At 31.6% G+C, this 61,336-nt stretch overlaps 11 protein-coding genes and 1 pseudogene across 11 annotated transcripts in view; 5 read left to right on the top strand and 7 right to left on the bottom strand.

Moving 5' to 3' along the window:
- Window positions 1-651: 651 nt before the first annotated feature.
- On the bottom strand, window positions 652-7,063 carry LOC107014098 (neurogenic locus notch homolog protein 3-like). Its single transcript, XM_015213962.2, has 11 exons — window positions 6,334-7,063; window positions 6,144-6,221; window positions 5,334-5,483; window positions 4,784-4,864; window positions 4,373-4,495; window positions 3,946-4,005; window positions 3,457-3,606; window positions 3,223-3,300; window positions 3,009-3,131; window positions 1,241-1,315; window positions 652-808 (listed from the first exon to the last, which is right to left on the bottom strand). Exons 5-11 carry the CDS (start codon window positions 4,446-4,448, stop codon window positions 714-716), a joined length of 657 nt encoding a protein of 218 aa, XP_015069448.1. The 5' UTR covers window positions 4,449-4,495; window positions 4,784-4,864; window positions 5,334-5,483; window positions 6,144-6,221; window positions 6,334-7,063; the 3' UTR covers window positions 652-713.
- Window positions 7,064-8,346: 1,283 nt separating this feature from the next.
- Window positions 8,347-11,156, bottom strand: LOC107012592. The gene is made up of 3 exons (XM_015212468.2): window positions 9,821-11,156; window positions 9,497-9,730; window positions 8,347-9,404 (listed from the first exon to the last, which is right to left on the bottom strand). Exons 1-3 carry the CDS (start codon window positions 11,135-11,137, stop codon window positions 9,237-9,239), a joined length of 1,719 nt encoding a protein of 572 aa, XP_015067954.1. The 5' UTR covers window positions 11,138-11,156; the 3' UTR covers window positions 8,347-9,236.
- Window positions 11,157-14,993: 3,837 nt separating this feature from the next.
- Window positions 14,994-16,893, top strand: LOC114076548. The gene is made up of 2 exons (XM_027915813.1): window positions 14,994-16,113; window positions 16,629-16,893. Exons 1-2 carry the CDS (start codon window positions 15,015-15,017, stop codon window positions 16,664-16,666), a joined length of 1,137 nt encoding a protein of 378 aa, XP_027771614.1. The 5' UTR covers window positions 14,994-15,014; the 3' UTR covers window positions 16,667-16,893.
- Window positions 16,894-21,052: 4,159 nt separating this feature from the next.
- On the bottom strand, window positions 21,053-22,902 carry LOC107014217. The gene is made up of 3 exons (XM_015214069.1): window positions 21,640-22,902; window positions 21,314-21,547; window positions 21,053-21,220 (listed from the first exon to the last, which is right to left on the bottom strand). Exons 1-3 carry the CDS (start codon window positions 22,900-22,902, stop codon window positions 21,053-21,055), a joined length of 1,665 nt encoding a protein of 554 aa, XP_015069555.1.
- Window positions 22,903-24,495: 1,593 nt separating this feature from the next.
- Window positions 24,496-26,027, bottom strand: LOC107013658 (annotated as a pseudogene).
- A 441-nt stretch (window positions 26,028-26,468) lies between these two features.
- Window positions 26,469-27,394, bottom strand: LOC107014127 (mavicyanin). The gene is given in 3 exon segments (XM_015213987.2): window positions 26,469-27,047; window positions 27,140-27,359; window positions 27,362-27,394. Coding segments are annotated over 3 exon segments (573 nt in total). The 3' UTR covers window positions 26,469-26,727.
- A 7,620-nt stretch (window positions 27,395-35,014) lies between these two features.
- LOC107013656 lies at window positions 35,015-36,870 on the bottom strand. The gene is made up of 3 exons (XM_015213518.1): window positions 35,608-36,870; window positions 35,282-35,515; window positions 35,015-35,188 (listed from the first exon to the last, which is right to left on the bottom strand). The coding sequence occupies exons 1-3, from the start codon at window positions 36,868-36,870 to the stop codon at window positions 35,015-35,017; spliced, it is 1,671 nt and encodes a 556-aa protein (XP_015069004.1).
- Window positions 36,871-39,195: 2,325 nt separating this feature from the next.
- LOC107014663 lies at window positions 39,196-45,127 on the top strand. Its single transcript, XM_015214671.2, has 7 exons — window positions 39,196-39,411; window positions 39,523-39,715; window positions 40,685-40,808; window positions 40,953-41,287; window positions 41,792-42,647; window positions 43,598-43,791; window positions 44,488-45,127. Exons 1-7 carry the CDS (start codon window positions 39,329-39,331, stop codon window positions 44,566-44,568), a joined length of 1,866 nt encoding a protein of 621 aa, XP_015070157.1. The 5' UTR covers window positions 39,196-39,328; the 3' UTR covers window positions 44,569-45,127.
- On the bottom strand, window positions 44,862-46,251 carry LOC107014664 (peptidyl-prolyl cis-trans isomerase CYP26-2, chloroplastic). Its single transcript, XM_015214672.2, has 2 exons — window positions 45,268-46,251; window positions 44,862-45,124 (listed from the first exon to the last, which is right to left on the bottom strand). Exons 1-2 carry the CDS (start codon window positions 46,116-46,118, stop codon window positions 45,022-45,024), a joined length of 954 nt encoding a protein of 317 aa, XP_015070158.1. The 5' UTR covers window positions 46,119-46,251; the 3' UTR covers window positions 44,862-45,021.
- Window positions 46,252-47,959: 1,708 nt separating this feature from the next.
- On the top strand, window positions 47,960-52,152 carry LOC107014058 (protein decapping 5-like). Its single transcript, XM_015213923.1, has 8 exons — window positions 47,960-48,116; window positions 49,796-49,896; window positions 50,120-50,191; window positions 50,276-50,803; window positions 51,115-51,168; window positions 51,407-51,520; window positions 51,604-51,705; window positions 51,790-52,152. Exons 1-8 carry the CDS (start codon window positions 47,960-47,962, stop codon window positions 51,937-51,939), a joined length of 1,278 nt encoding a protein of 425 aa, XP_015069409.1. The 3' UTR covers window positions 51,940-52,152.
- A 2,529-nt stretch (window positions 52,153-54,681) lies between these two features.
- LOC107013040 lies at window positions 54,682-57,746 on the top strand. The gene is made up of 4 exons (XM_015213024.2): window positions 54,682-55,007; window positions 55,125-55,246; window positions 56,161-56,325; window positions 57,257-57,746. The coding sequence occupies exons 1-4, from the start codon at window positions 54,786-54,788 to the stop codon at window positions 57,360-57,362; spliced, it is 615 nt and encodes a 204-aa protein (XP_015068510.1). The 5' UTR covers window positions 54,682-54,785; the 3' UTR covers window positions 57,363-57,746.
- Window positions 57,747-60,584: 2,838 nt separating this feature from the next.
- The window catches only part of LOC107012677 (putative AC transposase), a 3,420-nt gene continuing 2,668 nt past the window's right edge, over window positions 60,585-61,336 (top strand). Inside the window, exons 1-2 of the mRNA XM_015212584.2 lie at window positions 60,585-60,896; window positions 60,963-61,184. Of these exons, the coding sequence (XP_015068070.1) occupies window positions 60,857-60,896; window positions 60,963-61,184 (262 nt within the window). The 5' untranslated portion in view covers window positions 60,585-60,856. The remainder of the gene's footprint in view (window positions 60,897-60,962; window positions 61,185-61,336) is intronic.

The following is a 61,336-nucleotide window of genomic DNA, read 5'->3' as shown; positions in this document are numbered from 1 at the left end:
GGGGGGGGGGGGGGGGGGGGGGAGGATGAAATACGAAATTTTTAAAAATATTTTATAAATGATTTTTTTTAAAAAAAGAATGGAGTTGTCGCGGGGGAGGGGGTACTTGAAGGAGGTGGTGTAGTGAGATAAGTAAAATAATTTAATTTTTTATATGAATAGTAATCTTTAATTTTTAATTAATATTAATTTTTTATTATTTAATTTTTTATCTAGATAAAATATTTCATCTATGTGGAATGCCATGTATCAAAGTTTTTTCATATAAACGAGAGAGTGCACTACACACACCACTGAGGTGTGTTTCTCAAACTAAAAAGTGATAGTTTAGGTATGAAACTCACACTTTCAATAATTTGGATATGAAACTCCAAAAAAATGAATAGTTTACGTGTGTTTTTGACATTTATCTCTATAATTTATATAGTTTCTAAATATTTAAATTTTATTTAAGAAATTATAGGTTCTATGTGTATAAATTCACATCAATTAGTTAGTTTAAACTTTATATTTCAAATTAGGATAATCTTTTCGGAACGGACGTAATATTTAGTAATACTTTTAATCAGAGTCTTGAATATTTTCTCTTTTTTTAAAAAAGCAATCATCAAGGAGTCGTAATAATGTATTTAAATTAAGTTTTTCAAAATATCATGTCGTAATCGTGTTTTATTCATTCTTTAAATATCAACATTCCTTACGATAATCAACATTTACATTAAAACATGGAAGATGGTAAATAACAGCAAAACAGAGAAAGCACGAAGACTCATCGAACAATTGGGATCTTTAGGGACACCACTGGATCCTGCATTAACATCAAGAAATTAACATTTAGTCTAATCACAAAAACATTATAATAATCCAATTTATAGATAATTCTTTTTGTTTAATTATGAAATTAAATGTCTATGAAGATCTTTATTCATGGTACAAACGTTTGAATTTTCAATAATTTTGTAGCCACTGGAAGCTCTTTGGTCTCTCCTAGTGTTGTTAGTTAACATGGAGGAATACTACTAAACAATAAAATAAAGACCTGAAATTTTCTCTGATTGTACAATTGAATAGTAAATGACTATCATTTTATTTCTTTTATAAGAATTATGTATAAAGATTTCTTTGAGCAAATTAATTTTTTTATGAGGAAATACTAAGTAATGATATTATAAATAAACGTTTTTTTTTTTAAAAAGATATATTTATATCACCTAAAATTAAGAAAGATAATTTAACTTACCATCCCGCGAAGGCGGAGGGGGTGGAGGACTCGGAACAAGCAGCTGGACTCCTTTACAATCAGCTCCAAATACACCTAAGCCATTCACAAATGTTTTACTACTTATATATATTGATAGAATTAACTTTTAATGCAAGATTTCATAAAGATGTACATGTAAATTTAATTACATAACATGCTGAAAAAAATATTCTTTTGCAATCACTATTTCATATTCAAAGAAATTATAAGGGTCTTTCAACTATATATTTCACATGAACTCATATGTATATTATTATTAGATTCACATATGAACATGCATATATATAATGATTGTTTTAGGCATATAAAATTAGTATCAATATGATTGACAAAATAAAATATTCAAAACCATGTATTAGTCCTAAGCAAATTAGTATTTGTAATTAAATAATCTTTTGGCTAAATTACTGCTTTGACAATTATAATTTTCTAAACGGTTAACCTCGTCATTGCTAAAAAAACAACACAAACACATTTATAGAAAAGCAAAAAGAAATGTTTAGAGAATTTCTTTTTGCTTTCTATTAATGTATTTTGTGCTGTTTTTTCCCCAAACAGATTATTATCGAAAAAGTTATTGTGATATTTTTAATAAGGTATGAAGTTTTTAAGTTTACAATAAAAATCTAATATTAATACTATTAAAATGGTTATGTTAAAGATAATAAGTTAGCCATGTGTATGTAATATGTTGGTTTATTAACATTTTAATATTAAGGTCTTAATATATTAATTTGTTATATTTTGGAGTTACAAATATGTTGAATGATTCAACAGTTAGTGCTTCTATTCATTATTGCCGTTGGTGGACATTTCGTTACTGCTTCTTCATTGGCAGTTAGAAAATGCATACCTTGACTTTTGTCCGTTGACTTGAACTTGCATGTTGAGGGACATTTGTTACCCTTCAACATTATCTCATTCAATCTCTATTATCTCACTCTTTATTTTTAATTTGTAACCTATGTAACTCCTAAGATCGTTATATTTACTATTTATTACTTTATTATTTTCCTATTCATTGCTAGGAAGACTTCTTCTAGTATAAATAGTGGTGATTTTCATTTGGTTTGAACATAAAACACACAAAAGAAATATAGAGTAAAAAAATTAATCAAAAAGAGTTTTTATTAGTTGAAGGGAGGTGTTTTATTTGTGGAGCTTTGGACTTAACTCTTGTCAAGAGTTGTTGAGTTATACTTTGTGAAGGTTGTTGTATCCTGGAGGGGACAAGTCAAGAAATACCACTGCTAGAACGGTGAAAACATTTGCGGTAGTGAGCTTGAATCTCCTAAAAGAGAGTGAGATATCAGCGCTTCAGCCTGAAGAAATTTATTTTTTTCATTTTATTTTCAATTGTAATCTTGTATTTTTGTTATTTTGTAAGTTTTCACTAACATAATACAACACCTAGATCTTGTTGCATAAGAAAATTTGAATAGTTTAATTCAAAGTCTAAAATATTTTTACTATTGAAAAAGAAAATCTTTCTTTCCTTATTTATTTTATAAATAAGATTTTTTACTCTCATTTTTCATACAAGTTAAAAAAAAAAATTGAAGTACAAATAAACTTAAAATAACTACAATATCTAAGCCCCAAAATCTTTTTTTGGCTTAAAACAAAAGTCTTATTAGTATTATATACCATACAAAAAGTTAAAACTTTTATCGAAATATTATACTATATACATTTGACACGAAAAAAAGAAGAAGAATAGAGAATTTGGTTGGAAAGGGGAACTCACATTGATCAAAACAAGGTAGCTCAGGTACATCCATTAAATTTTCGGAGCCTTCGTTGCATTGGCAGTAATGTTTCGTTCCATTAACTTCACATTTTCCATTATTACACCATACAAAACTGCAAGCTGCCACAAAAATTAAAAATCAAATATGAATGTATTACTTTGTTATTATTTTTTTAAAAAAAAAACGTTCGATGGGAATAATAGAAATTACGGTCAAAAATGTTGAAGGGTGCTAGAGAGGAAGGTGGTGGCAAGGCTGCTTGACTCCCACAACCTAAATGGAGCGTACCTGAAATTAAGAGCGGCTAAATTAGCCCATCAATTCTTTTTTTATTCGTTCAATTCAGCCCATTTAATATATATTAACTATGTCGTGTTGTTTTAGATTTAACTTTCATTAAAGAAAATGACTTATATCGTACCAAACGTACAGAAATATACTCACAGTTGGGGGCATTGCATGCAGGGAAAGTAATAGGGCCAAGTTGAATTTGTTTCCAACCAGGATCACAAATACATTCGAATCCCAGTCCAGCAAATTCTCCAGTCTCTACACACTTTCCTTTGGCACAATCCACAAACTTGCATGGTCCATCTATTTATCAAACAATATAACATTAATTTACTTTCCAAATACTAATGATCATGTCATATACTAGAACTTGTGTACAAATCATGGTATAGTTTCTATCGCGATATTGTTTCTTTTTATTTTCTCAAAGTACCTAAAATTTCCTTTTAGGTCAAACGTCATAACTTTTTTAAAAAATTCACATTTTTGACTTATCACAAATTTGACCAAACACGTTATAGTTAGTTTAAAAGTTCATGGCTTTCAAGAGAGAAAAAAGAGAGTAAAGTTCAAAAAATTTCCGAAAGACTTAATACTCAAATAATTTTATATCACAAAAGAATAAACGTTAAATTGACGTACCATGTGGAAGGCTAGGCGTGGGTTCTACTGCCACTCCTTTGCAATCTGCTCCAAAAACGCCTGTTCAATTAACGACTATTTATTTGAGTGGATCGATTAGATTGATATGATCGATGAAATGATAATTTTCGTTATAATTTGAGATTTCCAATTAATTGGCAAAACAAAAATAATAAATGCATAATTTATCTTTAGTAATTATCCTTGTATTTAAGGAATTCAGTACAAGAAAATCATAATTCTAATCATAACGCAAAGCTTGAACGTTAATAGCCTCTTGACCATAATTGTCCAATTTAACATTCTTTATTCTTATTTATTATGCTAAGAGAATTATTTTTCCTACTGTAACTGACAAATTTGTGCTTAAAAAATTTAAAATTTTAATTTACCGAAAACAAAGATTGGGTTAAAAGAGGAAACTTACATTTATCAAGACAAGGTAGCTTAGACATATTCATGTATTGGGAAGAGCCTTCATTACATTTGCAATAATGTCCCATTCCACTAATTTCACATTTTCCATCACCACACCATATTAAACTACAAGCTGTGACAAAATAACAAAGCAAAAATAAATAAAATTCTACTTCTAAGTGTCCAAATAACAAAATTATTCATCAACGACAAAAAAAAATACGAATAAACAAAAGTATTATTGTTATAAGAAACAAAATCAAAGCGGATTTTACTAAGCACTTAGTAATTTATATGACATATTTAAGATTTTAAAAGTCAAACAACGAAAATAAACTATTTTAAAACGGTTAATCATTACTATTTATTATACTGCCTAAAATAGAAGGAAAGAAAATAAAGGGAGAAAAAGGAAAATTACGATCGGTAATGTTAAAGGGTGAGCTTTGAGGAGATGGATGTGGCGACGGTGTATGACCCGTACAACCAAAATCGAGTGTACCTGCAATTTCAAACGCATTACTGATTGATTTCACGATTTAAACTTTTAAGATTATTAGTAAGATCGAAATAACTTTATTTTTATGTTGTTTGTTTGGCCAAACTTTTGAGAGACTAAAAAGTTTTTTTTTTATTCTATAAAAATAAAAGTGCATATTTTTTTTAAAAATAAAATAAAAGTGAGGTAAGTGTTTTGGGAAATAAATTTATTTGCCAACTTCTCATAAAAAAAGTATTATATTGTAAAGCGATTTTAAAAGTTCGATCAAACGAGTAAATTATAAAAAAAAGTATTATATTATAAAGCGATTTTAAAAGTTCGATCAAACGAGAAGTTGAGTCACCCTTCTTTTTTTTTTTTCAGAAATAGAATAGAATAAAAAATGAGATAGTCTATATCCTGTATCGATCATAAGATCACTCTATGAATAGGTCAATTCTCTGTGACTAAATTGTACAAGGAGACTCACAGTTGGGAAGAGTGCATGCTGGAATAGTAAGAGGGCCAAGTTGAATTTGTGTCCAACCAGGATCACATTCACATTTGAATCCAAGTCCCAGAAATTCTCCAGTTTCTACACACTTGCCTTTTACACAATCCACTTTTTCACATATACCACCTATATATTCATCAAATGTTAAAAGAATTAAGATTATTATTAGTTATTATAAATAAATAACTATAAAAAATAACTAGAACAAATATGAACCTGCAGATCCATAAGCTATGTTAAAGATGAATATGTAAGTAAAAATGGAAAGATTGAGAGTAAAATAGAAAGAGTAAATTCTCATTTTGTTTACCAAAGAATTGAAACTTTCTTAATGTTTTTTCCAACATTTATACCATTTCAATAACGGCCCAATAAGATTCATTGGATTGACCACTCACACTTTGAGAACCTCGCCCTTTAATTTATTACTTGTGGGAACTAGTTGTTGGATCGTTGATAAATTTTAATTTTCATCTTTGTGATATGTGATCGATGACTCATAATATTCAATATTTAGTTAACTAATTAATTTATGTAGTTTAGGTGTCTTTTACCTAATATTTAAAATCGCCAAGTAAATACGAAAATGAACTTCTTTTTCATCAATAACTTCTTCTTTAACCTTGAAATGTTTTAAAAAATGGCGCCAACACTTTTCATGAGTACCTGAGCAACAACTGACACACCTTCTATCGAACAATTCATGATTAAAATTAAATTGTTTATCATTCAATAAAAAATGAACGAATAAATAAGAAATTTAAAATAGTGGAATTGAAAACTTACATATGCAAGTGAAGCAATAATATGACGTAGCGGTTTTGTTGGAGTTCTTCCATTTAATTTGCCCACAAAATAACTTGTCTACCTCATTCATGCATAGTAAGAAAATGAGTCGTAGTAAATTTAAAATAATTTAAAGAAAGATGGAGCGTACACAGACACTATTCTCTAAAAAATATGAATGTTCACATACCTGTGCACGAATGCGTAAGTCCAATATTGTATTGTAGTTGCTAAAACTCTCAAGATGACTTTTCAAGTTGAGGAACCAACCTCTATTAATCACAAGCACGAATATCCATGTGAGCGAGAGCAACTATTTTATTACTCCGAAAAACAAAATGGAACACTTGTAAACCAGAAGCAACAACTTGTATGTTGATATAAGTATAATTATGCTCAATCATCTCAACATAAAGTTTCTTCAAACGATCTAATTTAGGTATAACTATATCACGTAAACAGGGACAGTTAACCAAACTCAATTCTCTAATATAAGGGCACTTAGTAGTAATAAACTTAGATAAATTATTTTCACTTACCGCTACATTTTCCAATTTGAACTCTTGCAAAGAGGGAATTATTTCTAAACCATAAAACACATCGTTAAAAAATCCACATTTAGTTAGATGAAGAACAGTAAGACATTAGTAAAGCAGGATCAATCCATGTAGTAGGAAAAGTTGTTGTGTTTTTAAGAATATCTTCAACTTTTTGAGGTTTGAGAATTGAACAACAGCTCATCGTCGAAACAAAACCCTAATTTCTCTACGGCATATCACATAAAATACAACTGAGTTAAATATGGGGTTACTCCCAATCATATAGGAATTCTAATTTCACATTATTTCGGTAGTTTTTGTTGTTATCTAAATTCGAATTTATTTTTAAATATAATTTAAATAGGGTTAATTAATGAAAACAAATTAAAAAAATACAAAAAAAAAGAAGAGGAAAATGTGAAAACAAACAGTTTTCATATAAAGAGAAATTCTTGAATCAATCTCGTTTTTAAGGGATTTGTGTATTTAAGTGTATCTTTTAAAATATCTGGTATAAAATATTAAAAGATAATTAGAGATAATATTAGTTAGTATATATATAAATGATAGAGATGTAGGTCTAGTTAGGCAGTTTTCTTATAAAATAGGCTTCACCAATTACATGAATAAAGAATAAACAAATATCTTTTAGCACAAGTTTTAAAATGCACCGATTGTATTTTACCATTTGTTAATGATCACTAACAAATATATATAAATCTTTAAGAAAAACAAAACAAACAAGACATATATGTATGGTAGGAACTTTACTCTCTAATTTCACGGGTGGGATCGGGGGAAGGTAAGGATGTACGTTAGCCTTACTATCGTCTTTGCGGGGTAGAGAGGTTGTTTTTAATTCACCACCCGATTCCACAAACAATACCCTTTAACCACCAGTTCTCCGACATAACCAGTCCAATAACGGCTAGTATATCCGTTGTACCACCAGCAAACACCCACCAAATGAACAATGAGAAGTGCAGATCCACCGATCCTCACCCCAACTCCAATAATCCCACAGAGAAACAACAATATTCCTCCACCACCAAAAGTTTGACAAATACCAAGACAATAAAAAGGCTAATATCAGTCAACCAGTGCAGCAAACAGCTAGAAACCAAAATCAACCAAATTGTGGAAATACAACATGGGAGACCAGCAGTCTTCTTTTAAAGCTGAGGATTATTTTATAAAGCTGCCAAAAGAATGCAGATTCCCTAAAGTTGGAAAATTCTATTGAGGTAAGCCGACCATGGAAGAAATTAGAAAAACTTAAATTTCAATTTTCAGGTCTGGTTAAAATAGCTTATTTAGATCCGAACCATGTTTACTTGGATTTTGCTAATGATGTAGATTATAACCATGTTGACATTGGAGAATCTCCCATGAAAATTCTTAAATGGACTCCAGACTTTAAACCCGCGGAAGAAACATCTATTGTTCCTGTTGGGATTTTGATACATCAACTATCATGGCACCTTTTCAATGGCAAATTGTGTCGAGATTCATTGGTCATATTGGCAGGGCTGTGGCTCCAGAGATCAAGCGACTTACTCGAAATCTAGAGGAAATGTGGCCAAGGTTAAAGTGGAGATTGACTGAATTAGAATTGCAAGAATAAAATGACAATAAAATAACAAGAGACAAAACAAATGAGGCCATGTCTGAAGCAATTTTTTCAGAAATATCGAAAACTAATACAAGGCAATGAACTCTTCTTCTGTAAGCTTTATTCAGAGGCTTCCTTGTTGAATTACTTTGTTTCTGTAGAACCATAATCCTCTTCAAAGTCAGATTTGACAACTAAAAACTATCAAAAATGATCAACACTACAAGTACCAAAATGATGTTTACCATCTCCTAGGGGACTTGCTGATTTTCTTCAGGAGGTACATTAACATATCCTAGATTTGGAATTACAAGACGGAATTTCTGCTTAGCATAACTGGAACTTAAGAAAGCAGATAAAATCAATGCTCACCGTAGGCTCTGTCCTGGCGAGAGGACACGCACACCAGAAGATTTTCACAGGGAGAGCAAATTGGAGAAACAGAAAAATAATGACATTACTTTGTCTCAGAATTGGACTACAAATATATCTTACCCTCAAAGGCTCTAATCTCTGTCCTTGAAGTTCAATAGTACCACTGTTGAACTTAAAAAGTTTACAAACTATTCTACGCTTAAATCATCAATAGTACCCCAGTAGAACTTATTAAGTTCACAAACCATTCTGCGCCAAAATCATCAATGGTACCACTGTTGAACTTGAAAGGTTCAAAAACTATTCACGCCTAAATCATGAAGTATAAATTTTATGGACATTACATACAAGTACATTTTTCTTAATCCCAAGCACAGAAAGGGCTTCTTGTTGTGTCTATCCTTCTCATTTTTTCAGATAGACTATACCTTCGCACAAAGATCTTTTATTCACGCAAAGCATGAACTTAGACAAGGCAAAATATTTGGTATAATTTGCTTTAACTCAAAATACACGTCTTACTACAAGTATCTCAATTTGGGGAGCAGAAAAGAGAGTGACCTAACTTCATAATTGCCAAGTAAATACGAAACTGAACTTCTTTAGCTCTTCCTTTTCATTGGTAACTGCCTCCCTAACCATGAAATCCTTCAGGAAATGGCGCCAGCACTTGTTCCGGGTATCTGCACAGCAGTTGCCGTCCCTCCTGCTTATGAGAAACTCGTTGCAGATTCCCTGCCAAATAAGCAAATGATAAGAAGAATTTACATTTAAAACCTTAAAGAGAAAATGGAAAACCAATATAAATCTATGTTTGAGAACATTACAAGGGCAAATGCAGCAAAACTAGTTGGCATTGATAGAGTCAATGCGTTTGGATGAGACATCCAAAGTAAGTTGTCAATTATATATTTCAGCAAGCATCCATGAGATTCCTGTGGAACATTGAGCCTTATATCTAGCTTTAAGAGTTCAATATGAGGTATCACTTGTGTTGGAATTCGTCCAATTGGTATGCTCCACAATCTATGTCCTTGTTTGCCCAGTTCAGAAAAGCTTGTCTTCATCATTCATGCATTGTAAGAAGATGTCTAGTCAGTATGATTGAAATAACAGTGATATATTAGAAGATTTAAAGGATGTTCATGTACCTGAGCACGAATGATTAAGGCCAATCCAATACGGTTGCTAAGTTTTGTAAGATGACTTCTCAATTGGAGGAACCAAGCTCTATTGATCTTCTCAACATGAGGAACCAAAGAAATCCCTGTGGTCTTCAAAAACTTTGGAGTTCCACTCGGAGCTAAAGATGATTTAAATGTTCTACCAACATATTGGAAAGAACATAAATTTGGAACTGAAACAACACTTTTCCTTGAATAATTATAATTGTACAGTTGTGTGAACATCAAGGTTAGTTTCCTAAGTGATGGACTCGAAATTTTGACACGCTTAGATGTCTCACAAGGACCAATGATCAGAGTTTCAAGATAAGGAAAATCTGAAATGAAGTGTTCATGATCAAAACCAACCGGAAATGTGGGACATTCCAAGTGAAATTCCCGCAACATTTTACAAGCACGAATGTCCATATTAACTGCAAGGTTGCTGCTATTATAGTGAACAAAATGGAACACTTGTAAACTCGGAGCAATAACTTGTACATCGGTGATAGAAGGATAAGAACCTACCAACTGCACACAAAGCTTCTTCAAACGATCTACTTTGGGTAACAGAACAGACCTTAATGCCTTGCAATTCACCAATTTCAATTCTCTAATATTAGGGCACTTACTAATAAATATTGACAAGGTTTCTCCAGTTAAATGGACGTTATCTAACTCTACCTCTTCCAAATTAGAAAAATTTGCTTCATCACTGAACAATAGTTTATGAATTCCACATCTAATTAGATGAACAACTGTAAGACATTTCGACTGAAAAATAAACGGAATCGAGTAATTAATACACCCAAATCTCAAATATACCTCATGGAAATCAATTCCGTTGATCAATTTCATTATATCGTTGATATTCTCATGATGCTTAAATTGAACACGAATTACCCTTTTCTCCGCCTTGATCAACTCAGGTTGAGAGGTTTCGAGAGAAGAACGGATCCATTCCAAGAACTTGTTATGTGATTCTTGTATAACAGCAGCGGGTGTAGTTGGGGTTTTTTCAAAGAAGATTGATTCGTCAAATTCGAGAGGGAAGTATGAAGGTGTGTTGCGATGCCAATTCTTCGAAACAAGACGGGCATGGAAGAGTTGTTCAGATTTAAGGTAGGATAAAATGGAATGGAGAACATGATCGGGCAATCGGGATGTTGGATCGCCGGAATCACTATCGGAAATTCTTAGTTTTTTAGCAATTTCTTCAACGTTTTGAGAAATGGGGCAGAGCTCAGCCATGGCGTGGCCTGGAAAACTGAAATCAGATGAAAGAAAAACCCCCAAATCATACATCACCTTTGATTTTAGACTCCAAAATTAATACTCACACTCTCTATTTATATATGTAAAACAAATATTAATATAAAATTAAAATATAATTTTAACACTTAAGATATTTTAAAATTAAAAAAAATATTTTAACCCTCAAAATTCACGTGTTACATAAACACAAAATATTATGTTTTGTGTTCTTTTATTTATTTATGTTCTTCCATTGCGTTTTATCATATTTAAAAATCGTATGTCCATTTATTTAGTAACAAAAATAAAAAAATTGTCGAGATATACCATGTATCAAGCAAGATTAGCGAACATCATTTAATTTTATTTTTGAAAAATAAAATAAAATTGTGATTTACTCAATATTTTTGCATGAAAAAATAACTAAATTTAAAGCAAATACTCATTTTTTTCAATTTTTAATTTAACTCAATACAAAAAAAAAAAAACCCTCATATTCAGTAAAAGGCAAAAAAAGGAACTTTGTATTGATGGCGGCTAATAGTATTTCTATTATATAGAAGAGTGAAGAGAGAGGACGATACAGGGTAAAAATATAATTTCACGTTAATAAAAATTTATTAAGAAAAATAATAAATAATTTTAGAAACATCTTTTTATATATGAAGTGAATAATGATCAAGGTAAAAATGTAATTTCACACTAACAAAAATATATCAACAATGATAACAAGAAAATTAAATAGTTCTAGAAACATCTTAAGTTATTGTTATTACCATTAACTTATTTTGTTATCACTTCACTTTCTTTTCTTTTGTGAGTTATCGTGATATCTATTTTATTATTACTCTATTTTACTATCACTTTAATTTAATACTTAATATTTATTCAACTCATTATGCTTAGAAAAAATGTTACTTTTTATATAACAATTTATCATGAATTAATTATTCATCATATTTAATTTGGTTATAACTAATATACTTGAAAATAAATAAGTGTGATAAAATTAATAATATATATTAGATTGAAATTTAAAAAAAAATGTTAAAAGATAATTTTACAAATAAAAATTAATAGGATGATATATTTGTACTAAAGACGACTTATTTTCATTCTAACAAAAATCTATCAATAATAAATAATTCTAGAAACATCTTTCTATATATGAAGTGAATGATGATTAAAGGTAAAAATATAACTTCATGCAAACAAAAATCTACCAAGAATGATAACAAGAAAATTAAATAGTTCTAGAAAAATCTTTAATTATTCTTATTAGTATTACCTCATTTTTGTTATTTCTTTATTTTTTTATGAGTTATTGTGATATTTAATTATTATATTAAAGTAAATAAATTATGATTACGCTTAGCTCTTAATAATTATATATCAAATATCAATATTAGGTAAAATCAATCAAAATTAAAACTAAAATTTGTATGTATATTTAAATTTTGTTTATTGAAATATTTTTTAATTTTTTGATCTTAAATATGCTATATGAAAAAATTAAAATTCAGAAGTTATTTTCTTTTTGAAATAAATTTCTATTATATAGAAGAGTGAAGTGAAAGGACGACCAAGGGTAAAAATGTAATTTCACGTTAACAAAAATCTATTAAGAAAAATAATACATAATTCTAGAAACATCTTTTTATACATGAAGTGAATAATGATCAAGGTAAAAATATAATTTCACACTAACAAAAATCTACCAAGAATGATAACAAGAAAATTAAATAGTTCTAGAAACATCTTACGGTATTGTTATTACCATTAACTTATTTTATTATTACTTTACTTTCTTTTCTTTTGTAAGTTATTGTGATATCTATTTTATTATTACTCTATTTTACTATTACTTTAATTTAATTCTTAATATTTTTTCAACTCATTATGCTTAGAAAAAATGTTACTTTTTATATAACAATTTATCATGAATTAATTATTTTCATCTTTATTTTGATTATAACTAATATACTTGAAAATAAATAAGTGTGATAAAATTAATAATATATATTAGATTGAAATTAAAGAAAAACGTTAAAAAGTAATTTTACAAATAAAAATTAATAGGATGATATATTTGTTCTAAAGACTACTTAATTTCATTCTAACAAAAAATTATCAGTAATAAATAATTCTAAAAACATCTTTCTATATATGAAGTTAATGACGATCAAAGGTAAGAATATAACTTCATGCAAACAAAAATCTACCAAGAATGATAACAAGAAAATTAAATAGTTCTAGAAAAATCTTTAATTATTCATATTAGTATTATCGCATTTTTGTTATTTCTTCATTTTTTATGAGTTATTGTGATATCTATTTATTATATAAAAGTTAATAAATTATGATTACGCTTAGCTCTTAATAATTATATATAAAGTATCATATTAGGTAAAATCAATCAAAATTAAAACAAAAATTTATATGTATATTAAAATTTTGTTTATTGAAATATTTTTTAATTTTGTGATCTTAAATATGCTATATAAAAAAATTTAAATTCAGAAGTTATTTTCTTTTTGAGATTAAATTAAAAAATACGTTCATATAAATAAAAAAGGAGGGAGTCATAAAAAATGAAATATAATGATTTGAAAACTTTAATTCTTCGTTTTAAAATCTATTTTGTTACATATTTGAAAATTACATTAAAAAGAAACTTAAAAACGCAATGTAACAATTTAATATATTTTTACAAAAACATAGTTAAAAATCATTGTGGAATTTGATTGACTTCCTTATTTTTATCGAAACAAAAAAAAGTTGCATATATTATTTGAAAATAACGTAAGAACTAAAAAGTACTATGAATCACAATAAATTGACAACTAAAATATGTGAGAACCATATAAGAAATTTCGTTGATTTTCCTGAAATCACTTGTATCACATAAAATGAAACAAACAGAGTAACATATATTATTCGAAAATGACATAAAAGGTATATAAATTAACAATTAAAAATATTTTTAAAAAACACATAAAAAAATTAGTTCGCTTTTTCAAATTTCATTTGTGCCACATAAATTGAAAGAAAAAAAACTAACATGCGTTGGGTCTGCGCTGGCGCGGACACCTGATATTTAGTTATTAAAAAAATGCTAAAACTCGAGATAGATTTCGTCGACTTCTCAATGATTCTTTTTTTAAGAAAGAAAGCCAATGCAATATCATATATTATTTTTCACGCAAAAAATATTTTTTTAAAAAAACTTATTAAAAAAATATTATTTTCATAAAAAATAAATATTCATTTGTTAATTATGTTTTAAAAATAAAAACTAATGGACTCAATTTTTAAAATGCAAAATTGCAGTTGAAAAAAAAACCAAAAATAAAGAAATCATGAAATTAGTATTTTGTGCTTAAAAGATACATTAAAAAATAACTGAAGGGCTAATGAAACAACACTAAGATAGTGTGTCAAAATGAGAAAGAATGCTCAGATTCGTCTAAGTATGATTCCTCATTCGATTCCTAAAACATGAGATGAGCTTTTTATTTTACTTTTGCAATGACTCAACATAAAGCTCCCAAAAATTGAAACTGGAAATAAGATAAAAGAATATAAGAAATTAAAAAAAGACTATAGTTGATCTATGATTAAGCCTCGATCAAATGGACCTCTCAAAGAACTTGATTCTGTAGAAAATATCCATATTTAGCAAAATAATTATAGGAACAAAATAAACTAATTATGTTAGTAATATATTCTGTACAACCATTTTCCTTATCTGGTTCCGTATTTCTTTCCATCTTACCTGTATAAATGTAATAGTATTTTCACAAGAGCAATACACAGAAAATTAACCAAAAACTATTCTCTTTATTTACGTATTTTAAACATGGTATCAGAGCCGTAAGGTCGATCTTCGATGATTTTTCGTACTCATCATCTACCGGGATCTACCGAAATGGAAGACCCATCGGAAAACCCACCGAAAAATCCAAACCAGCTTATTTCTATGGAACATATGCAACAACTGTTTCAAATGTTCCAAACACTCAACAAAAGCTCAACCAACATCGAACCAGTGACTTCACAAACAGTGCGAGTCGCGGAAAAATTGAACTTCACCAACTACACCAAATGGTGTAAACTGATGCAGATAGCAATTGGTGGTCGGGGAAGACTCAATCACATCATCGTCAATCCCATTTCACCAGACGATCCAGAATACCAGCAATGGGCTCAAAAAGATTCGATGGTCATTTCATGGATCATCGAGAATATTGACGGAGACCTCGTGAATCAATTCTTGGACTACAAAACTGCCCGAGATTTATGGAAAGGCATCGAAACTCTACTCAGTAGCGGCAGAGATGAACTGCAGATCTATGATCTGAACACAAAGGCAACATCTATGAAACAAGGGATAGACACGATAGAGGTCTATTTCAGTAAATTGAATACCCTATGGAAAGAAATCGATAGACGAATGCCGAACCCAATGAAATGCGCAGAAGACATCACACTGTTCAACTCATTTATACAACGACAAAGGCTGTACCAGTTTTTGGCCGGTGTAAATGATTCACTTGACAAAGAAAAGCGAGACATCCTAAATCTAGATCCCCTTCCAACCATTGATGCCGCATATGCCACCATCAGACGAGAAATTGCTCGTCGTGGCATAATGACCGGCAACTCATCACTGGAACGAGGTCCCTCAGAGATCGGAAGTGGTCTTGTCACTCAACGCCGGTCAGATTCTTCATTTAGCCGGTCAGATTCATCATTCCGGCGAGAGGACAAAACTCACCTCAAATGCAGCCACTGCGGAGGAACCAAACACACCAAGGAAGGATGCTTTAAGCTCATCGGCTACCCAGAATGGTGGGAAGATCTGAGACAGCGTAAAGCCGCCACCAAGGTAACAAAGACCGGCGGCAAGGCTAACGCCGCCATCGGAGAAGGAGAACCGACCAGCGAGGCTTCGTCAACCACTGTCACCAACAGGCGAGCGGGTACCGGCGAGGCTTCGTCGACCAGCGTTACCGACAGGAGAACAGGTATGAGTGGCAAAGATGGGTTCACCAAAATTTCCGGTGAACCATGGATGGAGACAGAGGAAGCGACGGGAAGGAGAAGAGAGAAAATTCTAGAGGAGCCGTCCTCTAGAAATGAAAGTGAGGGAAAACAAGAGGCCCTAAAAAAATCTGACCCTTTAGCCCTTGAGCCCAAAAAATCAGAAGCCCAATTATATAAAAAACCCAAGGAAAAACAAAGTGTGGGTCTCATGTGCAATAAGTCCAATTGGATTTTTGACTGTGGGGCCACGGACACTATGTCATACGATCCAACCGATTTTCTCTCCTCCACATCAACTACCCGTACTAAGATTCAAACTGCAAATGGGGAGTTTATTCCAATTACTCAAGCCGGAGATGTGGATATTACATCAGAAATCCATTTAAAAAATTGTCTTTTAATTCCAAGTCTTACCCACAAACTTTTATCTGTCAGTCAATTAACCAAGGAACTAAACTGTACAATTCTAATGACTTCCTCTGATTGTATTGTACAGGATGCTCAGACGGGGCGGATCATTGGTCGTGGTATTGAAAGAGGAGGTCTATACTATGTGAACGAGGTGACTCAACAGGGTAACGCTTTGCTTGCTCAAGGGTCGCCGGAATATCAGATCTGGATGTGGCACCGACGGCTAGGTCATCCGTCTTTAAGTTATCTTAAACGATTATTTCCCTCTTTTAAGGACATTGATTTTGTTTTGGACTGTGAAGCATGTGTACTTGCAAAAAGTCATAAACATTCTTATTCTCCCAGTTCAACTCATGTTTCTAAGCCATTTACCCTAATTCATTCTGATGTCTGGGGTCCTGCACCTGAATTTGCCTTTTATAAATATTCCTATTTTGTTTTGTTTGTGGATGATTGCACCCGTATGAGTTGGGTTTATTTTCTAAAAAATAAATCTGAAGTATATGATGTGTTTATAAATTTCTACAACATGATCTGTACCCAATTTGCTGCCCAACCTCAAATTCTTCGATCTGATAACGGAGGAGAATACATAAACTTAGATATGAAACAGTTCATTTCTGATCATGGCCTCATTCACCAGACTACCTGTCCGGACACTCCTCAACAAAACGGGATAGCTGAACGGAAAAACCGAACCCTTCTTGAGATTACTAGAGCCATTATGTTAGAATCCCATGTCCCTGTCCATTTTTGGCCAGAGGCCATTGCCACAGCCACATATCTAACCAACCGACTACCTACCAAACCTCTTGCATACCAAACTCCTCTTGACACTCTTTCTTCCCATGTGTCCATCCCTTCCTATCATTCTCTACCTCCACGGGTGTTCGGATGTGTTGTCTATGTTCATCTCCCAAAAAGAATCAGAAATAAACTTGAACCACGAGCCATCAAATGTGTTTTTATTGGGTATGGGGTTACTCAAAAAGGGTACCGATGCTATGATCCCATTCAAAACAAAATCTACACCAGCCTTGACTGCGAGTTTTTTGAACACTCCTATTACTATACCCAGCCTGGTCCTCAGGGGGAGACTACGAATGATGACCTTAGCTGGTTAATATATCCAGAAATGATGGACCTTGATCCTCCAACGCAAGTAAGCAATACCACCGACGTCAACTCTGAAACATCTGTATCAGCTCCCTCTCCTCAAACCACTCCAATGACAACCACTGAGCACCCTGAGTCAACATCAGTTGAGGTAAATTCTGAATTGTGTACTGTTCCTACTGACTCTGTGTCTAGTGATAATTGTCAAAACAGATATGAGCTTCCTCACAGAAGCACGAGAGGTGTTCCTCCCAAAAGGTATGACCCGGAATATGAAGATCAACGGTCCAGATACCCCATAGAAAGAATCAGCAATGAAAACTTGTCCAACACAGCTGTTGCCTTCACTACCTCCCTGTACTCAACAAACATTCCCAGAACCGTGGAAGAAGCTTTTGAAGATGAGAAGTGGAGACAAGCCATGGAAAATGAATATGTTGCCTTGGAAAAGAATCACACATGGGAAAAATGTATTCTACCCAAAGGGAAGAAGAAGGTAGGGTGTAGATGGGTATTCTCCATTAAGCACCGGGCAGATGGAACCATTGAAAGGTACAAGGCAAGATTGGTGGCCAAGGGTTACACTCAGACCTTTGGGATCGACTATTCAGAGACTTTTTCCCCAGTAGCCAAGATAGACACAATACGGGTATTGTTCTCTGTAGCAGCAAACAAAGATTGGCCCTTGTATCAGTTCGATGTTAAAAATGCCTTCCTCCATGGAAGCATTGAAGAAGAAGTCTATATGGAACCCCCTCCAGGATATTCTCATGACTTTAAAGATGGAGAAGGATGTAAATTGAAGAAAGCCCTGTATGGCTTAAAGCAGTCTCCAAGAGCTTGGTTTGGAAGGTTCACTAAGGCTATGAAGAAATTTGGGTACAGACAGAGTAATTCTGATCATACTTTATTCATAAAAGGGGCAAATCAGAAAATCACCTGTCTAATTATATATGTAGATGATATGATCATCACCGGAAATGATGAAGAAGAAATTGTTACCTTAAAGGGGAAGTTGTTTCAGGAATTTGAGATGAAAGATCTAGGAAACTTAAAGTACTTTCTTGGTATAGAAGTCCTAAGATCCACGCAAGGGATCTTTATTCACCAACGAAAGTATATTCTCGATCTTTTAACTGAAACTGGAATGTTAGGTGGTAAACCGGCTGACACTCCAATTGTAGCAAATCATGGTCTTCAGGTCATAGAAGGGGCAAAGGCGACTGACAGAGAGCAATATCAGAAGATTGTAGGGAAACTCATCTATCTAGCCCACACAAGACCAGATATTGCATATGCAGTGGGGATAGTGAGTAGATTCATGCATCTACCTCAAATACATCACATGACAGCAGTAATGAGGATTCTGAGGTATCTAAAGGGTACAAGCAGCACCGGGATCTACTTCGGAAGAAATGATAGCCTCGATATAATTGCCTACACCGATGCAGATTGGGCCGGAGACCGAGATGAAAGGAAATCCACTTCTGGATACTTCACCTTGGTAGGAGGGAATCTGGTCACTTGGAGAAGCAAGAAGCAAAAGGTTGTAGCCCTGTCAAGTGCGGAAGCTGAGTTCAGAGGAATTGTGAAAGGAATAACTGAAATCCTATGGATTAGGAAACTGCTAAATGAACTCGGTTTTCCTCAGAAAACAGCCTGCAAGTTATTTTGCGACAACAAAGCAGCAATAAGTATTTCTGGAAATCCTGTCCAACATGACAGAACAAAACATGTTGAGGTTGATCGACACTTCATCAAAGACAAGTTAGAAGACAAGGTTATCAAACTTCCATTTGTTCGATCAAAAGATCAATTGGCAGACATCCTAACCAAGGCTGTTAGTACTGAAGCTTTCAGCAATGTCTTGCGCAAGTTGAGCATTGGAAATCCGAGTGCACAACTTGAGGGGGAGTGTAGAAAATATCCATATTTAGCAAAATAATTATAGGAACAAAATAAACTAATTATGTTAGTAATATATTCTGTACAACCATTTTCCTTATCTGGTTCCGTATTTCTTTCCATCTTACCTGTATAAATGTAATAGTATTTTCACAAGAGCAATACACAGAAAATTAACCAAAAACTATTCTCTTTATTTACGTATTTTAAACAGATTCATGCAGAGAAATAAACTTAGGATAGGAATGAGCAAGTTGTTTGGCCTTAGTAAAAATAAAACAAGTCAACAACAACATCGTATAATCTCACAAGTGAGAATGAGAAGGATATAACGTACAAAAATCTTATCCTAATCTCACTTAGTGTATTCAAAGGCTTACAAGTTGGATTCATTGTTTCAATAGAAACATAATCCTCTTCTGCTTCCGCACAACTATTTGCAACTATAAAAAAGATCAACACTATTATAAGTAACCAAACTGATGTTTACCATCTGCCAGGGGAGTTTTTACTTCAAGAGGTACACTCACTATGGTACATTAATATATCCTAACATAATTGGAACTTAAGAAACCTAATAGAAGCCTATGTTTGTCCTAGGCAAATGTGTTTCTGTCATGGCGAGAGGACAAGTACACCAATAGTTTTTTACATGAAGAGCGAATTTTGGAGAAATAGAAATAAAATCACATTACTTTGTCTATCAATTGGACTAGAAATAAATCTTACCCTCAATGCTCAAACTATTCTATGTCCTTGATTCAATAGTACCACTGTTAAAATTAATGGGCTGACAAATCATTCTATGTCTAAATCATCAATAATACCACTGTTGAACTTAAAAGGTTCACAAACTATTCTACGCCGAAATCAGAAATATATATTTGTGGACGTTGCATTCAAGTATATTTTTCTTAATCTCAAGCACAAAAAAAGCTTTTTGTTGTGTCTGTCCATCTCTTTTTTAGATAGACTATACCTTCGAAGAAAAAAAATTTATTCACGCAAAGAATGAAGTTAGATAAGGTAAAATATATGGTATAATTTGCATTTACTCATAACACATGTTTTAAGACAATATATAGTATAATTTGCATTTACTCCGAACACATATGTCTTACTGCAAAGTATCTCAATATGGAAAACGAAAAAGAGAGTGACCTAACTTCATAATTGCCAAGTAAATACGAAATTGAACTTCTTTAGCTCTTCATTTTCATTGGTAACTGCCTCCCTGACCATGAAATCCTTTAGGAAATGGCGTCAGCACTTGTTCTAGGTATCTGCACAGCAATTGCCTTCTCTTCTACTTAGGAGAAACTCGTTGCAGATTCCCTGCTCAAATAAGCAAATGATAAGATATAATTTGCATTTACTCATAACACATGTCTTAAGACAATATATAGTATAATTTGCATTTACTCCGAACACTTATGTCTTACTGCAAAGTATCTCAATATGAAAAACAAAAAAGACATTGACCTAACTTCATAATTGCCAAGTAAATACGAAATTGAACTTCTTTAGCTCTTCATTTTCATTGGTAACTGCCTCCCTAACCATGAAATCCTTTAGGAAATGGCGCCAGCACTTGTTCTGGGTATCTGCACAGCAATTGCCTTCTCTTCTGCTTATGAGAAACTCGTTGCAGATTTCCTGCTCAAATAAGCAAATGATAAGATGAATTTACATTTAAAACCTTAAATAGAAAATGAAAAACCAATATAAATCTATGTTTGAGAACATTACAAGTGCAAATGCAGCAAAACTAGTTGACATTGATATATTCAATACATTTGGATGAGACATCCAAAGTAAGTTATCAATTATATATTTCAGCAAGCATCCATGTGATTCTTCTGGAACTTTGAACCTTATGTCTAGCTTTAAGTGTTCAATATGAGGAACCACTTGAGTTGGAATTCTCCCAATTGATATGCTCCACAATTTATGTCCTCGTTTGTCCAGTACAGAAAAATTTGTCTTCATTATTCATGCATTGTAAGAAGACGTCTACAGTCAGTACAATGAAAATAATTGTGATATGTTAAAAAATCTAAAGAATATGTATGTACCTGATTATGAATGGTTAAGGCCAATTCAATACTGTTGTTGAGTTTTGTAAGATGACTTCTCAATTGGAGGAACCAAACTCTATTGATCTTCTCAATATGAGGAACCAAAGAAATGTTGATGGTCTTCAACAACTTTTGAGTTTCACTCGGAGCTAAAAATGATTTAAATGTTCTACCGACGTATTGGAAAGAACATAAATTTGGAACTGAAACAACACTTTTCCTTGAATAATTATAATTATACAATTGTGTGAATATCAAGGTTAATTTCCTAAGTGATGGACTCGAAATTTTGACACGCTTAGATGTCTCACAAGGACCAAGGTTCAGGTTTTCAAGATGAGGGAAATCAGAAATGAAGTGTTCATGATCAAAACCAACTGGAAATGTGGTACACATCAAGTGAAATTCTCGCAACATTCTACAAGCACGAATATTCATATTAACGGCAACATTGCATCTATTGAAGTGATTAAAATGGAACACTTGTAAACTCGGGGCAATAACTTGTACATCAGTAATAGAAGGATAAGAACCTACCAACTGCACATAAAGCTTCTTCAAACGATCTACTTTCAGTAGCACAACAGAGCTTAATACCATGCAATTCACCAACTTCAGTTCTCTAATATTAGGGCACTTACTAATAAACTTTGACAGAGTTTCTCCATTTAAATTGACACTATCTAATTCTACTTCTTCCAAACAAACAAAATTTGTTTCATCATCGAATAAATGTTTATCAATTCCACCTCTAGTTAGATGAACAACTCTAAGACATTTCGAATGGAAAATAAGCGGAATCGAGTAATTAAAACACCTAAATCTCAAATATACCTCATGAAAATCAATTTCATTGATCAATTCCAACAAATCGTTGATATTCTCACAACGCTCAAATTGAATCTGAATCACCCTTTTATCTGCCTTTTTTAACTCAGATTGAGAAGTTCCGAGAGAAGAACGGATCCATTCCAAGAAATTGTTGTGTGATTCCTGTATCACGTTAGAGGGTGTAGTTGAAGTGTTTTCAAAGAAGATTGATTCGTCAAATTCGAGAGAAAAGTATGAAGGTGTGTTGTTATGCCAATTCTTGGAAACAAGGCGGACATTAAAGAGATCTTGAGATTTAAGATAGGAAAAAATCGAATGGAGAACATGATCGGGGAATCGGGATGTTGGATCGTCTGAATTTGTATCAGAAATTCTTTGTTTTTTTACAATTTGTTCATCCGTTTGAGAATTAGGGATGAGTTCCGCCATGGTGGTAGCCTAAGAAAACAATAACTAAAAATTTTAATTTATAACCCTAACCCTGCCCCAATTAAAATTCAATGAATCTAGACGACAAAAAAAACAAAGCATACCTTAGACTCAGAAATAATAATTATTACGTTATGTTAAACAATTGAATATCGATATTCAAACTTTCGAATTTCAAATAATTAAAAATTTAAAGTATTTTAAAAAATGTGCATTAGTAGTCCTTATTTGTCCACTTTTCATTTTATAGTTATCTCAAGTTACTCGTCTATTTTGACTAATCAAGAAAAAAATAACTATTATACCCCCAATTAATTATTTTGAAAAAGGTAGAAGTTTTTAAAAATCTTAAATTTTTAATTTATCCACTTTATAATTAATAGAAATAAAATGGTAAACAAACTAAGTGGACAATATTAATGTGGATAGGGGTGTGCACTATTTGGATTAAACCGAAATCAACCGAATTCTAGTTTGGATTGATTTTTTGGATTCTTGGTTTGGTTTTGGATTTACAATTTACTTTGTTTGGTTTTTTGGTTTGGTTATTTTCGTATGTTTGGACATCTATTATTGATATACTTTTAAGTATTGTGTTTTACGTTTAAAAATTATGTTTCTATTTATTGACATAAACGATTAGCCAAACCGAAAAACCCAAACCAAAAAGAGAAAAATCAAACCGAACCAAATTTATTTTGGTTCGAATTGGGTTACACTTCTTCAAAATCAAATACCCAAACCGAATAGTATAAAACCGAATCGAAAGAGCGAATTCACACCCCTAAATGTGAAGCATTTTTATTCATAACTCTAACTAGAATTAGTTTTTTAGCAGAAACTGTTTCTCAGGCATGTCATGTTAAATTTTTTTCCTCGTATAACTTATTTGGTACCCTTTAATTGCATCTAAAATAAACAAATCGATTTACTTCATTTTACAGATAAAGTTTCCTTTTCATTATGTTTTTACCTTGATTTTGCCGACCATGCTTATAGTATGATATGGCCTTCTACATTTACTAAAGATTTTAAGACATAAATTATGTTTTTATCGTGATTTCATAATATATTTATGTTTAACCATTCGTGATTAGGTATAGTATACACCCCGTTAACATTAACCAACTGAGCTGCACCACTAGTAGAAGGCTCAGTAGTGTGATCTGCAACTCGATGAGGTGGACTTGCTCGTTCCAATGCATTAACAATCTTTTTGGGTCCCATTTCACAATGGCCCAAAACTCCGCTAATGAAATAAATTTTTCATGATGATACAAATCAATTGTATTTACACGATAATTGTATACAAACTAGGCTAAGTATATATAAATTCAGAAACTGTATGAATCGAATTATACAAACTCTGGCTAGGGAACACGTACATTATAAAATTTTCACAGGGTGAGAAAATTGGAGAAACAAAAAAATAATCACATCACTTTGTCTCTTAATTGGACCAGAAATATATTTTATCCTCAAAGACTCAAACTAATCTCTGTGATTGAAATTCACTAGTACCACAACCATTGTTAAACTTAAAAGATTTGTAACGAAATCCTTTAAGCAAACAGAAAAGAGAGCGACCTAACATTATAATTGTGACCTAACATTATAATTTCCAAGTACGAAATTAAAATTTTTTGCCTGTTTCTTGTCGTTAGTATCTATTTCGCTAACTATAAAAAATTTTAGGAAATAGCGCCAGCACTTGTTCTGAGTATTTGCACAATAGTTGTCTTCATTTTTGCTGATCAAAAAATATTACACATTTTCTGTGCAAATGATAAGAGAAATTCAGATTTAAAACCTCTAAGATAGAATGGAAAACCAAAAATCATATACTAATGTTTGAGATCATTACAAGTGTAAATGCAACATAACTAGCTGGCATTTCTAGAGTCAATGAATTCGGATGAGACATCCAACATAAGTTATCAATTGTATATTTCAGTAAGCATCCATGAGATTCCTGTGGAACATTGAGCCTTATATCTAGCTTTAAGAGTTCAATATGAGGTATCGCTTGTGTTGGAATTCGTCCAATTGGTATGCTCCAGAATTTATGTCTTCATTTGGTCAATTCATAAAAAATTGTTTTCATCATTCATGCATGGTAAGAAGATGACTAGTTAGTACGATTGGAAATTGTGATATATGTTAAAATATCAAGGATGTTCATGTACCTGATCACAAATGATTAAGGCCAACAATCCAATACGGTAGTTAATTTTTGTAAGATGACTTCTCAATTGGAGGAACCAAGCTCTATTGATCTTCTCAACATGAGGAACCAAAGAAATGTTGATGGAAGCAAACGATAGAGTTTCACTTGGAGCTAACGATGATTAAATGTTCTACCAACATAATGGAAATAAGATAAATTTGGGAACTGAAACTACACTTCTCATTGATAATTATAATTATATAGTTGTGTGAACATTAAGTTTAGTTTTCTAAGTGATGAACTCAATATTTTGTAACGCTTGGAGTGTCTCACAAGGGCCAAGGATTATTCTCAAGATGAGGAAAATCAAAAATGAAGTTTTCTTGATCCAGATCCATAGGAAACATGTTACATTCTAAGTGAAATTCTCGCAACATTATGCAAGCACGGACATCCATATTAACAACATTATTGTTATTATAGTGAACAAAATGAATCACTTGTTAATTCAAGGTAATAACTTTTACATCTGTAATACAAGGATAAGAATTTGTCGTATGCACATAAAACTTTTTCAAACTATTTACGTTAGGTAACACTACACACCTTAGCTAATTGTAATTCACCAATCTCAGTTCTGTAATATTAAGGCACTTACTAATAAACTTTGGCAGAGTTTCTCCACCTAAATTAACTCTATTCAATTCAACTTCTTCCAAAGAAGTAAAATTTGCTTCACCACTGAAAAAATATTGAACAATTTGACACTATAGGATACCTAAATTTCAAATTATAACTCATGGAAATCAATTCTGCTGATCAATTCTAATAAATCTTTGATATTTTGATACTACTTAAATTGAACACGAATTACCCTTTTCTCCGCTTTGTTTAACTCAGATTGAGAGTTTTTGAGAGAAGAATGGATTCATTCCAAAAACTTGTGATGTTTGGACATAGAATCGAGTCTTTGTGAATGAACAAAGCTAGGTGTTATTATTTTACGACGATAGGAACGATTGCTTCCATTATTGATCAGAATGACACCAAATTATCCTTTAGGTGTTTCAACTGCGATATAGGTGGCTCAATCAAGGTCAAAGTTGACATAAGCCTTCAAATTATTATAATTTATTTATATATGAAAGTAATTTTATTTTTATTCATGAAGTATAATATGATAAGTTAAAATATTAGATTATTATAATCATGTCAGACATTTTATTTTCTATGAATTTCCTTAATCATGTTTGTAATTATTTCAAACTATTGATGTATTTCTATAACTTTTTGTATTTTATATTATTTTACTATGTTGTAAATTAAAATTTTAAACCTTTATCTGTATTAAGCAAAGACGATTTGTGTTACGTCCCCGTTTTGCCTTTTAATACACTGTATAATCAGACATAACCATACAAATATTCTTTTAATTGCATAGTAACTCCCACACATATAAACTAGAGAAAGACTAAAATTACATAAAAAACGAATTATTTCAAAAACAAAAATAACAAGTAAGATCCAAACAATTAATCATAATAATTTCAAAAAACCTAGCTACCCCACCCCCACCTCCCCCCAACCTATCATAACACTACCTAAACATAAACCCTAAACACCAAAACAAATATATTTTTTTCAGAATTTATAATAAACTAAATAAAAATAGCTCCAAATAATGAAACCACCAAAACCCCAACCACATTAATCAATTGGGCTGCACCACTAGTAGAAGGCCCAGTAGTATGATCTGCAACTTGATTAGGTGGGCTTGCTGGTTCCAATACTTTAACAATCATTTTTAGGCCCCTTTCACAATGACCCGATACTCCACTAATGAAATAAAACAGGCCGGGTCGATCCAATTTGAATTCGGATTTTCCATTGTTTGAAAAATAAATCGGGTGCACCGATTTGCACTTCTCGTACTCCTCTTGCGTTACAGCCAACACCGAGTCCTTTTTGTACGCAAACGCTACATGTAAACGCGATCGAGTTAATTTATATACACTGACAGTATTAATATAATATAATTTTATAACGAATAGACAGAGTACGACTACTTACTTAAAGTGTCGTTAACCTTGAACCTATTTTTGGCAGCCCATTCATTGTATAGTTGATCATCTTTAGGGATGATCCATCCTTTCTCACCACCAACAGTAAATTGAGTTGAAAAAACAGTGAAGAAATGAAAAGAAGAGAAGAAGACTAAGTATAGAAATGCTTTAGAGGAAGTCATGATGGAAGACTTAAAAGTTCTTTTGTTTTTTTTTTTGTGTGTGTGTGAATTGTGAGTTTGAGATGTGAATTATGGCTCATTTGAGTGTTTAAAAAGGAGAAGTAGTTATGTTTTTTGAGTTATTTGGGGAGGATTTTTGGGTGCATGACTTGTGGAATTAGTTAATGGGGGTAGGAAGTTAGCAAAATAATATATAATTAAAATAACGTTCTTCATTTGACTCGGTATTACTGTTTTTCAAACGTCATTTTTAATTTCTAGTAATTGCTGAAAATTAAAATTAATTTAAACTGGTCATTATCTAGCTAGTAAGGTTATTCACATAGGCATGAAGCTGAGATTTTAATTTTATGGATTTTGAATTTTTATATTGACTATGTTAAGGATAATAATTTGATTTTTATATATATTTAATGAATTTTTTAATACATATTTTCCGCAAAATCTGTTTTTTTTTTTTAAACCTTCAGTTTTACATTATTCATTTTGCTTCTAGAAAGTGATAATTATATTACTCCAACAAGTATTAATATGCATCGTGATTTCGGCACAACGAAATAATTGGAAGCAGTTCAAAATTGAAGGACTATTAAGTGACCGTTTTCTTAATGGATTAATACTAAGCATAAAATTTGGAATTAATTATACTTGTTACGTGTTTGATTGTGAGCTTGCGGTATTAGCTAAAATGATATAATGAAATTTATACTTAAAAGCATGAAATTTTTATTCTCGTAATATGAAATAGGATTATCTATTCTGAATTTTTTAGATATAAATTCTGATTTTGAATCAAAAAATTATTTTTAGCGTAAATAGTCAATCATCAATAGTTCAACACGATTCTAATTTGGAAAAGGTCAAGTGAGAATTATGGTTAGGGATATCAAATTCATAGGTTCGTGTTGAATTTGGATGAATTAAAATAACCGAGTTATTAATAAATTGATAAATTTGAGTTAATCAAAATTGATTGAATTAATAAAGATATTGTTACTGACTTGCCCAACAATTACTTAGCTGAAATAAATTAAAAAGTGAATCAACATAAAATGAATTAAAAAGCGGATCAAAACTTAACCACTCGAATGTTTACCAAAATTTTTTCTTTTATTTCATTGTCTTATATAATATTTAGTATAAAAATAAACTAAATAAAATTAAACGACATGAAACATTCTTGTGTTCAATAAAAAGTCAAACAATATTGTTGACACATGAAAAAAATTGTGATCTCATGTCTTTTTAAATGAAATTTAATGTTGTTGACACATGAAAAAAAGTTTCGGTGGTTAATGAGACGGGTGAATTCTATATAAGAAGGACAACTTTCACATATAGCAAATATAAAATTCATATTTGTATATTATAGCAAAGTTTCCATAACATATATATGTATAAATTGTTATACATATATAATTTGAAGCGAATTGTATAAAACGAGAATGAGAGAAATTATATATACAATTTGAATTTATATAAAACGAGTAAAGCAAAAGACGTGGGTAGGGAATATTCAATTGAATCGAATTGTATAAAACGAGAAAGAGAGAAATTATATACAATTTGAATTTGTATAAAACGAGAAAAGAAAGAAAGACAAAAGAGACTTGGGCAGGGAAATATTTGTATTGTATAATTATAAGTGTATAAGACGAAGATATATGTATTTGCATGTGTATATACAATTTCCTCTCGCTTTATACAATTAGAAACACAATTTATACATTTCTATTGTATAAAGCGAGAGAGGTGAGCGACAGGAAGCGAGCGAGAATATGAGGGAGAGAGGGACTGACAAACAGTTAGCTATGGAATATAAATAAATTAAACGGTAGCTACTATATTTATTTTATATTATTAGTTTGTCATTCTATACAATTATTGGGCAATTTCCTCTATTTGAGCTAACTCCCTTTTCTTAAAATGACTCAAAAAATCGTAGCTCAACCCTATCAAATCACGGGTTAGATCACACCGGCCCAACGGGCCTAGTACATATTGACAACTCTAGGTGTGAGTTAGATCTAAGACCTAATTTAACATGAAAAAATTACGCAACAAATCAAATTTATACTATTTAATTACTCATCATAGCTATAGTTGCTATACTTACCACTCGCGACTAACATTATACATTAATTACGTGGGCTGACTTCGAATTTATATAATTAGTCATGTTAGTATATGTATAATTTGCCAAAATATAAAAATACATATGTATAATATACACTTATTTAACCTATATACATATACAATTCATCTCTGTCGCACTCTCTGCCCTCTCTCGCTCGCCTCTCTCCTCCCTCTCTCAATCTTGCTCGCCCTATATACAAATGTATATGTAAAATATACAATTATATACATATACAATTCACCTCTCTCCCATTCTTTGCTACCTCTCTTGATCTCGCTCGCTTCTCTCCTCCGTCTTCCAGTCTTGCTCGCCTCTCTCCTCGCTCTCGCAATATATCTTTCCAAATATACAAATACATATGTATAATATAAAATTATCTAACCAATATATATATACAATTCACATTTCCCCACTCTTTTCCCCCTCTCTCTCGTCTCTCTCTCTCCCAGTCTTGTTCGCTTCTCCCCTCCATGTAACATGTAGCTACAAATTGTAGTTATCAAACTATAGCTATGAAGAGTAATTAGTTATTTTTAAAAGTGACTATGTGAAAGCTTCCCTTTAACATGTTTGATAATCTTTACTCGACACATTTTTTTATTAGATCAAAATATTTTATCTTTTAAACAAACATTATATTGTTGAATACTTGAAAAAATGTTTTCTCGGTACCTCAATAGAAAGATATGATAAAATAAGGCATAAAATGCAATCACCAATAGCAGACCTTCTGTTTAATTTTACTTGTCCACTATATTAAAAATATATATATATATTTTATTTAGTACTTTCATAGTATCAAGAATAGATAAGTCACAGAATTTTACTCATAAAACTTTGTTGATTATGTTAAAAATATAGTTATATATTTATTTCATTTATTATTTTTATAATATAAAGAAAAGATAACACATTTCATCTTTTTAACAAACATCATCAAGTTATTTGATCCTTACTTATTTGAAAATTTTAAAATATAATTTTATTTGAAACGTATTCGGATGAACTTTAAGTACGATTTTGTGTATTCGCATGAACTTCACCAAATATGATTTTGTTTATTTAAAATTTTAATGAACTTCCTTTTATAATCTGAGCACGATAAATACTCATTTCAATTAAAAAGTTAAACCATACAATTCAAAACCTGATTGTATATCATTAGGACGAATACAAATTTAAATGTAATACAAACTAGTTGATATACAAAGTGATATTGAAAATACAAAATGAGTCAAACAAAATACAAATCTATTTTACTGAGTAATTAGTATGAATACTTATACATTAAATATGTAAATAAACTGTATTTCGATTATTCAGAATTGAAAATGAATACAACGTCAAAACTAAATATAAACTATCTAGTACACAAAGTGATTTTAAAAATACAAAATGAGTAAAATAAAATACAAAATTTGTTTTATTGATGCAATTAGACGGAATACATAGATAACATAAATAAATTGTATTTTTAGTTATTTAGAATTGAGAATGAATACAAAATCAAATATAAATACAAAACTTGATGGTATACCATTATGACGAATACGAAATCAAATCTAAATACAAGCTATTTAGTATACAAGTGGTATACTAAATACAAAATAAATTAAAATTTTGTTTTACATATACAATTAGGATGAATACCTAAATAATGAATATGTATTTTGGTTCTTTAGAATTGAAACTGATGGATAATTAAGAACTTTGATTCGACAATTGATTCATCAAGTTTCATGTATTCAAGAAGAGTCTTTTCGAAACCATCCACAAAGTGACGGCGGAGATCTAAAACTCGACGAGGAAACCACCCGAACCTAATAAGTAGAGAAGTTGTGCTCGTTGTAGAGCAGGTCTGACCATAATAAGACGTAAGAGAGAGCAATCAAATATTAAGGAGATAAAAATGGCGGAAACAGTAGAGAGTGGAGAGATTTGAGATAAAAAACTAGAGAGAATATTGGAATGTGAGTCTTTTTATTTTTACTTTTAATTGGTAGTAAAGTCGAACTAGATAATTGATTTGAAAAATAAAAAGATCATAAATCAATTATATTAAGATACATTATATTTATCAAAATAATGAGATAATGACATTTTTAATAGTTATTTCATATTGTAGATGTTTTCGCTAATTATATTAGAACTTTTGACTACTTTACTAATTTTCCTGAAACCACCAATACCCCAACAACATTAACCAGTTGGGCTGCACCACTAGTATAAGGCCCAATAGTAGATTAGGTGGGGCTGGTTCCAATACTTTAACAATCAGTTTTAGGCCCCTTTGACAATGGCCCGATATCCATTAATGAAATAAAACAGGCCGAGTCAATCCAATTTGAATTTGAATTTTTCATTGTTCGAAAAAATAAAGAGAAAATTATAAATAATAGCAAACTATTAATTCAAATTAAATGATATAAATATACTTTGATTTAATTGTACCCTATAGCAAACTACAATTATTTTCGCCACTCTCCTTGGTGAAATCTCGCTCACCACTCTCATTTGATGGCAGTCTCGCCCGTCTCTCTCGCTTTTTTTACAAACACAAATGTATAAAATGTGTTTGTTCGTATAAAGTGAGAGAAAATTGTATAAATACATATATTTTCGTTTTCCTCTCTGCTCTCTCCTCTCTCCCAGATCTCGCTATCCACTCTCCCGAATCTCGCTCGCCACCCTCGCCTCTCTTGCTTATACAAACAGAAACGAAATATAGAAATTGCGTTTCTGTTTGTATAAAGTGAGAGAATATTGTATATATACATGCAAATACATATATTTTCGTCCTATACACTTATAATTATACAATAAAAATACTCCCCTGCCCAAGTCTCTTTTGCCTTTGTCTCTTTCTCGTTTTATACAAATTCAAATTGTATATAATTTCTCTCTTTCTTGTTTTATACAATTCGATTCAATTGTATATTCCCTGTCCAAGTCTCCTTTGCGTTTCTCTCCTTTTCATTTTATACAAATTCGAATTGTATATAGTCGTCCTATACACTTATAATTATAATACAATACAAATATTTTGCTGCCCAAGTCTCTTTTGCCTTTGTCTCTTTCTCGTTTTATACAAATTCAAATTGTATATAATTTCTCTCTTTCTCGTTTTATACAATTCATTTATACAATTCGATTCAATTGTATATTTATAGTGAATTATACATATGCATGTTTGCTATGAAGCGCAATTATGCAAACTTTGCTATAACATACAAATATGAATATTGTGTTTGCTATATGTAAAAGTTGCCCAAAAATAAATCGGTTGCAACGTCTTTTAAAAAATATTTTAAATAAAGATTTTGTTGGGTAGAGCTAATAATAATAAGCTGGACAATAAATAAAGGTAAGTGCTAGAGTTTAATTTAATTTAGTTAGGTTATCTTGTTTAGGTTACTCAAACCAAATCAAAAACGTTTTCTAAAAAATTATATATTATACATATTTATTTGTCTATCCTGACGAATTATACAAATACAAACATGACTAATTATACAAACTTGAACTCAGCCCACGTAATTAATGTATAATGTTAGTCGCGAGTGGTAATTATAGCAAACTATAGCTACAATGCGTAATTAAATAGTATAAATTTGCTTATCCACGTAATTTTTCCTAAAAATAAAGAGTTACTTACATTGTACTTGTATATAGTTGTTGAGAAAATATGAATAAATTGGGCCAAAGTTAGATTTATATGATTTGTGTTGTTTCAATTCCCCATAATAGCTGTCTGATTTTCCTGTCTATCCAACGTTACGATTGTCGAATCATATTTTACATTCGATATTTTCCTACATAAGTTTTCACGATATTGTTAATGCCTGTCTTGTTACCAAACGTTGGTATCGTAACACCCCATCTCTCTTGTCTTTCGATGAGTCTATTTTCTTATTAGAAAATAAACGTAACATGAAATTCTCAGATTGGATCTTTGACTCTCTTGAGACATCAAAAAGTATGTCAATTAAGGCTGAGAAACGAATATTAAGTATTCGATTTGTTTCTTTTCATCATAATGTGATTAATTTTAAAAATCTTATGGAATTGATAGATGAAAATAATTTCCATGAGGTGTATTTGAAGTTAAATAATTCTCTTTACTTTTTGCCTCATATTTTTCAGTCCACATGTTTTAAGTCTTCTTCATTTAAGTTGTTGCACACTTGATGAATATGTGCTCAATGGTGAAGCAAAAATTTTTTTTTACAAGAGTTGAATTGGAGGTTGTTTGGTTTTATGGAGAATCTTTGTCAAGGCTTATTAGTAAGTACCCTTGTATTAGATGAGATTGGTCAATTGTGAGAGACAATATTTGAGGAACTATAAAATGCCAGAGATGTTTATAGTTTTGTCTAATTTAGACAATTTGGAGAAGCTTTATGTGAATCATTATGATTATATATATATGAGAAGCATACGAGTTATTGCTCCAAATTTAAAACTATTTCACTTTGTTTACCCTACTAATTGCAACAACAATGCAGTTTACATGGATATTTGTGCTTGTACAATGTTATGAGAATTTCACTTGGATTGTGGGAGGTTTCCAGTCGGTCTCAATGAAGACTTGTGTTCAGATTTTCCTCATCTCAAAACATTGTATTTTGATTGTCAGACACGAAAGTATACCAAAATTTCAAGTTGTTTGGCCTTAGTAAAAATAAAAAAAGTCAACAACAACACTGTATAATCTCACAAGTGAGATTTGAGAAGAATATAATGTACACAAATCTAACCTTAATCTCACTAAGTTTATTCAGAGGCTTCCAAGTTGGATTCATTGTTTCAATAGAAGCATAATCCTCTTCTGCTTCCTCACAACTATCAAAAAAGATCGACATTATTATAAGTAACCAAAATGATGTTTACTATCTGCTAGGGGATTTTTTTACTTCAAGAGGTACACTCACTATGGTACATTAATATATCCTAGCATAACTGGAACTTAAGAAACCTGATAAAAGCCTATGCTTGTCATAGGCAAATGTGAATCTGTCATGGCGAGAGGACAAGTACATCAAAAGATTTTCACATGGAAAACAAATTGGAGAAACAATTTTAAAATTACAATACGTTGTCTCTCAATTGGACTAGAAATAAATCTTACCCTCAAAGGCTCAAACCATTCTGTGTCCTTGATTCAATAATACCACTGTTAAACTTAATGGGATCACAAATCATTCTGCGTCTAAATCATCAATAGTAACACTGTTCAACTTAAAAGGTTCACAAACTATTCTATGCCTAAATCAAGAATATATATTTTGTGGACGTTACATACAAGTATATTTTTCTTAATCTCAAGCACAAAAAGAGCTTTTTGTTGTGTCTATCCATCTCTTTTTTCAGATAGACTACACCTTCGAAGAAAAAAATTTATTCACACAAAGAATGAAGCTAGATAAGGTAAAGTATATGGTATAATTTGCATTTACTCAATACACATGCCTTAAGACAATATATAGTATAATTTGCATTTACTCCAAAACACATATGTCTTACTACAAAGTATCTCAATTTGGCCAACAGAAAAGAGAGTGACCTAATTTGATAATTGCCAAGTAAATATGAAATTGAACTTCTTTATCTCTGTGTTTTCATTCGTAACTCGCTCCCTAACCTTTAAATCCTTTAGGAAATGGCGCCAGCACTTGTTCTGGGTATCTCCACAACAATTGTCTTCCCTTCTGCTTATGAGAAACTCGTTGCAGATTTCCTGCGCAAATAAGCAAATGATATGAGAAAATTTATATTTAAAACCTTGAAGGAAAATGGAAAACCAATGTAAATATATGTTTGAGAACATTACAAGTGCAAATGCAGCAAAACTAGTTGACATTGATATAGTCAATACATTTGGATGAGACATCCAAAGTAAGTTATCAATTATATATTTCAGCAAGCATCCATGTGATTCTTCTGGAACTTTGAACCTTATGTCTAGCTTTAAGTGTTCGATATGAGGTACAACTTGTGTTGGAATTCTCCCAATTGATATGCTCCACAATTTGTGCCCTCGTTTCCCCAGTACAGAAAAACTTGTCTTCATTATTCATGCATTGTAAGAAGATGTCTATAGTTAGTACGATGAAAATAACTGTGATATGTTAACAGATCTTAAGTATGTTCATGTACCTGATCATGAATGGTTAAGGCCAATTCAATACGGTTTTTGAGTTTTGTAAGATGACTTCTCAATTGGAGGAACCAAACTCTATTGATCTTCTCAACATGAGGAACCAAAGAAATGTTGATGGTCTTCAACAACTTTTGAGTTTCACTCGGAGCTAAAAAAGATTTAAATGTTGTACCGACGTATTGAAAAGAACATAAATTTGGAACCAAAACAACACTTTTCCTTGAAGAATTATAATTATACAATTGTGTGTATATCAAGGTTAATTTTTTAAGTGATGGACTCGAAATATTGACACGCTTAGATGTCTCACAAGGACCAAGGACCAGTTTTTCAAGATGAGGAAAATCTGAAATGAAGTGTTCATGTTCAAAACCAACTGGAAATGTGTGACATACCAAGTGAAATTCCCGCAACATTCTACAAGCACGAATATTCATATTAACGACAACATTGTTTCTATTGAAGTGATTAAAATAGAACACTTGTAAACTCGGGGCAATAACTTGTACATCGGTAATAGCAGGATAAAAATTTACCGACTGCACATAAAGCTTTTTCAAACGATCTAGTTTCGGTAACACAACAGAGCTTAACACTATGCAATTCACCAGTTTCAGTTCTCTAATATTAGGGCACTTACTAATAAACTTTGATAGAGTTTCTCCACTTAAATTGACACTATCTAACTCTATTTCTTCCAAACAAACAAAATTCGTTTCATCATCAAACAAATGTTTATCGATTCTACCTCTAGTTAGATGAACAACTCTAAGACATTTCGACTGAAAAATAAATGGAATCCAGTAATTAGAATACCTAAATCTCAAATATACCTCATGAAAATCAATTTCATTGATCAATTCCAACAGATCGTTGATATTTTCACAACTCTCAAATTGAATCAGAATTACCCTTTTCTCTGCCCTTTTTAACTCAGATTGAGAAGTTTCAAGAGAAGAACAGATCCATTCCAAGAACTTGTTGTGTGATTCCTGTATCACGTTAGAGGGTGGAGTTGGAGTGTTTTCAAAGAAGATTGATTCGTCAAATTCGAGAGGAAAGTATGAAGGTGTGTTGTGATGCCAATTCTTGGAAACAAGGCGGACATTGAAGAGGTCTTGAGATTTAAGATAGGAAAAAATCAAATGGAGAACATGATCGGGGAATTGGAATGTTGGATCGTCTGAATTTGTATTAGAAATTCTTTGTTTTTTAACAATTTGTTCATCTGTTTGAGAATTGGGTATGAGTTCAGCCATGGTGGTAGCCTGAGAAAAAAAAAACTGAAAATTTTAATTTATAACCCTAACCCTGCCCCAACTAAGATTCAATGAATCTAGATGACAAAAAATAAAATAAAATCATACCTTAGACACGGAAATAATAATTATGTCGTTATGTGAAACAATTGAATACCGATATTTAAACTTTCGATTTTCAAATAATTAACAATTTAAAGTATTTTTAAAAATATAAAAAAAAACTAATCAACTCTTGAGATTCATATCATGCATCATATAAATTGGGTGGGGGTGGGGGTGGGGGGGAATTACATATTTTTCCGCGTGGTGCATTAATAGTCCTTATTTGTCCACTATTCATTTTATAGTTATTCCTAATTACTCGTCTATTTTGACAAATCAAGAAAAAAAACTATTTTACCCTACTGATTGCAACAACAATGCAGTTTACATGGATATTCGTGCTTGTACAATATTACGGGAATTTTACTTGGATTGTGAGAGATTTCCAGTAGGTCTCAATGAAGACTAATGCTCAGATTTTCCTCATCTTGAAACTTTGTATTTTGATTGTCAGACACGAAAGTGTACCCAAAATCCAAGTCAATCACTTAGAATTTTGACCTTTATCTTTTGCTAAATGACTTGAAATTTCTACTCCCAATTTATCTTCTTTCAAATACATAGGTACAACATATTAACCTTGTTTAGCACCAAGTGATTCTTCAAAGCTCGTAGAGACCAGGATTGAACTACTTATTAAAGCACCTACGATCAATAGTGCTTGGTTCAAGAATCGATAATTCACCTTATTAAAGCATTTGGGATGAGGTATGTACATATTTTAATTTTAATGAATATCTAACTATTCGATTATCGTCTATGAGAATTATTCAAAAAAATAAAATTCATGGAATGTTGAAGATCACAAAGTTTTCTGAAATGAAAAAAAATAACACAATTGGTACATCATATTGAACACTTAGAGCTAGACATGACAAAGCTCAAATTTTTTATGAGATTCGTAATTGATAGCTTACTTAGCATGTCTCATCCAAAGAGAATGACTCTATCAATACGTCTTATATTCCTACATTGACACATGTAATATTCTCTAAAACATATACATTTATTTTTCGTTTTATCATTTTCGTCTTACTTGTGATTTGCGTAGGGAGTCTGCAAAGAATTTGAAAGAAGAAGAGAAGGCAATTGTGGCTCAGCAAATAGGAACAAGTGTTGGCATCATTTTCTTAAAGATTTTGAGGTTAATGAGCAAAATACTAAAGATTATGACATCCTCAAGTTCCTTTTCATATTTACTTGGTAGTAATTTTTTAGTTAGTTCATCTATGAATAGGTAATGTATTTCTTTTCTTACCTTTTTATTATGAGCAATTAGGTGTTTTATTTCCAATTAGAGTCTTAGAACACATGTTTAATTTTATGATCATGCATTTATAACTTTTTATTTTGAGATTAGTTATATCTTCTATCAACTTCAGATAATTCTTTCTATCTGTTTTAATTTTGGTGGACAGATAGTTATTTGACACTTGTTGTTGGTGTACAATGATAAGTATCTCGTGAAATCAATTAACACATGAAAATTAATCTAAATACCCTGATTATATATATATATATATATATATATGAATCAAACATCCGAATCAAATATACAAAATAGGGTTCTTCTTTCTTCTAAAAAAAGGGAAAAATATATTTGATCTAAAGAAACGAAGTGTTGTGAATTATTTATTAGTGAATCGCTATAATATAAAAAAGTTTGACATACACGCACATATTTTTATTTAAGCATACAACTACTCTAGATATATTTATGTTTCAGTTTCCAATGGTAAATGAGTTTTCACTGCTTTAATATTTAAAGTAAAAATAAATAAATTATGAGGTCTTGTGCTCAAATTTTAATAGATATATTGTGATTTTTTTTTCTGTATAGTTAAATTTTAATGGATAAAATTAAATAATTATATATATTATGAGGTGAAAAATATCTTAAGAAATTAATTGAGAAATGAATAAAACAGATACAATATTAAAACTATAAAGAAAATATTCAAGTCAAGAAGTGATGAAAAAAAAAATACAATAATTATCCGATGATTATGTATATTTTTCTCCATTGCATGCTTTTATTGTACTTTATTTTTTTCTCAATGTAAAAGAGGGACAAATTTATTAAATTATAATTAGTTTTTATTTACTTAAAAAATATTTTTAAAAAATTATATTTTATATCGTATATCACTATCAAAAGCTGAATATTATAGAGCAACACTTATGTCAAAACTAAAGGACCCATAATCTATTTTTATTAATAATAGTGATGGGTTTAATTGGAATAATCTACAAATGAAGGGTAAAGTTATCTTATTTTCAAAAATTAATTTGGTCACCGGAAAAAGAAATGGTCGGCAGCTCAGAGGCATGAACAAATTTAGACACTGAAAAAATGGCTGAAGAATCACAGAAGCGATTTCAGGATGCCATGGATAAGATCTTTCGAACTCCTCCTAAATCCAAACTCAATTCCAGGTACCCTTTTCCCTCTCTTCACAATTTTTATTTTCGGCGTATAAATGTTGTTATAACTCTCAACTTTGAGCTACGGTGATTGGTTATGGGGTTTTAATTTTGTTGGTGTAGTGCATCTGGAGTTCAATTGTCAAGAGGCAAGGAGCGTCTGGATATGTCATCAATTGGCAAAGCAGTTAACAAGTACAATTTATTAGCTACGAAAGGTTCAGGGGAAGCTCCGCCCTGTAGACCATGGGACCGAGATGATTTGTTTACAAGGATGTCAACTTTTAAGTCTATGACTTGGTTTGCTAAACCACAGGTTCCATATATTACTGCCCCTTCTTATTATGATTGTGATATGAACTTCTTAATTTAAATGTTGAGATTTACTTACATATATAATACTTTTTGAGCGAAGGGTCTATCCGGAATAGTCTTCCTGTGTGTACATTTTACCCAATGTTGTTGTTGTACTACTTGCATACATAATGTCCTTACTAAATTAAATAGTACTACATCCCTGAGATATACAGACTAAGACTTTTTAGAGTTTCATCTGGAAAGGGCAGTTCAGCTTGAGCAGGTAAGGTGGATGGGGTATAAACGGGGAAACTGGAGGAGGTAGAAGCCCAATTACGGGTTCAGCCGACTGAGTAACTTTTGTTCAAATTGTGTATTTGTGTTGAGTTGTTCTAAAAATCTAGAACCCAGTTATTAGTACTTCAAAATCATCGTTCTGAAAATCCAGAATCCATTATGTTAAAATCTTGTGGTTGGGGGATGGCAGCCTTCCCGCACCCCATTGCCAAACCTTAAAGTAACAAACATGTAATGCCTCAAGGGAACAAAAAATAAACTTTCTTTTATGCTTCTTCACCATATTCTTTTACTCAGTGGTTCTTGTAATAGAGAAGGATAATTATTTAACATGTAATGCGTCAACGGAACAGATAACAATCTTTCTTTCTGTACCTCTGAATGATAATCTTTTCCTCAGTTGTTCGTGTAATAGAGAAGTATATTATTTGAGCTTATACAGGCTTTTATCCTTATCCTAGTAGATTCATCATAGAACTTTTAGTGTTTCTTCTTCCTTTAGAAGGTATCATCTCTTTTACATTCCTATTATCCTCTTATTTCTTCTTTATGTTCTTGTAAAGGTTAGGTTTTACATCTTTCCTTGTGTGATTTTTCCTTCTGCTAATCTATTTGTACAGAAAACTGTCTAGTGTCTCCACTCTGCCATGTTGTAAATCTTCTACCACAATGTCTTTGTGTTCCTTGGCAGGCAATCAGTGCTGTTAACTGTGCTAGAAGAGGTTGGATCAATGTGGATATGGATACCATTACCTGTGAAGCATGTGGATCACGAATGCTCTTCACTACTCCGCCATCTTGGGCACAACAACAAGGTAAGCTATACATCTTTTCTATGTTTGTGGCGTTTATCTCACTATGTTTCTTAAAACAGAAGCACTTGGTCATTGTTTCCTCATTCTCCTTTCATAACTAATTTGTGCTTCTCATTTCATGGTTCTCCCATTCGTGGGCATCAGTTGACAAAGCAGCCTTGGTGTTCAGCTTGAAGCTAGATAGTGGACACAAGCTACTTTGCCCTTGGATTGACAATGTCTGCGATGAAAAACTAGCAGATTTTCCACCTACGGCTACTGTTGTGCTTGTTGATCAGTATAAAATTCGGCATTCTGTTCTATCGCAGCTTGCTGCTCTTCCTGTGATTTCACCCAAGGCCATTGATTTCTTGAGAAACCCTCAGCTAGAACAATTTTTACGAGAATCTTTAACTGTGGAACATGATGAATCCATGCAAACTCCCCAAGAAGAAACCAGAAATGCACCCACTTCAGTTTCTTCTCTCACATATTATCAGGTATTAAAGGAAATGTGAGCATGTAGTTTTCGTTGCTGGTGAATGGTGACAAGTACAAAAGTGCTGCTAACCCCTCTGGACTTGATCTCTCTGATTTGATAAGTATGATGGCAAGGGTTAGTGCCCAAGTGCATATCATGCTACTAAAATTTGTCTTATCCATTTTCCAGTTGATTGCTAACCCCATATCCCTAGGTTCTTTTCTTTTTGAGGGGAAGGGGTGGGGGTTGAGAAATCCTAGAATTATCACGAGACTTTTTCGTTCTTCTTCTTCTTTTGGGAGCACAGGTGGGGGGAGGTGAGCAGTGTCTATATCCTATCAAACTATAATTCTAATTTCTTAGCTTAGACTTATCTAAAATATTGTTTGAGCTAATTTTTTAAAAAATTAATTGGTTTTGTTAGATGAAGTAGTTATGTTTGTCTATTTGTGGTTTTTGATATGTGATATATTGAATCACAATTTGTTGTTTTTGATATTGTGATGTATTGAATCATGTTTAGGCACAAAAGCTCATTAGCTTGTGTGGCTGGGAACTCCGCAGACTGCCATATATGGTTGACCCCAAGGATCAACTGAATCAATCTAGTAAGGATGCCAATCTCTCAGAAAAGTCTATTTTGAGCAGAAAAAGTGAGACTATTACTGTCTACGGTTCATGTACTGATAAGACTTCTGAGAGCAAGACAGATGATGACAATCGAGCTTCTGAAGAAGCAATAATCAATCCAAATTCTGTTGTTCTCGACTGCAAGCTTTGTGGGGCTTGTATTGGTCTATGGGATTTTTCCATGGTTTCTCGGCCTTTGGAATTTCTACGAGTAAGTGGATACACACAGGTCAACAATGACCTTATCAATCACACCCACGGTGATAAAAATCATTTCTCAGGCAACAGTGGTCGTGATAAGAGTAGAGAATGTACAGGACAAGTTACAACTTCTGCTAACACTATGTTAGATAGAAGACCACCAAATTTCAACTTGACGATTGCCGGTGGTCCTCCTCCAGTAACACATAATTATAGGGCAAAAATATCTCTGCCAATCATTGGACGGAATCTGAGAGCATGGTTTATTGCTGAATCTGAGCTCAAGGATGATTTAGTAACCAAGAGCTCATCTGGTGTATGCAAAAACCCAGAGTTTCTTGCAGAAGAAAATACTGAGGAAGGATCTTCACTGTCTACTTCGGAAGTGAGTACAGAAGCTCAACTCGAAAACAGCCAGGCTGCAGCACAAATTTCTGGTAACACCACTGAAATGGCTGATAATGCAGAAAGTATGAACAAGGTTGATCCAGCAGTCACGGATCCTTATAAGGACAAGGTTGGAAATGATTTTGGATCATCTAGTCGAGGTAATTCAGTTTTTAGTGAATTGTATAGTATTCTATGATCATGCTTGCCAATTAGCATTGGCACTGTTGCAATTTGTGTAGTGTTCTATGATCATGCTTGCCGATTCATTGGCACTGTTGCAATTTGTGTAGTGTCCTATGATCATGCTTGACCATTAGCATTGGCACTGTTGCAATTCGTTCCATGAAGTGGATTTAAAGTGGCAATTGGAGGGTGAACCAAGTCTGTTAGCACTTTAGCAATATCGATCCAGTTTCAGGAAATGTGCAAGTTTAACCTAGTTTTTTTTCATTTTGCAATATAGTTGCAGTTTCATGAAATGGTCCAAGTTTGGTATGCTTGCGTTGAAATGCAGATCAGACCTGCTTTGCTGTCCAAGGACTGCTCAGTCTCGTCTTATTTTAAACATCTTTCAAAAGGACCATATGAAGTGCTAGGCTTCATCTTCCTTTTGGTATTCTCTTTTATGTCCATGAATCAGTAGTACAACACCTATCTACATTCTGCTGTCTATCCAAAGACCACACCTCATTGATGCAGTTTTCTCTAGCTTCAAGTCTAGGCAGGCCCCTTCCTTATTCCATGACCTCATTTTGAGTTGCATCATGTTGCCACTTTCAGTATTTTATCTGCTTTGCCGATATATCAGACATATGCGTTTGGGAAAGAGATTTTTCAACCAATTTACTATTTCACAGAAGTATCACGTTTTCATACAGAAAATCTTCTGATGAACAGCACTCAACACTCTTCGTATATATACTTCAATTTTTTAAGTGTTTAAACTGGTACAACTGCCTGCATGCTGGAAATGCAGTACCCTAATGCTTTTCTGTTTGGCGCCCGGGGTGGGGGTGTTAATATTGTTAGCAATAGAAAAGAAAAAGGAGGTGCATTTTTTTTATGTTGAGTGTATAAGTGCAACTGACGGCCTATGTTATCTTTTCAGGGAAGGAGTTGCCAATTCTATCCTTAGATAAAGCTTTGGAATTTGATCCATTCAAGCTGCACAGATATTTTTGCCCCTGGATAGCATCTAATGGTGGCTCTCCACCAGGATGGGAACAAACATTATCCGCTTTAGAGCGTCATGAGGAATCTTCTTCTCCTTTGTCCAATCATGCTCCATCTTCCTTGATTAAGGTAAGGAAGTAGTAAACTAGTACTAATAGATAAAGTAGCAAATCAGTAAGGATAAAGACATGTTAGTTAATTATAGTAGTAATTGGGCTAGCAAAATATGAAGCAGATAACAATCTGTAGCTAATTAAAGCAAACCTTATTTGTCACATTTAGGTTAGTGTATGGCAGATCTATTGATGAATGCTGTTCCTTCTATTCCTTTACAAATAATCACTTTCATCATGCCCTTGACTTGGATAACTACAATTTGAGCTTCTTGGATATATAACTTGTGAACTTGAGGCAAGATCATTTACATTAAAATAGTGATGTTAGTAATTCTCTCCCCCCCCCCCCCCAAAAAAAAAAAAAAAAGCATTTGAATACTGCATTATGTACTTTAGAGGATTGAATCCATGCTTAGACCAAGCATAATTCAGATAATTGAAGTTGTGACTTCCCTTTTTGTTTGCTGATAATTGAGAACAATTTATCAGCTGATTTTATAGCTCATTTAATTTGTCAAAATTTTGCTTGGGCGCAGCTGTTTATTTGAATTTAATGTTTTAGATTAGAGTGGTGTTAGAGGAATTCTATCTGGTGAGTTGGCCCTTAAAACCGATTGTTAGTGGTTTGTCTGTGGTGTTTGAAACAGTGCAAGGATAAGCTTCCTTTTGATCTGTTGATACCAGATGGTCTTGTTTTGGTCCTATGCAGGTGGATGATCCTGTTGCTTCAGTGCAAAAGCTTTTTACATCCCCGCAGGCTAAACGAAGGAAGCTTGTTCGTCCAAGTTAATTCAGCAAATTTATCCATGTGATGGAGTACACCCCATGGTTCACGTGATAAGATTACCTTCGCGGTGGAGACAGTTTCTGCATCTTATTGCCTATATTTTATGTGGATGTTAAAACCATGTGCTTTGAAGAATACTCTAAAAGGATGCGCCTCTGTTCTAGGCTGCTTGCTTGTAGTGGCTAATTAGCAAGACATTGTTTCATATGATTTCTCCGACAAGAGCCAGAGAGACTTTTTATATCATTGACTAGTTATTTAGAAGAGGATTGTAATCTGCTTTTTTAGACAGAAAGTAAACAAGGGGAAGACCCCATTATTACCATTGTTGTAAGCTTTCTGAAGAGAGGTAAAAATTTCACGAGGAATTTATTTTGTACACTTTTGTTTGAGCAGTTCTTCCTCTTAGCAGAAATGGAAGGACAAAAATCTCTCAACACTCAACAGGATCTTTGATCATTCCATCAAGCCACAGTTTGTTATTTTCACCTTTGAGTAAGGTCTGTTGAAGCCTCTCTCTGCAACTACAGCTCTTTTATCTCCTATCAACTTGGCCGCCCTGTCGATAAAACCAGAAAATTGGTTGGTTGTGTTTTGTATATACTACGATTTTCTTAATTGGTTAGTCTATTTTATATGTTCTTGTTCAGTCAAATATCACTATTAGCCACCTGAACTAAGTGATTGGTAGATTGTCAGTACCTGAAATAAGGAGAACTTGTATTCTCTTTCACAGTTTTGACTTGGCCAAGTTTCTCAACAACATCCATCCCCTCCAAGACACTCCCAATGACTAAAGCAGATGTATCTAACTCAGGTGAGTCTTTAAGGGCAATTGTAAACTCTGTTCCATTCACATCTTTTCCTACTTCTTCTTGATCGATTTCGAGCTTCCCTCCTCGTGCAACCAGCTTCATCTTTGGAGGTGGTTTTGAAGGGTCTCTTACAATAAGGCTAACACTTGTTGCTACATTCTTTGTACCCTGGCACATTTCACTCTGTTTCTCCCATTCATCTACGAGGTTATCGATTGCCATTGTTCTTCCAGTATTCTTGGCAAGTTCAGCATCCACTCCATATGATCTCAATCCACCATGTTGTACATAATTTGGCATTATCCTCACAAAATCTTTTCTTCCATAACTTACCCCTGCTGCTCCACTAACAAGATTACTGAACCTTGATGACCCAAATGGGGCACTATCACCATATAACCCGATAACAATCCTTCCTATAGGTTCCCCATCAACTGATACTTCAAGAAATGCCTTCTTTGTTACATTCTGATTTGAACAATATTCCATTTTTCTTGAAGGCTCTTGCTCTGGTTCTGTTTTATCGGTGTTACCGGGAGGAAGTTCATCTGCTCTTGCCCTTGATAGATTCAATGGCTCAATAGCTTGGGATCCTAATAGTAGAAGCACAGATGAACTGGTGCTAATGGCAAGTTCTCTACGCGAAAATTTGATACATTTGCTTATAGTTGTGCTTTGGATTTGTTTAGGAGGAAGAGGGGTTGCTGGAGGCTGAAGAAATTGAGCTGAAGACTGCATAATTTACTGATTTTAGCCCCTTTCTGCCTCTCTAATTGTTTCTCAACATTTCAAATAGGTGGAAGAAGTCTGTTTTTCTAAAGTTTGATTATGTGGATAGAAACAGCAGAAGCCAAATCCCCTAATATCTAATACTATCATGCTACTGGTTTATAAAGACACTACTGGCCCATCCTTTTTCACTTGAGCATCATTCAACTTTAAAAAAGGTATTTTTAGAGGGAATCAACACGTGGGATAGTAGTGGGACTGCTCCACCTTTAATCAAAGGTTTGAGCCTTGTAGTATGTGTGACTCGAAATTAGTCGGGACTCCAATGCAGGCCTAAAACACTAGGTGAGAAATAAAGAAACAACTACTTTTAAGGAAAATTAATTTAAATAGACGTCTGTAAAAAACAAATGATCAAAACTACACCTGATTTATCCAACTTTTTTGAGTGGAATATAATTTCATGAGCTAATTTTGTCACCTCTAATTTTATTATGAAGAGTGCTAATAAAACCTAATGTTGCAATATACCTAAAGAAATTCTCTTTTGGAAAGATTAAACTTTTAAAGTATAGTATTAATCATAACTTCAGTATTAAGATCTTTTCCTTTTATTCCTTTATACATGATTTTGTTGGAAAGAGATTTAATTTATATATTAAAAAACATCAAGAAAAATATGTCGACAATAATATTATTTGTGAACTTAGAATTGAGTGAATAAACATCTAAGACAGTGATGCTCTATACATCTCAAAAATACTTAAATTATCTAAGTAATCATTAAATGATTGAATTTTCACAATTTTTTTTTAAATGAGTGTATTTGATCATATATTAGGAAAAAACAAATTAAAGTGAAAACAATTACTTGTTCATCTCTCATAATTATAGCTTATCAAAATTATTATTTTCAACTGAACACTATATAGTCCTCATTACATCCTATGATTGTCTAGAAATAATTACAGACTTCAACAATATAGTTATTAAAAAAAAAAATGAAGAGACTATGCACTTGTTTTTCAATTTTTTTAGTTGGTCATCATAATTTTATACCACTAAATATATAAAACAAACAAATTACACACAAATCAAAGAGCTTTAAGTACATGTTCTTATCCAAAGCTGTTAATACTGAATTTTCTGGACATAAAAAATAAATAAGCCAGAAAAACACGTTAGAGATATACAATCTTTCGCTTAAAAAAGGAAAATTAACTTAAATAATAGCCCACTCGTAAAATAAAATAGATGATACATGTAATTTATTTTTTTTATTTATTTTGTTAGGTAGTAAAATTCTCTTTTAATTACAACCATTAATTTCAATAAGTCGTAAAATTTTAGATATTATCTACTTAAAATTGATATTATTAATTAAAAATAAATAACACATTTTATATAATTAACTTAACTATTTTATACACAAATGAATATAGATTATTTTTTTTCAAAATTTAAACTAAAGATATATATGTAAAAATGTTTTGAAAGTTTAATAGGCAGTTTGACTCCAATCCCTAGTTTTTTTCTTGAAACAAGTGATTATGAAAAAAAACAAAAGAAGGTAAAGAAAAAAACAAAATCTCACGTGGGAAAGCACACAATAAAAATAAAAAAAATAAAAAAAAGAGGAAAATTATATGGGGAGGGAAAAACATAAATATAAATATGTACATAAATAGAAAATAAGCTAAAAATGCTTCCCTCGCATTTGACAAGTGCTCAAATAAAACGTGAAACTGTGTTTTTTCTTCTGTTAATTGGCTTGAGTTGAGTTGTAAATTTTTTTCTATAAATTGATCGGTATCGATTGCTTAGTTTTTCACGTCTCTCAAACTTTAGTTATGGCCGCACCGCCTATCGGCATTCATCAGAGACTAGCTCTGGCGAGGACCGGCGAATTAAGGCTCGGATCTCTAATTTCTGTCATTTCGACATCTGAAATGCGATATGAAGGGATTTTATTTGAAATTAGTAATCATAGACTTGGGCTTAAGTATGGTATACATTTTTCTCACTTTGCTTATTATTAGTAGTTCACTGTTACTTGTTTTTAACTACTGAGAAATGGTCTTCAGTCTTTGATTTAATTTTTTTTTTGGTTGTTGGATCAGGATGTTTTTGATAGCTCTTCATTGGTTATATGTTCATGATTTTGAAGCATTAATTTTGAGTTGTTTTTTTTGTACAGAACCACACAAAAATAGTCAGTTACTCATTTTGATACTAATTTTTTTTTTTTTTGTATCTGTATGTTTTGATAACTCCTAATTGGTTATCTGGACTGATTTTTAGTAATTTCATGGTTTTGAAGCTTTTTTTTAAGCACAAAACCCCTTTTCTCACTTTGATACTACTTTTTGTTCTTTTTTTGTTGTATCTGTGTGTTTTGATAACTCTTCGTTGGTTATCTGGACTGATTCTTAGTGAATTCATGGTTTTGAAGCATCAATTTTGAGTTTTTTTTGTACTAATCCACACAAAAATAGTCCTTTCCTCACTTTGATACTACTTTTTGTTGGATCGGTATGTTTTCATTGGTTTTCTGGACGGATTTCACGTGTTTTCATGGTTTTGTGGTTCTACAACATCGATTTTGAGTTGTTTTTGTACAAAACCACACAGAAATAGTCATTCTCTCAACTCTAGCTAATACTACTTTTGTTCTTTTTTTTGTTGTTGGATCAGTATGTTTTAATAATTCTTCATTCATTATCTGTACTGATTCTTAGTGATTTTGTGGTTCTTTGGTTCAGTTCTTTTTATTCAAAACCACAGAAAAATAGTCCTTTCCTCACTTTGATACTAATTTTTGTTCCTTTTTTGTTTTGAATCTGTGTGTTTTCATAAATCAATCACTTGATTTATAAGATGGGCGATGTATCTCCTCCAGGAAATAAAAATGGCAAAGGAAGTGTAGATTACCAAGCAAAAGAAGTAGTGAAAAGTTACAAAGAACTTTTCTTTCACACTACTTTGTTAGGGAAACCATAAACCCTAACAACACCAAACAACTTGCTAGAGAAACCACTTGAATTAGCTAAGAATCTTTACAAATTCAATGTCACCTTGATAGTTCACCAAATTAGGAAGCAAAAACCTTAGTAAGGATATTTTCAATTATTTAAAATAATGGTTTTTAGTATATTTTTTTTCTCCGCGAGGTAGGGTTATGGTCTGCATACACTCAACCCTTTCTAACCCCCTACATGTGAAATTTTACTGTGATGTTGTTGTTGTTGTTTGTAGTATTCTTTATTTATCCTAAACTCAAACTTCCATTCTCAAATAACGAATGGATCAATGTTCGAAATTTACTTGTATTTCATAATAGTTCCTCATACTTTGGATCACAGCATGAATAACATTTACTAGAATTCTATTCCCAAATAAGCTCATCTTTCAGTAAGTTCATATTTTTAGATTAAGTTTTTGAAGCTTATCATCAATATTGCAAATGTATAATAACTTCTCCCATTATTAATTGGAAACAAAACACTTTTTTCTGGAAACAAATATTTTGCTGCAAGCAATCAAAGAAAGAAAGTGTCACCATTTTGTTAAGTAATATGATGATTTCTAGTTCCTGGATTTTATTTTATTTTTTGTTCATCTATTAATAATTTAACTATCATGTGCCCTTTTGATGCATAATTAATCAATGTCTGGTGTGGCTGCAGTGAAATTCTTTGGGTCGGAAGGACGCTTAAAATATGGCCCTCAGATTCCTGGAAAGGACCGAATCTACAATTATATATACTTACGCGGAGCCAACATAAAGGTGAGTTGTCAACTAGATTTTTTTTTTTTGAGATGAATGAAATGTCTTCAAACAACTTAGGATGTGCTCAAGCTGTTCAAATTGTCACATTTATTAGGAGCAAAAAAGTTAAGTTGAAACATCAACTAATAAAATAAACAGTAGATCGATTATTTTATCAACATTCCGAAAACATGATCTCGTACTGGATTTTCTGTTTTTCCTTTGCCTTGAGTTGCCTCAGGATCTGCAGGTTATATCTCCTCCTTTACCTTCAACTACATCTGTTGTACCTGGCCATCCTGCGATAATACGGGTATATTTTTCTTATACGGATTAGTTTTTTTCTGATTACTCCCTGGATACTTTGTCTAACCTTGTGCATGAAAATCTTTGGAAGCCTCGTTTTGGTCACCCCACTCCTACACATATGGCCTTCACATCTCATGGTGCAAATGTTAGAAGCAGTGCACGACCCATCCTCAGGCCTGTTACATCATTCCGTTCAGCATCAACTTCAAGCTTTAGGGGCTCATTTCTCCCTCCTCCACCTGCAAATATCTCTAGGACTAGGCCTAATTATTGGCCAGGACTAATTGGGTCCTCAAGAGGAGTTGCTTATTTTCATCCTCCGCCTTCACAGGCCCCAGTTCAACAGCACCAGAATGTAAATACCTCTCTAGTTGGTGGATCCAGTTATTATGAACACCAACATCCCTTGTTGTTGGGTCATAGTACTAGCCGTTGCCCAACTACGAATCCTTCCTTGCTATCTGGCGGACAAGTGACATTTTCTTTGCCACAAGCACAACAGTCAGGACAGAGGCAGAAGGTAAACATAGAAGAAATGACTGTTATAGCACCGGTAATGGAGCCTCTTCCATCAAATAGCAGTGAAGAAACCCTGGAGAAACCCACAACTGAAACTGTATGTTCACTCTTTGTCCCTTGTTTGTTCTTCCTCATGATATGATTTGGCCATTTATAGTAAACGGTTAAGCTGATATCACCCTTTATTAAAATTATGTTTCATGAGTAAACCTAGTTTGGTCCTTGTCATTGATCAGTTAAACCATAACTGTTGCTGAATGTTGATTAGCAAACAACCAAGTCTATTCTTCTTTGGAGGTTCTGTTATGTGTTTGTGTTTCTTTCTAATTCCTTGGATCACATTGTATCAAAGCAAACACTACTACTTGTTTCTGTGCTCAACAATACCCTTTATTCTTCTACTTGCAGGGATCTACATCATCTCCTCATGATAAAAATCAGTCTGCTGGGGGAAGAGATCAGGTAATTATCTCTTTTGTTTGCATTTTTCATTTAAGCCTACATAGGTATTGATATGAGTCTTACGGGATGTTCATTTATTATGCATTCATGTCCAACCTGTGGGTTGTACCAAACTCCATCTCTTGTTTCACTTTACTTGGTGCCAAGCCAAAAAGGAAGTTGAAGTATTTCCACATGTACACTCGATCGCTATTTACCATGTAGTTTTTGCTCTCTTAAGTTTTGTTTTCATTTTCAGAAACCCGGTGTGATAAGAAGATTTGTAGAGGACTTTGATTTCGAGGGAATGTACAAAAAGTTCAACAAGAAAGAAGTTTGGGCCATCTTCAGCAACAATGATGACCATAAGCTGGTGGAAAATTTGCACAAGTTTCATTTATAAGCTTTCTAATTAAGGCTGGTTTATTTATTTATTGACTTCTCTCTGTTGTGCAGCCTGTTTACCATAAGGACGACTTCTTTGACTATCTTTCTTATGGTCTACCAGAGCATGAATCCATACTGACGCTCTCTCAACAAATGAAAATAGACAACGAGGTAATCAATGCCCTCTTTCTGTCATTATAAAACGCTCATCATTTTTTTCATTCTATTAATAGACTTGTTCATATGTGTTGCCAGACCTTTGGTGTAGAGATCCCAATAGTCCATATGGATCATGGCAACAGACCACACTCGTCTAGGACATCTCAACCCTCACTTGGTGGCAGAGGATATGGCAATGTGCGTGGTGGTCCTGGAAAAAAAGTGTGGAGGCGTGTCTCAAAATGACACTTCATGTGTCTGCTTCAATTTAATCTTATGGTCGAAAACTATAACTTGGTAACTATGAAGAATGTAATTAGTGGTAAATGATCAGCTGATACCATAACTTCCTGAGGAAGAGTTAGACAGCTTTGCTTTTAATTTGCTCCAACTTAATTTATAAACTTTGTTGAATGGATGCTTTTGTTAGTAATGCTAAGCAGTAAAATTTGGCCATTTCATGCTACAGGTTTGAAAAGTAAATGCTCATATTTGAGATTTGCAAAGTGTTGTTGCAAGGTCTAAATCCGAGCTTGCATTTACTGCATCCCATTACTTGTTAGACTTAATAATATTACTCTTTATATTCTACCTTTATAAGATAGAGGTAAGTTTTACGATACCAGCATAGTAAAACCATAGTTTTTACATATAATATTTCATGCAGACAGGAGTGTTTTAGATCTCTCTTTGACATGTTCTCCAACTTGGCAACTTAGAGCCTGATAGCAGGGAATTTGCCTAATTTCCATTAGGACTACAAATAAAAGGAGTTTATAACTTTATATACTATAATTAATTAATTAATAAATTAAATCCTTGCTCTTTTTGTTCTCTTCCTGGTGGATAAGAATATAGCCAATATTCTTTTGATATCATTATTGTGGTGTGTGAATGGACACAAATAGCACTCTTTTTTTCCCCAGCTAGCATATGGATACAAAAAGTTCAATGAATTATACTAATCAAAAATATATAGAAGAGACAAATTAGACAATGTACGTAACGTTTGATTAATAAAGTGTTGTCTAAATAAGCTAATTATTATAACAAAAAAACAACATACGTAACGTTTGATTAATAAAGTGTTGTCTGAATAAGCTAATTATTAAAACAAACAACATTTACTAACAAACCGCTTGTTGTTGCATGCCTTTTGTACTTTAGGATCTCGAGGCTGTTTTTCCTAAAAGAAAAAAATTCAATAAACTTTTCTAAAAAGAAAAAAAAAAATTTCAAATGCCAGTGAGAATCATTTGTAAAGATAGTACAGTTTCAGTTTCAGTTTACTTTTATTCGTTTATTTTGAATTTTGTACGTTTTTTTTAAAAAAAAAATAATGTATATAGTTTTATTATCTTAGGTTTTAGAATACAAATTTGAGTAAAAAAATAATCAAATTTGATATAATATTTAAAATAAGAAATTATTTTAAAATGTGAACGAGTAAAAGTGAATAGAGGATCTTTTTACTACTCTAAGTTAAAAGGTTACGGTAAATATAATCTGAGATCAGTTACAAAATACCCTTTATTTTTATCTCATATCGCTTTCACTAGTCACTTCCTCCTCAGAGTGAGTGTTCACATTACTGAATAATATATCACTTCCTTTTTTTTTTTTTTAAATACTGATTTGAAATATTTTATTTGAATTAAGGCTTCATATTAAAAAAAAAAAAACTTTCTAACATATTAGTCAGGTTTTTTTATATATTTTTTCAGACCTTACATATAAAATTACACTGATCAGTATATTATTGTTATTAACTATGATTTATGTATTTTGTATGTTAGGATGATTCAAAGTTTTAGTAGAAAATTAAATTGTTTAGGATTTAATATTTAGTTTATTTAATTCATGTATAATTAGAATTTTTAATCTAATTAAGAAATAATTTTTTCTTGTTTTTAGTTTAAAAAAAGGTAAGATTTCGCCCATCATAAATGGAGGTATTATTTACTAGCTATTTTCTATTGTGAAAAATTATTTCAATTTATGAATATAATATATATTTTTGACTGTTGATCCCTTTTTTTTAAAGAAAAAAAAGTTCTTATTAGGTTTAAAATAAAATAATGTTGAACTTAGAACAAACTTAAGAAGAAAAAAGTGATGAAAAGAGGACAAAGGAGTAAGAACCAAAAACAGATAACCACAATTTTCTGAGGATGTTTCTAGTCACTTCACTTGTTTTTTTTTTTTTTAAATAGTAATATAATATGAGTATTGTTTAATATATAAAGAAAAATAGTAATTATGTTTAAAAAAATTATTTTCAATGATAATTGTTTGTACCTCAATTTCTTTTCAAAATCTAAGACTATAAGTTGATTGACATGAATATAGTGATAAAGTATTTTTATTAATTACTTATTATTTTTAAAAAGCGTGTAAAATGTAAAATTCTGTTATTATTGAGACATGAAAACAAGTGTTATTTGATTAATGTTAAACACTATTGAACGGTTGAGCATCTTAAAAGTCATTTACTCACGAAATCTATATGAGTAAATGTTCTTTTAATGTTCACACAAAATCAAAACCTTTTAAATTTCAATTTACCTAAAATGTAATAATCCAATTTTTAAATATCTTAAATTAATGGAACAATTTAGTACACTAAATCTTCCGGTATACACAAAGTCCATAGAAGCATTTGGTTATAACAATTTATTTTACCCAACTTAAACTATGTGAATCAAAATTTATTAATTTAATAAATGAACGAGTTGGATATTTTCTATTTCGTGGCTAATTGTCATTTTATTTTTGATTTGATTTAATATATAAAATATAGCTATTATTGAAAAATAAAAAATTAGTAAAAATAATTTAACTCTTATAATATATTATTTAATTCAAATTCAATTCAACTCGTCCATTTTACTACGGGCGGATCCACCTGTAGTCTTTGCGCGGTCCAATTTGGCGTACAAACACAACCTGCAGTTTCCAGACCCTATATAAAATTAAAATAAAAACATAAGCAGACAGAGTCTTATGTTTCTGTTTGGTTTGTTACTATAGAATACATATGAAAAGAGAAAAATTAGAGCTGTGAACAAAGTTCTTTTTTTTTTTTTTTTGATATGGATGTGAGGAAAATAGTAATAATAGTAGAAGATGTACAAGTATCAAAAACAGCTCTACAATGGGCTCTTCATAATCTCTTAAGATATGGAGATTTACTAACACTTCTTCATGTTTTCCCAAATTTGAGATCCAGAAGCACTAACAAACTTAGGCTTCTTAGACTCAAAGGTTTTCAATTAGCTCTCTCTTTTCAAGATCTTTGCAACGATTTTCCCAACGTAGGTTACTCTGTTTTTTTGTTTTTTTTCTATTTTTTTAAACCATGATGTTCTGTTTTTTTTTTAATGTTACTGATACATATATGTTAACAGAGATAGGTGGTTGATCTGTTACAGACCAAGACAGAGATTGTGGTCACTGAAGGAGATCAAGATGGTCGCAAAATTGCTGAAATGGTTAGACAAATTGGAGCTTCAACTCTTGTTGTTGGACTTCATGATCATAGCTTTATCTACAGGTATCTGTTACCTTCTACCAGTATTAATATCGATAACTATCAAAACTTGATTAAACATGAAAAAAATCACCTAAGATGAAATTTTAATCTAAGACGGCATTATTAACCTGATCAACTAGGTCACACTTTTGAGTGTCAAAATTTTTGACTAAGGCAGACGAGGTGGGATTCATGATTTTTTCATAAACTTTATATTTGTATTAAAAGAGTAAATAAATATATGTATATTAACCTCAAAAGAAAATTAATTGAAAACAGTCAAAACTTTTAACTTCGATTAGAAGTAGTGCATCTCTTTAATAAGAAAAAAAAAGCTTAATACTATGGAGTTTAGTCTTTTAGGGATAAATTGATTAAATGATAAAAGGAGTTTGTGTGAATTGATTTATTCCATTGTAGATAGGAATTTGCTAGCAATAAAGCCATTAAAGTCCTCCAGCCATGGTTGGTCAACTCTCCTCTGTACAGCCACTTTTAGTATTAATGGTGAAACCACATTCTATCCGAAATTTTATTATGCTTGAAATATCTGATTAAAAATAAAAAGACGATGATTCAACTTATCTCTTAAACTTGATTTAATATTAGGGAGTAGTTAAATAGTTAAGCTAGTTCTTATCCGATTTATAATATTTAGAGTAGGATAAGGATTTGGGAATTATTAATTGAATTTGTTGGAACTCCTAAATTTGTTGTTGTTGTTTACTTGGTGAGATTTGTGCCAATCTTTTCTGCTCTGCTACGTTTCAGTCACACCCTATTGCAAATGTGTCTCTCCATTATTTGTAACTGCTAAATTTTTTATTCGGGATCAAACGTGTGATCATCTCATTTAAAATATATTTAAATTTCATTAAATATGTTTTAGCACAGTGGAACTGAACTAGTTGTACTATTTATTGATTTGTTACAAGGATGGCCATGGCCCATAACAGTACAGGTAGCAATTTGAATTGCAAAGTACTGGCTATCAAGCAACCAACAACATTGGCCACCACCACAAAAATGAAAAGGACTATTTCTTTACCTAACAGTTCAACCAACATGGACTTGTCACAAATTGAAATTGCTGCATCGAGGTAAGAATATTTTTTTGTATTCCTAATTCCATGCATTTCGATCCAATATTATATATTCTATGGTCCAGACTCGTGTAAACACACTATAGAAGATACAATAGTCTTTGGTTAGAATCACATTACCACTAAAGTAAAATTTTCTGACACGAATTTAAATTAATTGAGGCTTAAAATCAGTATTCTAATAATAAAAATAAGCTTATAGTAACAATTAACTTAAAGTGGTCAAATGAATTGAACATTTTATTAAATAAAGCCGTTACATTATTGTGATGTCATGAGAAACAAATAAGGCAATATGGTATAGCTGTAAAGTGTATTTAATAGAAATTAAGGATAGAGTTTTCATTACGAGCAAAGAGGTAACAAGAAATAAATGAGTTTGTCTGCTTGTCAACTTGACACCACATCGACGAGGGTTGTGATTGAGTGGCAAGTACTTCTTCATCCTTAATTAGAAGTTTCGAGTTGAGTCTTCCGAGTATGAAATCACCTTTGTTACGGAGCTTTTTAACTCAATATGGGACTTTCCTATACGAATTTAAATTTAATTAAATTCTAATATAAATATCGAGAAAAAAAATCTTGGGTATAGTGTACATTTGGTCACAGAGGCATTAATATAAATTATTATAAAGGGTATCAGAACAAATATAAAGTTGTCACTCAAGAAATTTGTACTATTGATTATTTAAAACAAAATTTGCACCAACCTTACCACTAATAATACAAAGAATGTTATGTACGTATCCTTTTAGAAAATTGGAATTACTATTTTTCTTGCAGTCTTGTATTGTGATCATGTACGATTTTAGTAATATTTGGTAGTTTATTTGTGTAAAAATCATTAAAAAAATTATCCACAAAAAAGCATATAGTATGTGTCCCACCTGGCATTGATGATTTGATTTAATAATGTAATGTGGTGCAGTGTCCCTGAAATTAATCCACCAAAAATTCCATACCAAGTTTGTCCAGACCCGAGTGCTATTATTTGGAGAAAAGGGAGATCCAGAAGATGGACAAGAAGAGATTAAAAATCGAGGATTATGTATATCTCCTGTTATTAATTATTTGGTGACAAAAATGGTTTTTGAAATTGTTAGCTTGACTCAACAGGGCATAGAACAAACAAAAAAAAAGTTTTACAAAATTCACAAAGTTATTTGGTAAATTTGTCTAATGAATATTCATAATTATGTGATTCATTAGGACGAAAACAAATATAACTGTAATTTTCATTAATTTGTATGGTAATTTGTACTACTAGTATGACCCGTCTATCATAACTTGTAAACAAAGACAAATTTTATCTAGCAACAAAATATGTGCATCGAAAATGTTTACAGCCCAAAAGGCCCACGAGACGAGACCGTGAGTGGCATGCCAAAGAGTACTACAAATGTCAGTTTTTTCCAGAATTTAGTCTTTTCTATTTTCTGATAAATTATTGTGCAATTTTATTCGTTTAAATTTGATTTATAAAATAGACAAATTCAGTAAATTTCATTAATTCAAATATTAATTACTTGAATTTACGATAGTTTCAAAATTCTTCCCTTTTACTAGATACATGTGTATAATTTTACATATGATATTTTTTTCACACACATATAATTTTAAATTAGTTTTTTTAAAACTTTTAACTAGATACATGTGTATATTTTGTTATATACACCTAGTGCTGTTCATGGTTATGATTAACAATCAAATTAAATCGCAATTTGAATCAAATTGATAAAAAAAAATCGATATTTAATTTAATTTGATTGGGCTTAGTTTTTAAATGTTTACAATCGATACTATTTGATTTGATTTTGATTTTAATAAAAAAAATTACGAAAATAATCAAATTGAAACGATAGATTCGATATGTAAATTTTGTAATTATTTATAAATAAATTAAAAATATTTTGTTAAATTTTAATTAACTTCAGTCTTTAACTTTATCATTTTCTCAAGTCCAACACTTTAGCCCAAGTATAACAAATCTTAAATTCAAGTCCAACAAAATCTATTTTAGTCTTTACCTACTGTACATCATATAAAATAATCACACTTTTTATTAAATGAAACACTTTGTTCGTATAATGATAACTCTAATATTGTTTAATGTCTTCAATGAACCGACATTAATTTTTTTGTAGATTGTTCACGTACTTGGTGTTTGTGTATATCGAAATATGTACATCCTCAAAAAAATTATTACTTTCATACCAAATAAACCAGAAAAACTGAACCCAATCGAACCAAACCGACAATAATCAAATCGATGGTTATTTTTTTCGTTCGATTTAATTTGATTTTAGAAATTTAAAAAATTGAATAAATTGATTTAATTTTAATTTTAATCAATAACCGATCCAAACCAAATCACAAATGTCCTTACGTACACCAAATTTTTTTTATATTTCTTTCCTCTTCATCAGAGACTAGCATCACATTCGTTGCTTGTGATTATCTTGTATGCACTTCTACAATAACTTTTCATCCCATGAATTCAACTATGTAAAACTTTAGACTTTCAGTTTTCTCTATTCTTGATTTTCCGATGATAAAACATTGTCGCCTCACTGAGGTGCACTAAACCTGTCAATCAAAATATTTTATGACAACAAAAAATTTTATTCTCATCAAACCTCTCAAACAAAGAGAAAAAAAATCTAAATTTATCCAATTAGATACCCAAAAAAAAATTTGTATTAATTAATAATCATATTGTATTGATCGAATATCAACGAGGGAGAAGAAGGAGAGAGAATGGGGAGATGAACACCGATAGAAGATTGATGATGAAGGAAAAGATAATTATTCAATTATAGTTTTAAGGATATGTTTATTTGATTATATCTTTTAAAATATATAATATAAAATATTTAAAATATTAATATATGTAATTATTTAAAATTAAAAGTAAAATTAATATATATAATAGTGATGTATGTTTAGATAGGTCGTTTTCCAACAAGATATCTTTATTTCTAAATTTACCAAAAACAAATGATATTAGTGAACTGGGAAAAAACAAAGTAATCGAAAATAAATACGATTTTTTTACTAAAGCTTATAATTTTGATGATATCAAAATTCTTTCCCATGGTAATTGTTGATAATTTAAAATAAACATCTTCTTTTGACAAGTTTTTAGCTTATGATGTAAATTATTTTATTTGCACTTAATATAATTTCAAAAGTTAATTAAGAAAGAAAGGATTAAACTAATAATATTACTACTAGTTAAAGATAAATTTGATAAAGAAGACAAAATTGAGAAATGGTTATTTTATTTTCACACTCTAAAACATTTTATTCATAAATTACTTTACTAGTTTTATAATAAATAACTAATTCTTTTTTTATAAAAATAATAATGATAAAAATAGAGTTTGGAGAAACAAATTAAATAAAAAATGAGAACGAAAAATGGCGGCTAGTGAACTGAGAGTCCCGAGTTGATGCAACCAACTTAGTGAAAGTCTCCACAGCTTGAGCTGTCCACATGGCATCACTTCACACATTTTTCTTATTAATTTTTGCGCTCCACAACTTATTTTATACTTCGCGAATGTTATTATTAATATAAATAAAATGAAGGTTAATAAGATTTATTTTATATGATATAGAACTACTGAAAACATTTTTATATTTAGCGTGAAATATTAGTTTTATTTTTAATTTATTGAAAATTTTAAAATTACTCATCTATTCGACTAATTAAACTCAAATACATTAAAACGATATTCCTCGATCTAACAAGTGGTTTCAAACTCTTATAGAAACATGTGACTTTTAATAAAAAGTCGAGAGAAATGTTGAAAACACATCTAAACTTGACGAGAATTTAGAGTGTATTTCATTCATGTTACAAAATTAATGGTGTATTTAAGCTTAATTAATCAAGTAAATGAGTGTTTTTAAATCTGTCAATAGTTCGAGAATGAAACTACTATTTACTTCAAATTTGAGGAGTGTTTTTAATGATTTCTCCGAATAAAAAGAATGACTCACATCGTTTTACTTGAAAAATTAAAATAACATTATTTATTAAAACTTATATAAATTAGAAATAAAAGTTATTTATATGTTTGATTCTAAACTAAAAGTGAATTAATAAATTTCTCATTACCATAAATTGTGTGATAAGACAAATCACATCTCATTTTCTTAATTAAATTAAGTAGGACTAAATTGAGTAGAAACAAACTAGAAAGGGGTAGTAATAATTTATGGAAAGTAGAAAAAGAAATAAAATAAAAAAAAAGGAACAAGGGTTTGGCGTGACGGCTCTACCAAAACTAAAGGCTGAAGCTTCGTCTCCACATATAAGTTCTGTATCAGTCGGATCTGAGATCGGCTTCCATCACTAATCTATCTGGCTCTCAGCTTCCCCTTCTCCTTCTCCACTTCAAACTCAATTCCTTTCCCTCCATTTCCAATTTTCTCTCTCTTTCTGTTTCTCTCACTAAAAACAGTATTCAACACAAGTGGAATTTCACTAATTTTGTATGTTTTGCTATTGATTTTGTTGGCAATGGATTGGAATGTCAACACTGCTTATAAGACCTTAAAAGGTACTTTTTTTCACTCTACTTAGTTCATTGCAATCATCTTCTTTGATTCTCTTTGTTCTGTAACAGAAATGGAATCCAAATCCCTTGCTGTTGTGGAAGCTCCAAGTACAATCCTGAACATAGAACCTATAGATATCGGGCCGGGATCTTCAGAGAAAGATCCTACAACTAAACTAAGGAAAAAGGCACTCACATCAGTGTATCTCAAGTATTTTGAAACAGCACCAGATGGAAAAACTAGAAAATGTAAATTTTGTGGACAGAGTTATTCAATTGCAACAGCCACCGGTATGTTTAAACCTTTTTTTCCCCCGATTAATCGAGAAAAATGCTTAATTTTTATGTGAAATAGGTCATACACAATGAATTTGCTCAAAATTATAAACTTAATATGGGTGTTATGCAGTATGTATAGACCTTGATGTTGTTCCTTCGTTTTA

The sequence above is a fragment of the Solanum pennellii genome, chromosome 3 (assembly GCF_001406875.1).
Source record: "Solanum pennellii chromosome 3, SPENNV200".
NCBI classification, from domain to species: Eukaryota; Viridiplantae; Streptophyta; class Magnoliopsida; order Solanales; family Solanaceae; genus Solanum; species Solanum pennellii.
Note: the sequence above shows the minus strand (reverse complement) of the source record. Positions and strands in the feature narration are given on the sequence as shown.

Excerpts from the sequence above, each read along its gene's own strand:
- LOC107014098 (XM_015213962.2), bottom strand. The coding sequence starts at position 4,448 with ATGGGACATTATTGCAAATGTAATGAAGGCTCTTCCCAATACATGAAT. Across the intron at positions 4,006-4,372 it reads GCTACCTTGTCTTGATAAAT|GCGTTTTTGGAGCAGATTGC; the intron begins GTAAGTTTCCTC and ends TTAATTGAACAG. Across the intron at positions 3,132-3,222 it reads ACCCTTCAACATTTTTGACC|CTTGCAGTTTTGTATGGTGT; the intron begins GTAATTTCTATT and ends TTTTTGTGGCAG.
- LOC107012592 (XM_015212468.2), bottom strand. The coding sequence starts at position 11,137 with ATGTATGATTTGGGGGTTTTTCTTTCATCTGATTTCAGTTTTCCAGGC. Across the intron at positions 9,731-9,820 it reads CCTTAATCATTCGTGCTCAG|ACAAGCTTTTCTGAACTGGG; the intron begins GTACATGAACAT and ends TGAATGATGAAG. Across the intron at positions 9,405-9,496 it reads GTTTTGCTGCATTTGCCCTT|GGAATCTGCAACGAGTTTCT; the intron begins GTAATGTTCTCA and ends CTTATTTGGCAG.
- LOC114076548 (XM_027915813.1), top strand. The coding sequence starts at position 15,015 with ATGGAAGACCCATCGGAAAACCCACCGAAAAATCCAAACCAGCTTATT. Across the intron at positions 16,114-16,628 it reads CGTTACCGACAGGAGAACAG|GATGCTCAGACGGGGCGGAT; the intron begins GTATGAGTGGCA and ends TGTATTGTACAG.
- LOC107014217 (XM_015214069.1), bottom strand. The coding sequence starts at position 22,902 with ATGGCGGAACTCATCCCTAATTCTCAAACGGATGAACAAATTGTAAAA. Across the intron at positions 21,548-21,639 it reads CCTTAACCATTCATAATCAG|ACAAATTTTTCTGTACTGGA; the intron begins GTACATACATAT and ends TGAATAATGAAG. Across the intron at positions 21,221-21,313 it reads GTTTTGCTGCATTTGCACTT|GAAATCTGCAACGAGTTTCT; the intron begins GTAATGTTCTCA and ends TTATTTGAGCAG.
- LOC107013656 (XM_015213518.1), bottom strand. The coding sequence starts at position 36,870 with ATGGCTGAACTCATACCCAATTCTCAAACAGATGAACAAATTGTTAAA. Across the intron at positions 35,516-35,607 it reads CCTTAACCATTCATGATCAG|ACAAGTTTTTCTGTACTGGG; the intron begins GTACATGAACAT and ends TGAATAATGAAG. Across the intron at positions 35,189-35,281 it reads GTTTTGCTGCATTTGCACTT|GAAATCTGCAACGAGTTTCT; the intron begins GTAATGTTCTCA and ends TTATTTGCGCAG.
- LOC107014663 (XM_015214671.2), top strand. The coding sequence starts at position 39,329 with ATGGCTGAAGAATCACAGAAGCGATTTCAGGATGCCATGGATAAGATC. Across the intron at positions 39,716-40,684 it reads CTTGGTTTGCTAAACCACAG|GCAATCAGTGCTGTTAACTG; the intron begins GTTCCATATATT and ends GTTCCTTGGCAG. Across the intron at positions 42,648-43,597 it reads TTTTGGATCATCTAGTCGAG|GGAAGGAGTTGCCAATTCTA; the intron begins GTAATTCAGTTT and ends TTATCTTTTCAG.
- LOC107014664 (XM_015214672.2), bottom strand. The coding sequence starts at position 46,118 with ATGCAGTCTTCAGCTCAATTTCTTCAGCCTCCAGCAACCCCTCTTCCT. Across the intron at positions 45,125-45,267 it reads ACAAGTTCTCCTTATTTCAG|GGCGGCCAAGTTGATAGGAG; the intron begins GTACTGACAATC and ends TTTTATCGACAG.
- LOC107014058 (XM_015213923.1), top strand. The coding sequence starts at position 47,960 with ATGGCCGCACCGCCTATCGGCATTCATCAGAGACTAGCTCTGGCGAGG. Across the intron at positions 48,117-49,795 it reads TAGACTTGGGCTTAAGTATG|TGAAATTCTTTGGGTCGGAA; the intron begins GTATACATTTTT and ends GTGTGGCTGCAG. Across the intron at positions 51,169-51,406 it reads CTGCTGGGGGAAGAGATCAG|AAACCCGGTGTGATAAGAAG; the intron begins GTAATTATCTCT and ends TTTCATTTTCAG.
- LOC107013040 (XM_015213024.2), top strand. The coding sequence starts at position 54,786 with ATGGATGTGAGGAAAATAGTAATAATAGTAGAAGATGTACAAGTATCA. Across the intron at positions 55,008-55,124 it reads TTTGCAACGATTTTCCCAAC|ACCAAGACAGAGATTGTGGT; the intron begins GTAGGTTACTCT and ends GATCTGTTACAG. Across the intron at positions 55,247-56,160 it reads GATCATAGCTTTATCTACAG|GATGGCCATGGCCCATAACA; the intron begins GTATCTGTTACC and ends ATTTGTTACAAG.